We start from the raw sequence: 72,089 nt of genomic DNA, 5'->3' as shown, positions 1-72,089 counted from the left end.
TGCAATGTGCATGTCACATACATGTGTCCCTAACATGTTGTCATGTACCAGAACATTCTCATACATGTCACCATCTACCTGTCATTCTCATTTAGGAAAAAGAAAATTTTTGCCATTTGAAAAGATCTTATCTGTTCAAGATGTTAAGTTTCAAACCAGGGACAAGCTTGAGGTGCCTATTTAACATATCCAAGCCAGACCTGGATGCCAGGTTCTCCCAGCACTTCTCAGTCCCTACCTGTTACAGCGTATTGTGACATACCCTGAACTCTCCAGCCCAGGGGCTGGGCTGTTTTTCCCCCAGAGTTTCTTCCCCATATAATCCAGACATTTTGGTTACCCACCCTTCTTGTACCTTTGTCCTCCAGGCTGCTGCCCCTGGCTCCCTCTCTCTCTCTGCTCCCCCCCCTCCACATGGCTCAGCTCAGTTTGGTCATGTCCATTCTGGTCTCTCCCAGATATCTCTGCCTCTGACTACGATCTCCCTTTTGTCTACAATAAACTTTCTCCTCCACCATACCTAGGAGCAGTCATGTCCTTTCCTTTCCTCCCCTACCCCGCAACATTTTTTGAAATTCATTCATTGTGCCTAAAATTTGGGGGAGGGGGGACACAAAGCCTTTTACCACTTTATTTTCCACTATTAATTTTTGTGTGTATAAAGAGTATGTATGTATGTGTGTGCGTGAGTGTGTGTATAAAGAGTATGTATGTATGTGTGTTCATGAGTGTGTGTATAAAGAGTATGTAGGTATACGTGTGCATGAGTGGGGGACACACATGTGCAGGCCAGAGGTTGACATCAGTGCCACCCTCTATTGGTCTCCATCATTTTATTTTATTTTGAGACAATGTCTCTCACTGAACCTGGAATTCACTGGTTGAGTGACAAGGCTGATAGGCCACTGAGCCTTTAGGAATTTCTTGTTTTTACCTTTCAGTGTTAAGTTACAGGTGTGTGCGATATGCATGCTGGGGATTTGAACTTGGGTCCTAATGCTTACATGGCATTGCCTTTGAAACAGGGCATGCATGAAATTTCACTTTGGCAACCTCATCTGGACTTAATAATCAAAGTAACAAGCATAATGCTTCATTATGTTTCTATTGTCTCAGAATTTTCTGCAAGGAGTGTAACCATCTGTGTAACCATCTTTCTTTCTTTCTTTCTTTCTTTCTTTCTTTCTTTCTTTCTTTCTTTCTTTCTTTCTTTTTGAGACAGGGTTTCTCCGTGCAACAGCCCTGGTTGTCCTGGAACTTGCTCTGTAGACCAGGCTGGTCTCGAACTCAGAGATCTGCTAGCCTCTGTTGGGATTAAAGGCGTGCACCACTACTGCCGGCTCAGAAGGTTCTTTTTCTTGTGCACTCTTCCAGGACAGCCCTCCAACTTTTCCCTTGTCTCAACATTTCTCCAGCAGTCTCTATTGTGATCTCTGCACTTTGTTAGTTTATCTGTCTTTCTTTTATCAAATGCCTTGAGGGCTGGGAGGCAACCCTATTGTATTTGTAAGCACACAAAGCCCAGTTAGCAGTAGACACTCAGCAAGTATTAACAAGTGAATGAACTGGGAGGTCCTCAAGTGTATCTCCCGGATCTTTACATCCTCTAATCCAAGCAGCCATAGCAGGAGGTCTTTTTGGAAGTGTCCCACATAATGTGCTCTGTGTGTGTGTGTGTGTGTGTGTGTGTGTGTGTGTGTGTGTGTGTGTGTCTGTGTGCGCGCACGCGTGTGTTGTCCTCATAGGTAGGTTTGTGCATGTGTGTGTGTTCATACACATGTGTGCCTGGGGGCGGGGTTGCCCGAGGTCCACATCCAGTGTCTTCCACTGTTGCTTTTCAGTTGATTATTTGGTGAGAACTGCTCTCACTAACCCTGTGCTAGGTTGGCTGCCTAGTGAATACAGAGGATCCAGGATGTGTTTGTCTTCACCTACCCCACAACCCAGCTCTAGGATTACAGGCAAGTGCACCCTTACTTTACTTTTATGTGGTTGCTGGGAATCTGAACTCATCTCCTCACACATAGGCAGCACTCACCATTGAGCCACCGCTCAGGGTCTTAATGTGGCCAAACCCTAATGCTTCAGTTCTGACAGTCAGTGCTGTAAGGAACCCAGTGTTCAGCGCCGCTCAGCACCAAACCTACCCCTTCCTCATGCTTTTCATTCTCTTCCTGAAATTTCCAGCGACATAAGCCTTGTTACAGAGTTGTCTCTCATTCATTTAAATTCTCACCAAGATCTGTCAGTTCTTCCTGAGAATCACCTGCCTCCTTCCTCACCTGCCTCACTGTCTGTTGCCATTCTCCCAGGTGGCAGCTCTTCAGCTTTTTGTTTTGGTTTGGTTTGGTTTTTGGAGACAGTGTTCCTCTGTATGAGAGTTCTGGCTCTTCTGGAACTGGCTGTATAGACCAGGCTGGCCTTGAACTCACAGAGATCCCCTGCCTCTGCCTCTCGGGTGCTGGGCTTAAAGGTGTGTGCCACCAACACCTGGCTAGCTCTTCAGTTTTTAAAGAAAAAACTGGAGAGAAGGGACATAAGGGTTTTAAGGAACCATTTTTTGAAGCAGAGAAAAATACAATTTGATTAAACTTTTGTATTACCTGTGAGCAATGCAGGAAATTTTTATGAGTACCTTTTAAATAACTGAGAAAGTGTTGTGTATATCAAATTACACATGCATATGTATGAGTTAGAGAATATTACAACAGGAGACCAGACATCACATAGCAGTCATCAAAACTGTCCCTTTGTCTCTTTGACTCCATGCACTTTCTCTTCTGTTGTTGAATACATGTCCCCAACACACAACTTTCGCATTAACAGAATTCTCAGATCTTTGCCATTTCCCATTTCCTACTAAATAAGGAATAGGTTTTGACTCCATTCTCTGGTGGCACTGGGAATGGAGGCCAAGGCCTCATGTACGCAGTAGGTACTCTACCACTGAGCTAAATCGCTAGCAGTCTGCTACAGAAAAAAAAGTCATTCTTGCTTGTTTTGTGTCTTTCTTTCTTTCTTTCTTTCTTTCCTTCCTTCCTTCCTTCCTTCCTTCCTTCCTTCCTTCCTTCCTTCTTTCTTTCTTTCTTTCCTTTTTTCTTTCCTTTTTTCAAGACAGGGTCTCACTATGTAGCCCTGGCTGTCCTGGCACTCACTCTGGAGACCAGGCTGGCCTCCAACTCACAGAGATCCACCTGCCTCTGCCTCCTGAGTGCTGGGACTAAAGATGAGTGCTACTACACCTGGCTTTTGTGTTTCATGTTTTCAGTTAAGTTAGCACTCACTCTAACCTAAGCTGTCCTGAAATTCAAGGTGATCCTTCTCAGGTCCCAAAGAAACCCAAGACAAGTCTCACTAAGTATCTGTGGCTCCTCCCAGCACTTTTTAGTCCACCCCCTACCCTAAACCTCTCCCTCCTTGGGGCTGGGTTTCTGCTTCCCCACCCCCAACTTGATCCCTATATTACTCAGACATTTTGGCAATGCTGCCCTCTTGGCCCAAGCTTCCCATCTTGGTTGGTAGCCCCTCTTGCTCACCCTTCCCATCTCTCCTTTCATGGTCTGGTTTAGTCTGTGGGCCATGTTCAGCCTGGACTCTTCCCTCTGCCTACTTCCTCCCTTGGATCCACGATCAAAATCTTCTCCATCCTTTAAAGTAGTCATGCCTCCTCCTTTTGTTTCATGTTTCATTCAGTGGTACAGTCTGTTGGTCCAGTTCAGTCTGGACAATTCCAGATGCTTCTGACTGTTCTCTCCCTCATATCTACAACAAAACCCTTCTCAAACATGGCCTAGGAGTAGCCGGGTCCTTCCCGCCCACCCCCCTTTTTTTTTTTTTTTTTTCGAGGCAGGGTTTCTCTGTGACTTTGGAGGCTGTCCTGGAACTCGCACTTGTAGACCAGGATGGTCTCAAACTCACAGAGATCTATCTGCCTGCCTCTGCCTCCTGGATGCTGGGATTAAAGGCGTGCACCACCACTGCCGGGCACTTGTCCTTATTTTCATTCAGTCCTCCCATCTCGATGCCCCCCCCACACACACACACACCAGTGGTAGGATTATAGTTGTGAGCCATCGTGACAGGTTAGGAACAGGCCCTTCATGCTATAGCACCCCTCACCCATGCCCCGTTTCCCAGGAGTTACCACTGTTCCTAATTCTACTAATTAGAAATGCTTTGGGCTGTTAGTAACTGCATATCCTACTCATAGTGGGATAAGCATAGAGTTATGCTTCTTATCTTGCAATCAATTAAGAGGTCTGACGCCCTGGGCTGGGGCTGCTACTTAAAAAGGGCCTGAGCTACTTCTATTTTTCTATGGCTTTATTCTTCTTATCACCTCACAACCTTGAGATTCACTTCTAAGAGTCCAATCCACATTCTCAGAAGCAAAGGAAGACATCAACAGATAAAAAGGGTGGAGGAAAGTGCCTGTGATGGAGCCTGCCTTCCCAGAGCCCTCACCCAGCGATCTACTACTAATGCTTCAGCGTAAGGTGTCACAGGTGGGCAGTGACTGGGTGAGGTGAAGCTGTGGAGAGTGGGGGGTGAGAGAGCCACGTACCTTTACTCTCCTTACTCCACATCTGCTCCTTACTCCACACCTGGCTCTATCTCTGATGGTCAAAGTCCTTTCATTATTTACAGTTCCAAGAAGACCCTGCATGCCCAATGCAATCTTCATCTTCCTCCAAGGCTCTCTGACAGAAACATCTCCTGAGATGCAACCACTGTTTCTGTCACACACAGAACTCTTCAGTCTGCCATGGTGTGTTGTCTCCTCGTGTGTACTCCAGTGTCAGAGAGGACCCAGAAATGTGACCCATTCATCTTTGTGTTTAGCAACTCTGCACAGAGTAGGTATTCAGTGAATGCTGGATGGAGCCAGGCATATTCTGCAATATTCCGTTTGGAACACAAAAAGTCTGCAGAACCCACACTGTCCATAATGGACCCTCTGATCCATGTTAAAGGGAAACATCTGCAGGCTGCTGTGAATATTGGCTGCTGTCTTCTGTCCCCAGCCAAGGCAGGGACATCTGTGGTGGCGGCGTGACTATCTGCCATGCTTTTTATGTCTCTCTGCTCAAATATGCAGCTGTTCCTCGGGCGGGAAAGAAAGAACACTGGAAATCAGACAGAACAACAGCGAGTTCAGCGGGGGATTCAAGGCTTAAGAGCCTCAAAATTGTGTTACAACATAAAACACAATGCTACCAATGCCAATTCATAGCATGAATCAACAGCTCCAAGTGCCAGACAGTGCGTTTTTTATGCATTGCTGCCTGCCAGCTTCTCATGAAAACACACTGCACTCATCTATGATATTAGAAAAAGAAAGAAAAAAAGCAAGTCTCAGAGAGTTAACGCAAGACCTATGAAGGAAGGGTATGAGCTCTTAATTGCAGGTAAGGAAACTGTAACCTGGAGAAGTCAAGTGCTTTGCTCAAAGTAGAGCATTTGGCCATTAAGAAGATGGGCTAGCTCTCAGACTGTGAGTGGCTGTGTCTCAGGGCTACCATTTGTCTATATGCTGGTAGAAGCTGTTTGTTTTCTATGCTTGTTCCTTCATCTGTAAAATAGAGACAACAGTTGCTTTAGAGAGTTCATGAAAACAACACGTTTAAATACAGTGACAGAGTCCTGCCTAGCAACAGGTCCAGAACAAACACTAAATAGCTCTTAGTCAGGGCTGCTACCCGCCCCTCTGATAGGACAGCCATAGCATAGGCCAGCGTACACTTGGTGCTGAATAAACCTTGTGGATAAACAGATGTATTGCAGTCATTCTGGAGACCCGGAAAAAATACTGCTTTCTCATTCCCAAAGAGGAAAAAGAATCCCTAGGCTTCCTATCCCTGCCTGAGAGAGTACGATGCCTCTCCCAGCATTTTGTCCCACTTCCATCTTAACAATGTTGTGATATTTTGTTTGTGTTCTGACAAATAAAGCTTGCCTGGAAATCAGAGGCAGAGCTAGCCATGGAGCTCTGAAGGTCTGTACAGACAGGAGACAGGAAGTGATAAGGCTGAGCAGAGACAGGAAGTGATAAGGCTGGGCAGAGACAGGATCTCAGCCTTTTCAGTCTGAGGTTTCATAGAAACAAGAACTCTAGTGGCTGGCTGCTCTGCTTCTCTGATCTTTCAGCTTTCACCCCCCACTATCTGACTCCAGGTTTTTATTATTATTAAGACTAATTAGGATCACGTTCATAACAGGATTGTAACTTCAGAACCAGTTTTCAAAAGAGCCTTTAGTAATGCTCTGTAGATGGCCACTGATAGTTCAAATTCATTTTGTCTAGGGCACATTCCCCATTGTGGTACCATCTTCAAAGTGGCAACCTAATGCAGGCTCCTTGGTACTTACCCTTGTCCTTCTACACTAAGTCTAAATGGTCTCTGCATAATCCATGAAACACAGAGGAAGTGACATCCTGTGATTGCTGAGGCAAGATGAAGGAGTCCAGTAGCCTCTAACGTGCATCCTTAGAAAGTTGTCTTTGTCGGCCAGGTGAGGTGGTACACACCTTTAATCCCAGACAGATGCAGGTTGATCTCTGAGTTCAAGGGCAGCCTGATCTACAGAGTGAGTTCCAGGACAGCCAGGGCTACACAGAGAAACCCTGACAAAAAAAAAAAAAAAAAAAAAAAAAAAAAATCTCTTTTTCTGTGCCAGCTCCTGTTCTAACATTTTGCTGCTTTGCTGCTACCAGGCTGTGGAGGAACTCCAAGCTACCAAAGAGACACCTGGCCACTTCTGGTAATCCAGCTATCCAAGGCTTCCAAACACATGAAGAGGTATGCTCAATCCAGGTGAGCATTCAGGTGTCTGTCATCCCAGTCACCATCTGATCACAACTACCCAGCTGTGCCCAGTCAATCTGCAGACCCATGAGAAGCGGTTATTTTATTTTATCATTATTTTAATCCAGTCTGTGGAGGATTACTTACTATGAAGCAGTAGACGACAAAACACTGTTGGCTCCTTGAAGCCGTCAGTGCAGTTACAGCACAGCCAAATCCAACTTTTTGAGGATGGGAAGCTGTTCATTCCATTAAATTAGATTTGGTGGTAAGTATGCAAACCAAATTTGGTAGGAGATGACTCACAACCTTTTTGTAATTCTGTCCACTTTTCTTAAATAACAGAAGAAAAACTATGATTCTGCCACCACCTGATATTGTATTGATGTTTGTCTGTTTCCCCACCTGACTTCCCCTTCCTGTGTATATATTAAAAGATGACAATGATTTTGCTTGTTTGTTTTCTCTGTGTAGCCTTGGCTGACCTGGAACTCTCTCTGTAGACCAGGCTGACCTGAAACTCAAGAGATCCACCTGCCTCTGCCGTCCAAGTGCTGTGACTAAAGGAGTGTGCCTTTAGTCTGCCCGGCTTTAAAAAGCTAGTTTTTAAAATATCAGGCTGGATGATACAAACCTGGTACATGAGCTTGCTTGTTGGAGCCTACTCCCTATGGTGGGATGCCATGCTCAGCCTTAATGCATAGGAGAGGGGCTTAGCCCTGCCCCAACCTATTGTGTCAGACTTTGTTGACGCCTCATGAGAGGCCTTACAGTGAGGAGGAATGGACAGGGCCTGAAGGATTCCTGGAGAGCCTGAAGAACCCAGGTTCTGATACAACCATGAATGTAAGCAGTAGTAGTGGTGGTACCAACAACAACAGGGTAGATAAACCAGACAGCAAAATACAAACAGGGTAAATGAACTTGACCAGAAAGATAGGAAAGCATTGGGAAGACAAGCAAGCAAAAAGCCTCTTCTTCTGCCCTCCTTAAAGATGTTACCCGTATTAAAGGTAAGTCTTCCATTTCATATAACCCAGTCAAGAAAATCCTTTACAGATATACCCAGTGGCATATCTCTTAGTAGATTCCAGATCAGTCAAATTGACAGCCAAGATTAACCATCACACCCTCCATGACTCACTGTGGTGAGAGCAAAGGCTGCCAACTTATGTGAAATTGTGCTGGCCATGATAAATGAGACTGGATAGTGGAGACGCTCGTGGGGATAAATGGTAGAACTCCAGTGTCTTAGAGTGTGTTAGTGTTCTGTCACTGAGACAAAACACCTTTTGAAATCAACTTTAAAAATTTATTTTGCTACATAGGTTCAGTGGTTTCAAATCATGGTTGCTTGGGCCTGCTGTTTTGGTGCCTGTGGCAACACAGAACATTATGGAAGGGACTTTGTGGCAGGACAAAGCAGCTCACTTCATTGCACTGTGAAGCAAACAGACAAGAATGGAAAGAGTCATCCCTATAGTCCCCCAAAGAGGACATCCTTAATGGTCTGACTTTCTTCCACCAGGTCTCAGCCCCTAAAAAAATCCCACCACCTTCCAATAGAGCCAACATCTGCAGGCTACACCTTTAACACAGGTCTTTGGGGGACACTCATGGGTTATTCTATTGTCTTATTTGTTGCCTAAACTTTGAACATAGCACAGTAAAGGTACTTCTATTTCTTTTGCAATGTCTAGAGCCTCCCAGACTTGAAGGCCCTGGGTGGATGTGACAGCTATATTGACTTAAATGAGTGGTCTTATCTACTGAGGTAACTTGGCTGCTGACCAGATCTTATGGACACATGACCTCTCAAGGAAGACTTTGTTCTTGGGCTGTCATGGGACTCCTGATATCATGGAGAGGCCACTGGGCTCTAAAAGCAAGTGAGCTAAGATAACCAGTTGGAAGCGAGCACATTCATGACCTAGCCTTGGGTATTATACACCATCATCTCTTTTGTAATCAGGTGTTTTGTCTGAATTTCAGGCAGAACAAATGGTCCCCTACAAAGTCCACATCTTCATCCCCAAACTTGTGACTATGTTACCTCACCTGGGAGAAAGGATTCCATAGATGTGATTGAGTTTAGTCTCAAGACATAAGGAGATTATCCTGGATTATCTAGTTGGACACAATATAATTCCAACAATCCTTACATCAAGTATCCAAAGGGGTCAGGATCAGAAATGGAGATGATGAAACAGGCTAGGGTTATGTTGGCCATAAGCCAAGGAATGCAGGCAGCTTCTCAAAGCTGCAAAAAGCAAGGAAACAGACACTTCTTGGAGATTCTATAAGGAACATAGTTCTGTCAATACCCTGATTTTGTCCTATGAAGACCTATTTTGGAATATTGACCTTCAAACCTCTAAGAGATCTGTATCATTTCAAGACATATTGGTCATTTGATAGAGTAGCTATGGAAAACTGATGTACCCAGTTCCAAGCAGGGCACAGACCCCTGTCTCTGGAGAAGAAAAATGCCAAAGTTGCATTTAAGAGCATGTGGGAAGTCAGGATGTGTGGTTCACACTTGCAATCCCAGCATTTGGAAAGCTGAGGCAGGAAGACTGCAGTGAGTTTGAGTCCAGCCTGGGGCACACAATGAAACTGTCTTGGCTCAACATATGAACTTGGATGATATATTAAAAACATTGTACCAAAGATGGCCAATAAACCAGTAGCAAGGCATATTTTCATGGTCACCACTTGGACACCTACCTAGTTCTCAGACTCATAGCTTCCAAACAGACACAATATAGTTTGTTGTTTAAGCCATCCATTCATGGCAGTTTGTTATGGTAACCTTAGAAAACTAATGCAAATGGCCTGTCTATGTGGAAGCCGTTGTAGAAGAAGAAAAAGGAAGGGGAGAGATGGAAGAAATAATGAAGAGAATGGTATGTGCCTCTTAGAGCCTAAACCAGCAGTTCTCAATGTGGGTCACCACCCTTTTCTGTCCAATGACCCTTTCTCAGGAGTCACCTGAGATTATCAAGAAACACAGATATTTACATTATTATTCATAACAGTAGCAAAATTACAGTTATGAAGTAGCAGTGAAACTAATTTTATGGTTGAGGGTCATTATAACATAGGGAACTGTATTAAAAGGTGTCAGCATTAGGAAGGTTGAGAACCAATGGCCTAAATACTTGGTGCTTGGTCCAGTTTTGAAAAGGTTTACCAACACTTGAAGTTCTGGACTCATTGAGCTCATAGAACCCAGAAAGATATGGAAGTCTCCAAAACTATAGTCATGCCCAATCATCTAGCAAAACTATAACTGGAATGTGCCCCTGACGGTCATGCATGGGAAGTGTGATTCCTAGTGGGGCAGTGTTGGGAGGTGATTAGGTTACAAGGCCTGTGTCCTCTTGAGTGAGTGAATGCCATCATGGAAAGAGTAGTGGTATACTCAAATGATAAGGGTAGTCTCCTTTCTTCTCTCAAGTGTCCTCTACATGAGGCCTTCTTCAATGCTACAGTGTGGTGAAAGGACCTCACCAGGTATGGTTCCTCCGTCTTGGATTTACCAGTCTCCAGAACTGAGAGTCCAATGGACTTGTGGTTTGTCACTAAGCCAGTCTGTGGTATTCTTGTATAGCAACACAAAATAGACACATTGTGGGTGTGGCTTTGTTTCAGCTAAACCCCAAACCTAAGACACCTGATTCAAGTCTGTTTTTCCTAAAAATCAAACATACTGATGACCATCCTTTAAAAACTCATTTCAGGGCTGGAGAGATGGCTCAGCAGTTAAGAGCACTGGCTGCCCAGCAACCACATGGTGGCTCACAACCATCTGTAATAGGACCTGGTACCCTTTTCTGACCTGGGCAGAACACTGTATACATAACAAATAAATAAATAAATAAATAAATAAATACTCATTTCATAAGTCTGTCCACATAGAAATTCCAAAATATGATGGAGAAACACATTGTTCCTGGTTTCGAGGAAAGCTCGTACTATGCTCCATGTTTGTTTTTGTTGTTGTTTGTTTTGCTCCTTACCTTGTCTTCCAGTATCTCATTTTCTGTGATACTCATTCTCCAGACATAATTACAACATAATTAAAGGTCAAGAACAAAGGTCGGCTTGCTTTCTGGAGCTTCCACAAACTGTTATACCAGGTTTGCTATTGTGTATTTATACTAAGGGAACAAAACTGGAGAACCGTCCACATTTCAACATCGAAGTCACAGGGGAGACTTAAAGTAGACAGAGCCTCATTGGTTACTTCAGCATGCCCCAGATTCAGACAACAGCAAAAGGAACTGGATTTGTTTTCTTTGCTTTAGCAACTTGATCTGTAGGCCAGTGGTTCTCAACCTGTGGGTCACAACCCTGCCACCAAACTTCTATCTCCAAAAAAATATTTACGTTGCCATTGATAACAATGGCAAAATTACAGTTAAGAAGTAGCTACAAAAATAATTTTATAGTTGGGGTCACCACAGCATGAGCAACTGTATTGAAGGGTCAAAGAATTAAGAAGGTTGAGGACCACTGCTGTAGACCAAAAGGGATCATTCTTGTTCACTGTGAGTGGGATGGCTAACTAAGTGGAGGGGTCTCAGCTTGAGTATCCAATAGTTTCTGGAGATGGTGGCCCTTCTGGAAGGGTTTGCAGGAATGGGGCACACGGGTTCAGATGTCAGTTTCTGAAGGACCTCATCAGTGTAGTTAGATGTTAGTTACAGAAACTAATTGCTATCAATAAGGAACTATGTGTATAAATTTAATTTAAGGTGCTACTGACCTGAACCACAGAGAAAATGAAAAGAAAGAGAGTGTGTTTAAGAGAGATGCCTGTCAAAGAATTATGAGAAGATTGGATGTCCCAAGGCAGGTGTTCTATTCTAAACTCCCATACTTTGTGCAAAATACCCAGACTCAAATCTACCCAAATCTGAACAAAATTCCTTCCTTTCCAAATATCCTCTCTTCAAAGAAGAGACTTTATCTGAAATAAAAATCTGGTGTCCGTTAGCTGGGTGGTCTTAGACATTTGAATCTCTCTGTGTTTCTTTCCTCAAAAATTAAAAAGGTGTGTGTTGGGAGTGATGGTTGGGGTGGTGGTGGTGGTGGTAACTATAGCATTTAATACAAAGCCGAATGTTATTTCAGGGATTAAGTGAGATAATGAAACACAAAAATGCCTGATAATTGTCAGGGATCCAAAGTATGTCGATTTTTCTTTGTAAGTATATGGTTGGAGAAAAGATGCAAATACTCATATAATTATAATTATTTCCATAATTGTTCACTTAATTACAACTAGCTTGTGGAAACCCATCAGCATTTCTTTTCATGGGTGCCAGTAGCCATATATTTTGTGATCTGTAAATTGGTTACACATACACTCTAGCATTGGATTCCTTTGCTAGCAGTATAGGTGGATTAGTGACTGACCCAGTTAATGGGGGCTTGAGCTGAGTGATCCTGGGGTCCTTTCTTCTGTTATGCTGACTCTTGTTTCCTCATGGGTGAAGGACATTGTACTGCTGAGTATGAAAGCTGTGTCCCATGAATCAAGGCTCTGTGTGCAACTCAGAGACAGAGCCCAAAAGGAAAGAGCCCCTGGGCTGTATTCTGGAGCAGACTGAGTGGTGGTGTTTGTTTTGCTGATCTTGCATTTCCTAGTTCTCAATTCAGTTGTGAAAGGGTTTCATGCACCTTTATACCTACAATAAAAATTATATATATCATTGTGAATGTTGTTAGAGATTCTCCCTAAAATCCATCTACATTATTAATGAGACAACACAGCAGGATGATAATAAAGGTATAGTAATTATTAATAAATTATCACTATTTTGTGGGGTGACAGGATGGCCTCAAAGTCACCCTGGGATTACCAGTATAGTCTGCCATGTACGGCTTTATGCAAGGCTAGGGTAGGGAATCAGTCTCTCAACTGAACACACCCCCAACCAGACTTATAAGAATCTCTAAGGTAAAGAGATTGACATTTAATTAAAATGTAGTAAAGAAAACCAACATCCATTATTACTTCTCCTTAAGACTAATCTTTCAGGACCAGGGTGTGGTAGTGCATCCCTTTTATCCCAGGAGAGGCCGGTGGATCTCTGTGAGTTCAAGGCCAGCCTAGTCTACAGAGTGAGTTCAGGACAGTTGGGCTTTTGTAGAGAGACCAACGAAACAATAACAACAAAAAAATCTAAGTAAAATAAAATAAGAAAGGCTAGTCCTTCAGCCATGCAGTGTGTCACCACCTCCTAACGCTAAAGCTGGAGACTGCAGAGATTGGCTAACTGGTCCCTGTAGAGCTATGAGAGAGGGAGAAGAGAAGGAAGCAAGTAAGGCTCATTGTCCTGCATCGCAGCACTGCTCACTCTTCACTCTCGTTGACACCCTCACGTGCAGGGAAGGAGAGAAGTACAAAGCTCTGGTTTTCAGACTGAAGTCAGAATTCGGAGGCACTGGCTTCATACCTTAGACCTTGCTTCTTTTATGCTGAATGAGGGAGCTTCCTTGTTAGGTAGGTTTCATTAACTAGTTCGTAGGAAGGCTCAGTTCCCCAAGGATCGGCCAGGGGCTGTCTGAAGAGGCCTCTCAACCTCTCTCCTCCTCATTTCTTCTTCATGTTAGTTCCCTCCATCACCTTCCTCCAGACCTTACAAATCCCACTTTCTAGGAAGGCCTCAAGATAGGGGCTGCTTCTGGGCTTAAAGTGAATATGAAGTTCACAGGAGCAGAAGGAGCGGCACTTTTTTCTTGACTGGTCATATGCACTGAAGGGAAACCGAGGCACTGGAATAAACCATACTTACTCCTGGTCAACCTGTCACAAGATGGACTCAGCACTGGAAGGCGAGTAACTCATTCTGGTTCTTGTATCCTGTAGCCCAACCTCCAAGGAGATCGTCCCCTGCAGGGGGCAAAATCGGCCCAGGAGTAGCTCCGTCTAATCCGGAGGAGTCTCACTTTAGGCCTTTCTTTCCACTTTATTTATTTATGACTCTGGGAGACCAGTCTCGGTTTCCAAGTGGCGGCAGACTTCAAGGAGGTGGGAACGCCCAGCATGTAGATAGCCTCTTCTCTGCGGTGGATACAGGTTCAGTGCGGTTGGTTCAGCGGTATCGGCCCCGCAGCTTGCTGTTTCTTCAAGTGTGGGTCAGGTAGCCTCCTGGGGCACAAATCCTGCAAAACGAGTCTGAGAGCGGGGCGAGCTCTTGCAGGTAGGAGGGTGCAGTCGCAGAGCTAAAAATAACAAGGGCAGAGAGGCGGGCGTGCCGCGGTCGCTAGGGCTGCTTGCTGGAGGTGTCAGAGAATTGGTTTGCGCCCCAGCGGGTGGTGCGGAGCCGTGGGGGTGATCCTACACCAATCCACCACACCCTGTTCGGAAATACAGCTTACTGGAGTGTCTTAGTAGAGACCCAGAAGCAGTGTTCAAGGAGTGGGAGCTGCAGACTCCAGAGCGTCTGGAAACAGGCACAGTGCAAGTGTCCCTGATCTCTTGTGGCACCCCTGGCGTCTGGTGTTCAGATGGGTTGGTTTCTTTATGTTAGCGAAGTTCAGCTGTAAAGTCTGACCAGGGGAGGTCATGAAGATAAAGAATAGAAGAAATTGCCGGGTCAATTAGCCTACGGGGAGGGGGTGGGGGCTGGGGTGGCTCTGGACCTGGTATGCCCTGGACATGCTACTTACTAGTCCACCTGCCATCTGAGAAGGAACGAGTATCTGGCAACCTGCTCCGTCTAGAGGGTAAGCGCTGGGGTTCCCCAGAGCAGGGCTCTTTGCCTGTCTCCATTCGTGTCTCTCTCTCTCTCTTTTTTTTTTTTTCTTCCGGCAGCCCAGACTCTAGCATCGTTTTCTTTCGGTTATTTTCAGAACATTATCAAGAGAAAGTTACTCTCGGGTCATATGCACTGAAGGGAAACCGAGGCACTGACTATGGTTTAACTTGTAAAGCTATTATTTATATATTCTCGGGGCCTGAGAAACCCTGAAAGAACTTGTACGCGCGGAGATGGTTAGCGACTTTCTTCAGATCACCTTGCCTCTGGGGGAGGCCACAGAAAGTCTTGCTTTGGAAAAGAATCAAGAGAACGTCTTCTTCATAGCCCCATTTTCTTTGTTACTGTCCTCCCCTCAAATCCGTCCCGCAGTCCAGGGCTTCCAGGATCTGGAAATGGGGCTCGTTTTCACCTCTTAGGCTGTTACCTGCCCTTTTGGCTTTGTACATGCCTGTCTGAGGACATACAAACCCTGCCATTTGCCTCCAGACATGCTGCAATACCCTGTTAGAACCTTTGCGCCAAGAGAAGCCGCTGAGGGAAAGAGCCAAGCAGAAACTGATTCCTGCACCAGATCTTTCCTGGCCTAGCTGGCACCCTGTCCTTCAGAATTTGAGAAAAGAATGAGGTTCGCAGCTTGGCATGGGGCATCCACCAGGAAATGCTAGAGGGCTCGGAAGCCAGGTGTTAGGTGGTGTAACCAACCATTCTTTCTTCCACACAGAGACCTCAGACTAGTCTCCCTGAAGTCTTGGGAATGGGGCTTATATGGGTTTCTCAAATGTTACATCCACCAGGGGATCAAAGATGAGGTTCCTGCTATCTGGGGCAGGTACAACCAATGACTGATTTTGTGATACACACTGTCACTTGCTGGTAGGTTTCAAAGGATGGCCAAAGATAATTTTGCAAAAAAGGTCATTGCAAGGGCTAGAGATGTATTCAGTCACTAGTTTGCCTCACTTGAGCCAAATGCTGGGTTATGTCTCCAGCACTTCATAAACCTGGCGTGGTGACACAGACCTGTTATCCCAGCACTTGGAAGTGAAGACAGCAGGGTCAGGAGTTCGAGGCCAACCTTCCACAGCAGCTTCGGCTACAGAAGACCTTGCCTTAAAAAAAAAAAGCCAACCCAACCCAAACTAAACGAAATAACCAAACAAACAAAAAATTAGAAGAAAATGATAAATTTATATTTTAATTAAGTAAAAAGACAAATGGGAAGAGAATTTTGCAGATGTCAGATATTCAGTTTGACAAACTGTCACAAAACAAACATCAACAAATATTTTTAAGTTACTATTGCTGTGCAGAAGCCTGGAAGGAATTAAAACAATATGCAATTATCTTTGAACAGGACACCATAGAAAGCACCCCTCTCCTCACAGTAAAAGACTTGCGCTATAAGGAAAATATCCAAGTTTTATTTATATGTTAAAAACATTTTTGGATCCCATATCCCTTTGGACCAAGCTTTCCTTGCGAAAGACTAGAAAGCTTTTAGTATCAATTGAAGGGAGAATGTTAGTTGGTTTGACCCAGTGGATGTGTAATTGAGAAACCACTCAATAGTCAGGAAGCAACATAGGATTGGGTGTGTCTGGCTTCTAAAACTTCTTCTCTAGTGATACTACATTCTTGTCCAGGTCACACTGTTCATGCACACCAAGGAGAGAAAGAGAATGAGAAGGATGTGTGGGCTGAGAACAAACCCATTCCAGAGTTTTAAACATTTTCATACACTTGATGACAAGAATTTACTTCTCAGTGGTGTGTCTGCTATAGAATTAGGTGGGTACAGATGACCATGTTTGAGGAGAAACAGCCTCAGAATCGTCCTTCATTGTGTGATAATGACCTGGTTTGGAAAATAAAGGTCTCCCAAATTTGTGCCCTGTCTGGCATCTATGCATTATATGTTAGCATATTATCTTGTCTCATGTCTGAAATCACTGGGGCTCAAATTAGAATTCACTATCCTGTTTTTGTTTCTTTTGTGGGTTTTTTTTTTTTTTTTTTGAGACAGAATTTCTCTGTGTAACTCTGGCTGTCCTGGAATTTGTTCTGTAGACTAGGATGGACCTTGAACTCAAAGATCAACCTGCCTCTGCCTCTCAAGTTCTGGGATTAAAAGTGTGCACCACCATCACCACCCAGCTTAGTTTTAAAGATTTTTTTTTTAAAGAAAGAATCACATTCCAGAATATAAGAAGACAGCAGCACTTTAAAACACAGGACTGAAATATTATTGCATTTTCTTTTCTTTCTCATGGTGGTAGGGAGCAAACCCAGAATTTAGAAGATGCCAGACAAGTCTCCTGAGTTATATGCCCAGCCCTAATTATTTAATTTGACTGAAGTAAATCAAGGGTTGATAATGATCTTAAATGTCTAGAGAAGAAAAACCATGTACAACTGAGTTTAAATTCTTCTTGGGACCAGGGATAGAGTTTAGTGGTGGAGTGCTCACCTAGCATGTGCGAGATCCTGGATTTAATTCCCAGTTCTTAAATGTATGCTTTTCAGACCATGAAATGGGAAAAAAATCTTATTTTAAAAGAGAGGGGAGATTTTTCTTAATAGAGAGGTCTTAAAAATCTGAAAAATCAGAAGTGGCTATTTTGGACATCAGTGAGTAGGTATGACTGACAGTTATGAATTATCTTGGCAGAGATACGCTCATGGAATAAATCTACACAGACATACCATAATGAGTAGTAACTTAGTGAATGCTATTCATGCAAACAACAGCTTTAATTCTATAAATACCCACGATGTCTGCAACACCAGAAAGAACAAAGTATGTATAATATGATCCCTTCCTTCAAGAGCTTCTCTACAGTTTCTTTTCATCACAATTGTTGTCATATTAATTGTATAAACCTGTGGGTTTCATGGTGATATTTGCACACATGCATATACCCTTTAGTAAATTTCAATGCATTTTAGAAACCTTAAATAAATCTCTATACCAAAGTGTCTCTATATGTTCTACTTTGTTCAGTTAATCAGCACAACTGTAAGGAATAATACTAGTAAATATTTATTGAACCATCTTGCACCTATCATTTTATGAATTTACTTAATGCTTATAAGAATGCGATGAAATAAAAATCTTCTCAGACTATGAAGGAAGGAACTGAGGCACTGGAGAACAAGCGATTTGATTATGGTTTAACTACCATGAATTTTGGGGCCTGAGAAACTTGTGCAGAACCTGCTAGTCCCTACATTTTTATGATGAAACTGAGTTCTTTCTCAAGACCATGGGAAGCCTTGTCCTAAGATGTTAAGAAGGATCCAACTTTCTCAGTCTCCATTTTGTTCTGTCATCTAAGAACTTGTGAGCCCGGTAGGGTGGTTTGTGCCTACAATCCCAGCACTAGAGCAGTGGAGACAGGGGGAACCCTGCAGGTCTCATATCACCAGTGGTTATAAGGACAGAGTAGCAACTGATGCTGTGGCCTGGGAAAACCTTGACTTGTCCATTTTTTTGATACTATGTCATGATGTTGTCACCTGCAGTGTTCTTGTTTGAGAATCACACAATCAAAGGAGGAAAAGGGGGAATAGGTAGGTAAGGGGGAAAAATCCCATAATGTTTTAAGCAAGTTTATGATTTTTTTTTTTTTTTTTTTTTTTTTTTGGTTTGGCTACATTCATAGTCACCCTGGATGCACACAGCCCACAGGCTGCAGGTTGGATGCACCTGCTGGGACAAGTCTTGTTTAACTGGAGCTGTGACCATAGGCATTCACATTCCTACAGGTCCTGTTCAAGGCTTATGGAGGAAGAGGCTGATTGACCTGGTCTGGATTTGGGGTCCATCACTTATAAGCTCTGTGATGTGACCTTGGAGGATTTATACAACCTCGTAAGTTTCAGATTCTCATCTATAGAAGACAGATTTGACGTGGGCTTTGTTGAGGGCTAGAGAGCAAATGAGAAAATATGGTAGTATTCATGCAAGAAAACCAATGGTCTAGGGTGTGTGTGTGTGCGTGTGTGTGTGTGTGTGTGTGTGTGTGTGTGTGTGTGTGATGTGAGTGTGCATGCGTGTGTATGTGTTGTGAGGGGGGACATTTGAGATAGGGTTTCTCTGTGTAACAGTCCTGGCTGTTCTGGAACTCACTCTGTAGACCAGGCTGGCCTCAAACTCACAGAGATCTGCCTGCCTCTGCCTCCTGATCTGCCTGAGGATTAAAGGCTTTTGACACCATGACTCTCTCAGTCTAGGTTATTTCAAAGATGTCTTCTAATTTTACTTTGAATTGATCTATTTTATTGCTTCTCACAAAAGTTAGCAATGGTGCTGGGGATTCCTTCAAAGTATTCCCTTATAGTTTCAAAAGACATCAAATGACAAGGTTTGAAGACCCATGCCATTCTTAATTTGGGAGCTAAAATCAAGGTACTGTGTTTATAGAATTAGAAATCTTTTTGAGCTGGGCATGGAGGTATATTCCTTTAATCCCAGCACTTGGGAGACAGAGGCAGGCAGATCTCCATAAATTTTAGACCAGCCTGGTCTACAGATCAAGTTGCAGGAGAGGCAGAGCTACAGAGAGAAACCCTGTCTCAAAAAACAAACAAGCAACAAAAAAGATATAGACCTATTTGGTGTCTGGACAAACTCTAATTGCTTATAAATCTTCAACCAAAAATATCCTTTATTTAAGTCAGTCTTTTATCTATTCTTTAATAGTACTTATCAGCCTTGAAACTATAACTAAAATAACTTTTAAAACAGGAGTATTCATTGGCCAGGCATGTGGAGTATATTTGCAATCCTAGCTGAGGCCAGAGAAGAACATTAATTTAGTATAGCCTGGGCTACCCAGTGAAACCATGCTTCAACAAAAACAAAACACTAAAACCACAAACAAACAAAACCCCCAAACAAAAGTAATTCAGTTCATTGCTTGGCAGTGGGGCCTCAAGGAATCAAGGTGTATTAGGTCATCAAAGATGCTGAGGTTGTTTGTGTCTTTGTTTTGAGACAGGGTTTCTCTGTGTAGCTCTGGCTATTCTGGAACTCACTAGGTGGATCAGGCTGACCATGAACTTCCAGAGATCTGCCTGCCGATGCCTCCTGAGTTCTGGGACTAAAGATGTGTGCCACCATACCTAGCAGTTAATGGGTAGTTTACAACATCTAAAATGGGGGGAAAGAAGTACATCTGTACCAAGAGACTGCAGCCGAGTTTCCCCATCACATGCCTAGAGATCCAATAAGGTTTATTTGGTGGCTTAGTTAGAAACTCCCAGACTGGGTTTCACAGATTCATGGGTGGGCCTATAGCCACTTTGGGTTCCAGCAAAATGAGATAATAGCTGTCATTCAAACAACATTTAGGAAGAAAACACACACACACACACACACAAAATTCATTAGAGCTAAAGCCTTGCCTTTGAGTTCAGTGAATCACTGCTGTTTGTGAGTTTAAATATTAAGGAATACATTGTGTTATATGTCCTTCAACCTGCTGCGGGAGCCCAGAGCCTGATGCCCCAGGAGAGACATTAGTAACTATGTAATGGAGTTTTAATTTTGTGTTGTTATTTTAAATAATTAATTGTAATTTTTAGTTGTGCTAGAAGCTGTAGGTATGTTTTCAGTCATCTTTTCTGGCTGATGTTACTGCCCTATCTTAATTAATCAGAGTTTATGAGAGAAAGTATACTTAGAAATGATTTCAAATGAAAGAAGGTGGATGTTCACTAAAATTACAATAAAATACTGATATTGACTCTTACAGAAAGGGATCTTGGATATTATCTGACTTGATCCTTTTGTTCTTTGGATGAGAAAGTTGGTACCTACTGGAATGAAAGGACATGGCCAGGGGCATACTGTTTGCCCCAGGGCGGGGAGGGCCAGGGTGTGGTGTTCTCCCTTTCCCACCCTTTGTCTCTGGTCCATAGAATACAGGAATTGGTTCCTGTTTTCTAAATTCTGAAGGTGTGTAAGTGCAAAGGTCAAATGAGCTGATCTAGGTCAAGATCTTGTGGTGACAAAGGAATATAACACCCATCTCAGAGAACGGAAACCAAGAACCGGAAATTGCCATCTTCCATCCAGCACTTTAGGAGCTACCTGGAGCTTAGGGCTGCTGTCCTCACCCCTACCCTGCAGCCTTAGCTGAAAACTCCAGAGCAGAGGCTGTGATTTCCTCCAGACCTTGGGGCAAGTGCTCTTAACCTGGCAGTCCTTCCCCATCATTGTTTGTAAAACAGAGATGGAGCTGATAGTTCCCTCAGCTCCATCAGAGCCAGAGTGTGAAATTAGTTCCTGTTTGGGAAGGTCTAAGAGCCGCCACATTCCATCTCCACGCTAATATGACTACCAACATTTGTTATTATTATGAAAGAATCAATTCCTCATCTCCTCTTTTAAGAACAGACCAAAGGACACTTTTTATTGTCTCTACATAGCCTAAAAGGCAACTGCTTCTGTGTGATACCTTCCTGGAAGGCCCTGAACAATCAAATAAACAAAAATAACTGTGTGGCAGTTAAGAGGGCTTTGGCGTTACAAGCACACTTTTAATTGTCAAACATGGCCTAGACCTGTGAGTCTGCCAAAGGCCTGCAAGTCACCTCCGTTCTCTGAAAGGTTAGGCATGGGGCACTGATGATAGTGACCCAGTTTAAGGGGGCTGTGTTTCTGAGTGTCTGCACCAAGGGTTTCCACCAGAAGCACCTTAAGAAATATTTTGGGAGGAAAGTCACTACCTAATAGCTGAAGAGGTATCTCCTTGGGGCACACAGCCCTGTTCACAGCCTGTTTCTCAACGTTTGGGAATCCTTTAACAGTTTACGGAAGGCCACCCTTTAAACCAATCCCACAGCGCTCTTCTCCATAACCTGATTTTAGAGGTGTTTCATTATCTCTAATTACTCGGGGTAAATGGTGATTACTCAGTGTTTTAATCATCAGTTTGAGCAGCAGTTACTCTAAACTCAGGGAAGCCCAGACTCCCATGGGTATTTTTGGAAGGTACAGAGACTAGTTGGTGCATGCTTTCTAGTACCTTGCACATGGTCCCCAGGTGAGCCCTGGCTGCTTCCCGAGCTGGAGGCACTGGTGTCCCAGCCAAAGTGGCAACTGAGGGCTGGGGCGCTGTGTAGGTTTCCTGACCCGGGCCTGCCAGGCGAGGCGAGGCCCCGTGGCTGGATGGGAGGATGTGGGCGGGGCTCCCATCCCCAGAAGGGGAGGCGATTAAGGGAGGAGGGAAGAAGGGAGGGGCCGTTGGGGAAGACTGAGGAGGAAGGGAAGAAAGAGAGGGAGGGAAAGAGAAGGAAGGAGTGGATGTGAGAGGGTGGTGCTGGAGGGTGGGAAGGTAGGAGCGCGAGGCCTGGCCCGGAAGCTAGGTGAGTTCGGCATCCGAGCCGAAGGACCCTAGCTAAAGACAGCGCTGCTATCCTCCCTGAGTATCTGGTCTCCGTCCCTGATGGGATTCGCGTCCGAACCGTCTGGAGTCTTTGGCCCTCGTCCAGGCTTACTGCAGCTGTCTCGAGGTCCCCAGAAGCAGCTGCTGGCGAGACCGCTTCTGCAGGAACCTATGGTAAGTTGGACAATCTGGTGAGGGGTTCGAGGTGCGTCAGTAGGGGGAGAAGCTGGTGGTGAAGTTCAGGCTGTAACCAAGGCAAAAGGTGGCCTGCTTCTCCTCCCTTCTCCAACAGTGGGCATGATGGGGCTGAAAGGCGCCTCCATATATGTTACTGAGGATATCCAACTCATTTTGGGGAGGTGCGAGCCAGGAGAGGCGGGAAGGAGAAAAAGCTTTGGTAGGAGATCAATGAAGGTTTGACGCTGGCCTGGTGGTTTTGATCCCCCCTGCACTAAAAGGATGAGAGAGAAGGGAATCAGCTCTGTTTCACCAGGAATAGGGGAACTGAGGGACTGCGACACCGGGAGAGAAAACCTAGCCAGAGCTAGTTCTGCAAAGAGACTGTAGTCCAGTTTCGCTCTAAAGCGCGACCTGGGATAGAAGGTCTTCGTCAAGTGTCACCTAACCTGGTCCCCAGGAATGGGTGCCCCCGAGAGCTGAGGAACTGCAGCTACAGGACTCGAACCCACACCTCCTCGAGCTATTTTCTTAGACGTGGTCATCATCCATCCTGACCTCTCTCTCTCTCTCTCTCTCTCTCTCTCTCTCTCTCTCTCTCTCTCTCTCTCTTCTTTCTCTGTCTCTGCCCCCCTTCACACACACACACACACACACACACACACACACACACACTGGAGAGGGGGTATGTAAGATTCCAGGTACCATGGCTGGGATGCCAAAAGGCTACCTGTGCGGGTCTTTTTTTTTTTTTTTTTTTTTTACCGTGTTGTGTCTGATGGGGAGGAACTGGCAGGGCTAATGCGGAGCTTCTTGGCTCCCGATGTCCTGAACCAACCCCAAGGAGTCTGGAATTTCGGGGTCCCTACAAATACTCAGCGGAGTTGTACCCCGAGACTAAGAAAGTTTCCCGCCACGGCTTTGATTGATGGTCTATGAGCTGAAGGTTTTGTGAAAGGTTGACTCACCAATAGGGACATATTTAGTAAACTGAGGCTATCAATTAAATTTTGGAGAAGATTCTCGGAAGGAAGTTTAGTCGAATTGCTTAACACGAGCTGCACCATCCCCATCAAGAACAAACCCAGGAAAAATGAAATTTTTCTTTGGTTGATTTTTTTTAATTAAAAAATCAGGGGAGGAAAACGTGGTTAAAGAACTCCTTGTGAACACAAAATTGAAACAATTCCTTCGCTTGTTTTTTTTTTTTTTTTTTTTTTTTTGGTTTTAACGTCGGGTGCGCTCCCGACATCGTCAGAGACTCCCAAGGACAGAGGATTGTCCCGGGATCCCCAGCGTCCGCCCTTTCCACTCGCCCCTTGCTCCGCGTGCTCAGTCACCAGCATATCTCTATCTCCTTTCTCCGTAAAAGCAAATCAACAAATCAACAAAAAGTTCTTTGCTCCTTCCAGCCCTTTCTCAGTTTTTCCAGCAGCAACGCTGGTCAGGGAGAGCGAAATCATCTCAAAACGCTGTGCGGCTGATGGTGAGAGCGGACTGTCGCTCAGGGGCGCCCGCGGCCTCCGCACCCCGGCCAGTGGTGTGGGATGGCGCCAGCCAGCCAGGGCCACCAGGAAGGACATGACTCCATCCTTTGCGTTTCTTTCTCAAAGGTTTCCCGCAAGTGCCTTCCCACCCCGAAAACCGAGTTTGTTGGGGGCGGGGGGGCGTATGGAAACCAACCAGGCACGTCTAGTTCCTAAAGAGAGAAACAGAGAACGGTCTCCGTAAAGAGGCCGGGAGGAGCGGGCTATGGGGCGGGTATCCTGGGACTCGGGTCCTCGGATGGACTCCGTGCAATGACCTGCCTGAGCAGGAGAGTTGCGCTTCTTGAGGTTCGAACAGGCCTATGCGTGTGGCTTCTTAGGATAGTCAGGTCACCCCAGTCATTGCTTGAGCTGTGTGTGTTGTGAACTTCTTGATGGAATCTTTGCTGCGATTCTGTAGCTGGTGCAAAGGAGGAAAGGGGTGGGGGGAAGGAAGTGGCGCGCGCGGAGGGGGGGGGCGCTGGGGGTGGTGGTTTAAAAAGTAAGCCAAGCCAGAGGGAGAGGGACTCGTTCGCAGAGGTCGAGGGCAGGCGGAAAGCTGTTCCCGGTTTTGTAGGCTCTTGGGATAGCGCTGGGGTTTCCTTTCCGCTCCGGGTTGGAGTTGTAAAGCCTTGACGCCTGTTTTGGAATCTGTCTGGAGCTAGGAGCCCAGACGTCCGCCCCTCTGCCTTGAATGGCACCGCCGACCGGTTTCTGAAGGATCTGCTTGGCCGGAGCGGACGCTGCGGTCGGCTGACATCGTGCGGGAACTCTGGCGGTGCTACTAGACAGTACTTCAGCAGCCGCTCCTTCTAACTTTCCCACACCGATCACACCCTGACACCCCCCGCGGCGGGCTGCGTTGGCGACGGGGTCAGCGACTTCTGCCTGGGAGCTAGATCCGCTAGGGGTCGGACGCCTGTCGCTAGAAGCATTATTTGGCCTCTTGGAGACCCCGTGGAGGAAGTGCCGGACTAAGCGAGTGTGTTTGCGTGTGTGTGTGTGTGTGTGTGTGTGTGTGTGTGTGTGTGTGTGTGTGTGTGCGCGCGCGCGCTTGGAAGGTTCCTACGCGCTTTCCTTTTCAAGTAACTTTCTGTCGTGAGGCTTTGGAAAGCTGTCTCTGCGGCCGCATTTAAGCTATGTCGGCGCTGCAAAGCGCAGCGTCTTCAATGCACCCAGATCCTCCAGCTTCAGATAACCAGTGTCCGGGTCTGGTCAGAAGGCACTGAGCATCGCAGGTAGAGATGTGTTCCAGGTTCCCTGCGCGCAGCGCCTACGACCGAGAACCGCGCCAGCGGCGGGTGTCCCGCCGAGGGCTCCGCAGAGCAGGCGGGGACAACTCCCAGACGGCTGGGGCTCCAGCTGCGGGCGCGGAGGTTGGCCTCGCTTGCAGGGGCTGGACCCAGCCGGGGTGGGAGGGTGGAGGAGGGGCGGGCGGGCTCCTCAGTGAGCGGGGCGGGGCCTCTGGGTCCACGTGACTCCTAGGGGCTGGAAGAAAAACAGAGCCTGTCTGCTCCAGAGTCTCATTATATTCAAATATTCATTTTAGGAGCCATTCCGTAGTGCCATTCCGAGCAACGCACTGCCGCAGCTTCTCTGAGCATTTTCAGCAAGTTTGTTCAAGATTGGCTCCCAAGAATCATGGACTGTTATTATATGCCTTGTTTTCTGTCAGTGAGTAGACACCTCTTCTTTCCCCTTCTCGGGATTTCACTCTGTCCTCTCATCCCTGATCGCTGTCTGTCCCTCCCGTCGGATTTCCCTTCCAGTGTCCACGCTCCGCTCTCAGGCAGCGCTGTCGCTCTCTTCCTGGTCTCTGCAGACCAGACACTGGAAGCTTGCGGGTGCTTTTTAAAGCGCTGCCAGTGTCTTCTCAGATCCGCTGCGTTGCAAGAAAGGGGGAGCTCGAGGGGACCAAAGAGATGAAAGGTCCCCAGGTCGGGACTGTCCCTCGAGGGCTAACCACTCCCTTCCCCGTCCGGTCCCACTCGCCTGGGAAGGCCAGTTCCTTGCCTTGTCAAAAAGCCTGTGTTCGCTTCGGAATCACTCCCACCCTTTCCTTGGGAGCAAAACTTTTTTACTGAGCATTTTCAACGTATCGACCACAATGAAATAAATCACAAAGTCACCGGGACAGCCCCTTGACTCCTTTCTCAGTCACTGAACCCTGCCGCCCTGTCCAAGCCCGATTGGCGCTGCTCTGTTCTCCCTCCCTCCTGCTCTTAACCAGCTGGAAGTTGTGGAAATTGGGCTGGAGCGGGGAGGAAGGGCGGGGGGTGGTGGTGGAGGAAGAGGGGGGAGGCTGAAGGTCTGAAGAGAAGAGCGGTGGCATTTTAATTCTCCCTCCCCCGCCCCCCTTTACCCCCTCAATGTTAACTGTTTATCCTTGAAGAAGCCACGCTGAGATCATGGCTCAGATAGCAGTTGGGACAGGATGGAGGCTATCTGATTTGGGGTTATTTGAGTGTAAACAAGTTAGACCAAGTAATTACAGGGCGATTCTTACTTTCGGGCCGTGCATGGCTGCAGCTGGTGTGTGTGAGGGGGAGGGTGTGAGGGAGAAAACACAAACTTGATCTTTCGGACCTGTTTTACATCTTGACCGTCCGTTGCTACCCCTATATTCATATGCAGCGACACATCTTTATTTCTCGCTATTGATCGGTGTTTATTTATTCTTTAACCTTCCACCCCTCCCCCTCCCCAGAGACACCATGATTCCTGGTAACCGAATGCTGATGGTCGTTTTATTATGCCAAGTCCTGCTAGGAGGCGCGAGCCATGCTAGTTTGATACCTGAGACCGGGAAGAAAAAAGTCGCCGAGATTCAGGGCCACGCGGGAGGACGCCGCTCAGGGCAGAGCCATGAGCTCCTGCGGGACTTCGAGGCGACACTTCTCCAGATGTTTGGGCTGCGCCGCCGTCCGCAGCCAAGCAAGAGCGCCGTCATCCCGGATTACATGAGGGATCTTTACCGGCTCCAGTCTGGAGACGAGGAGGAGGAAGAGCAGAGCCAGGGATCTGGGTTGGAGTACCCCGAGCGTCCAGCCAGCCGGGCCAACACCGTGAGGAGTTTCCATCACGAAGGTCAGTTTCTGATCCTGGTCCTGGAGGCCTGGGGGTGGGGGGCAGCTGGCAGGGAAAGCTGAAGGAGCCGTGGAAGCCCCGGGGAAGAATAGTTCAGGTTACATCAAAGCTCCAAGACCAGGAGGCTGAGGAACAGGGCGGCTTACCCCCAAATTTCCAGAGCTGCCTCTGAAAGTACTTTTCTGGAGGCCGTGGCGGGGGTGGGGCGGGGGTGGGGGCGTTGGGGAGAAGCGAATGACACCACTCAGGCGTGGGCTAGCCCCAGCGGCGTGCTTTAGCTATATCAAAGCCGGGTTTTCTGCCCGTTTTGTTCAAAGCACCTACTGAATTTAATATTACAGCTGTGTGTTTGTCAGGTTTATTCAATAGAGGCCTTGTAATACGATCTGAATGTTTCCTAGCGGATGTTTCTTTTCCAAAGTAAATCTGAGTTATTAATCCTCCAGCATCATTACTGTGTTGGAATTTATTTTCCCTTCTGTAACATGATCAACAAGGCATGCTCTGTGTTTCCAGGATCGCTGGGGAAATGCGTGGAACTATACTCGAAAGTGGAGAGGGAAGAGAGGGTGGCCCCTTTTTTTCTTTACAACCACTTGTAAAGAAAACTGTACACAAAGCCAAGAGGGGATTTTAAAAGGGGAGTCCGAGGGTGGTGGAGTAAGAGTTGACACATGGAAATTATTAGGCATATAAAGGAGGTTGGGAGATACTTTCTGTCTTTGGTGCTTGACAAATGCTAGCTAGGTTTTGCTGGTTTGCTAGCTGCCCCACTTCTCTGTTCCTTCACATTACAAGGCACAGTTATTTCCTCTCCTTAGGCTTACACTATAGGAGCAGAATTCACCCAATTCCGCTATTTTTTTTCTTCTTTGCTTTTCTGTCTCAGAAAAGTTCATTGGCTTTTTCTTTTCCCTTTTCAACTGTGCCTAGAACATCTGGAGAACATCCCAGGGACCAGTGAGAACTCTGCTTTTCGTTTCCTCTTCAACCTCAGCAGCATCCCAGAGAATGAGGCCATCTCCTCTGCAGAGCTCCGGCTATTTCGGGAGCAGGTGGACCAGGGCCCTGACTGGGAACGGGGCTTCCACCGTATAAACATTTATGAGGTTATGAAGCCCCCAGCAGAAATAGAGCCTGGACACCTCATCACACGACTACTGGACACCAGACTAGTACACCACAATGTGACACGGTGGGAAACTTTCGATGTGAGCCCTGCGGTCCTTCGCTGGACCCGGGAAAAGCAGCCCAATTATGGGCTAGCCATTGAGGTGACTCACCTCCACCAGACACGGACCCACCAGGGCCAGCATGTCAGGATTAGCCGATCGTTACCTCAAGGGAGTGGAGATTGGGCCCAACTCCGGCCCCTCCTGGTCACTTTTGGGCATGATGGCCGGGGCCATACCTTGACCCGCCGTCGGAGGGCCAAGCGTAGTCCCAAACATCACCCACAGCGGTCCAGAAAGAAGAATAAGAACTGCCGTCGCCATTCACTCTACGTGGACTTCAGTGACGTGGGCTGGAATGACTGGATTGTGGCCCCACCAGGCTATCAGGCCTTCTACTGCCATGGGGACTGTCCTTTTCCACTGGCGGACCACCTCAACTCAACCAACCATGCCATTGTTCAAACCCTGGTCAACTCTGTTAACTCTAGTATTCCCAAGGCCTGTTGTGTCCCCACTGAACTGAGTGCCATCTCCATGTTGTACCTGGATGAGTATGACAAGGTTGTATTGAAAAATTATCAGGAGATGGTGGTGGAGGGATGTGGATGCCGCTGAGATCAGGCCTCCATGAGGACACACACACACACACACACACACACACACACACACACACACACACACACTTTTCCATCCAACCACCCACACATACCACACAGACTGCTTCCTTATAGCTGGACTTTTATCTTTAAAAAAAGAAAAAAGAAAAGAAAAAAACCTAAACATTCACCTTGACCTTATTTATGACTTTACGTGCAAATGTTTTGACCATATTGATCATATATTTTGACAAAATATATTTATAACTACGTATTAAAAGAAAATAAAATGAGTCATTATTTTAAAGATACACTATGGCCTTTTCATCTTATTTCCGGTTCTATCCTTTTCTGTTAGGAAGAGGCAGAGGCTACAGCGGAAGTCAGGTGGTAGCTGGAGGTAGGGGCGGGGCAAAGTGATGGCAGAGAGATGGTAATTGCCAGGATGAGCTGTTTTCCATTTTTATTTAATGTTAACAAGGATGCAGTGCCCTCTCCCATCTGGATGGCACATGCCCTGCAGAAACAATGGGATGAAAGGAGTAGGTCTGATGAAAGAATTCAGCATGGGAATTCTGGCACATCTTGGTTTTGCTCACCTGTTGAACGTGTCAGAGTTTTATCCCAGTGGGAGAAATAGGTCTCAATATGAGGAAACTCACTCCCATCTTTGCCTTTATGACACCCCAGAGTGTCTTCAGTCCTGGAAAGCATCTTTGTATTTTGAACCAGATCTAATCCACACACTCACATTAATGTAGGTGTTATGTGTGTGTCTCCTTTCAAACAGGGTTTTGCTAGAACCCCCCCCCCACCTGCTTCTGCCTCCAGAGTGCTGGAGTTAAAGGTGTCTTTTTTTTTTTTCTGAACTGAATTTTACTCAATAAGACAAACAATGGGCCCTACCTTGAGCACTCAAACAACATGTAGGAGTCTCTGTTATTGAGTGTCTGTTTACCTTTGTCTTACATTCCTCACAGAAAGGCTTTTGTCAAGTTCAGATTCCCAACATCGTGTTATGGAAGGGGACTTGGCAATAGGATGAGATACTGAAGGGTCAGAGTTATGATATTTCTTTTTCTTTCTCTGTGGCTTTGGAGGCTGTCCTGGAACTAGCTCTTATAGACCAAGCTGGTCTCAAACAGAGATTCACCTGCCTCTGCCTCCGGAGTGCCTCTGCCCGGCCAGAGTTATGTATGATATTTCATGGAGTCTGTTGGGTTATGAATCTCTTGCCTTCTCTTTCTCCACGGCCTCCACCATCCTCCCGAAACAGAGGAGTTCTTCAAAGAGAAAAGACTAATTTGGTGGCACAGTGAAGAGAATGGTCTTAGCCAGAGAAGTTGACAGAGGGCTTGCCTAGCATGCAGGAATCTTTGGGCATGATTCCAGGCTTGAGGCAGGGTGTGGTGGTAGAGGTGCTGCACAAGTACCTGTAATCTTAGCTCTCTGAGGGGGGGTAGAGGCTAAAGGATCTGAAGAAGTTCAAGGTCATGCTCAGTTACATAGCAAGGTTCTGACCAGCCTGGGTCAGAAAGACACAGACCTTGTCTTTAAACAAAAAGGGGGTGGGGGAGGAAAGGGGGAAAGAAGACATCAGTGTGCTTAGAGTTGGGGGACTCCCTCAGTTAAGGACAGTAAGAACCTTCTGAAAAGTTGTGCTTGTAGGAGTTTAGGGTAACAAAGGACATGCCTTTGTCTTTTCTCATTACTGACAGTTAAATTAAGTACTGGTATGCTCAGGTTCATTTCTGTGTCCATTTGCTCTGGTAGGATCCAATGGGTTTGGGGTAGAAGGAATGGGGTCTTTGATCCTCTGGGAAGGGCCAGGAGAAGTGCATTTCTCCATCTGTCTCTGAAGGTCTGTTTGGGTGGTGTGTCAAGCACAGAGCACAGGGGCAGCTTAGTCTTTCTCTGCGTGTCCTGGGTGCACATCTCTGCATTCTTTTACACAGTGTTGCACATGCTTCTGGGAGTCCAGTGGATAAAGCAGGACTCATTTTTGTTTTTAATTACTGAAATTCTACAGTCCTGCAAAAGGAGCAGCTTAGTGGGAACCAATATAAATAGAAGTGGGGTGGTTGCCAAAGCCCCAGCTCCCTGGAGAGCGCAGGTGGAGAGAGGAGATCAGAGCCCCCGGCCAAGGCAGCAAGACTCCCCAGCTCCTCCTAACCCCTTCCAAGGAGGGTTTTTCCCCATTGCTCCAGCCTCACTAGCCACTGCCCCCTTGATTAAAAGGACCTGGCCTGAATCACGCATTTGAGTGAAGCCCATTATGGGTTCTCCTTTGGGAAGCCTCATTGTGCTTTGCCTGGTCTTCAGCAACTCTCTGAGAACACTGTCATTGACAGAGAGCCCCAGATCTCCAGCACTAATGGTCTTAGCCTGGTGACTGTCGAGTTGAGGTCATTTTCAAGCAAGCACTCCCCCACCCCCAACCCCTTCTACTGGCTTATTTTCAGGAATGGATAATGTTGTTTCTTTGTTCAGCCAAATATTTGGTCTGGGGAATTTACCGTGAAATTCTGTGAATTGCATATACCTAGTTAACAAAATAGTCCAAGTGCCACAAATGTCAGCATGGAAAACAAGGCACCATAATCGGCTTTAACCCTTTGGACTCCTGCTTGAAGCCCAGTGTGAAGGCCTAGGAGGGGATGGACTTGAATGTGAGGAGAGTCCCTAAATTAGGTTTGCTTTAGACTCGGCCCAGGACCTTATGATAGTTTGGATCTAGCTTGGCATCTCCCCTTTAATAGTGCCTACTCCCCCTCCCACCCGCCCCCCATGATTCCATTACTTAAAGAAGGGGAGGGAGAATCGCCCTCGAGGAGTTCAGCAAAGTCTTAACCACATTAGAAGAGCTGCTGACTCGATCCCTGCCCACCCTAAACTGGAACCGGCTTCCTTGGAACTTAAGGGAAAAAAAAAAAAAAAAAAAGAAAGAAAAAGCGCATTTGTGTGGGGGCTTTTGTTGCGTAATTCGCTTAGAACCTGCCAGGTGACCTGCTGACTTTGTTTTCTGTCTTGACGGCGCTTCATTCCACCGCTCCCCCGCCAGCCGCGGGGCAGCGTCACACTGTGAGGGCCCTGCGCGGCCCCGGAGCTGGCAGACCCCTCTAGTCACCCCAGGCTTTGGACGAACTTCAAGATCCGGCCCCAGCGGCCACCTCCCGCCCGCTCCCGCCGCAGGCAGGCAGCGGCGGCAGCGGGGGCACCAGGGGGCGTCCTTACCGCCCCTCCCTATCCCGCCCCTCCCCGCCAGGCGCGAGCGTGCACCTGGTGGCACCACCCCTGCCCGGGACTGTGGTTTCAGGTCCCCCAATTCCAGCCCACCGAGCGTCTGGCTCATCCACCCGGCGCGACGAAGCCTAGGTGAAGCTTGCGAGGACAGGTCGTTCTGATTAGTGCACGCAGGTCCTTAGGTCGGTTGCTCCGCAGATTTAACGTGAAATGGGGTCACTTGGCCGTGTAGAGGCGCAGAGACTGGGGATCGGAAAAGGGGGAGAAAGCTCTATGTGGAGGAATGAGGAGGGTTCCAGATCTTTAAGGGATCTCAGTGGGTGCAGAGGTCAGGAATTGGGGAGTGAGCTCTTGACATGAGTTCACAGTGGCTCAACACACTACAGTGATTTGATAGGGACCTGCATGGCCTTGGGAACAAATCTACTGACAGGATCCCATGTGGCCAGCCACTGAAGCTAGCCTCAGCCTCTTGGGGGCATACAGAGCTTCAGGTCCTGGCTGAACTTCCTGGAGAGCCTGATTTTCCTTTTCCTCAATGTAGCTGGTGAGAAGGGTAAAGGCTTAGGGTGTGTATAGTACAATGGGTTGATTTCTTTTCCGCCAACTCCGTCATTCGTGATACCAGCACTTCAGTTGACCGCCTCCAGAAACCACAATACCGGCCAGCTTTCCTCTCCAAAGGTGAGCCTGGGAAAGGAGAAGCTCGCCCTGAGGCCCAGGTGTGCAAACAACCAATATTTGTTTTCAATGATGCTTCTGCCTCTACCTAGCACACATCTTACACTCCTCACACATTCTCTTTCGGAATGAAAGAAATGAAGCCAAAGCAACATGAACATTAGAAGACTATTGGGACTTCCCAGAGGAATTCTGGATGACTTGCTGGAGTGTCTAATTAGAACTGATGTACACTTTGAGGGTTACCACATGATATAAAGTAGCTCAATTCAGAAAATTACAACTAGAAATAAATTCTAAGTTAGGAAGTGTCCAGGTCTGAGGGGGAGTGTCCCACTCACCTGAACACTCAGCGTCTACTGACCAGTGTCAGTAAGAGGTCATGACTGTGACTTTTACCAATGGGAAAAATGCCTGGTTTTAGGAAAGATGTTTCAATGGCTCTAAGATGACAACACAGGAACTCAACACATATAGACAGACAACTTGAGAAGTCAGAAGTTTAAGGTGTGTAATGTTTAATCAATTCCTGAAAAAGACATGACCTTCCCGTCAGCTATTTGCCGTCTATAAGACCGAGTGGACACTGTCTGTGTTCCTTCAAGCACCATGGAAGTTTCCGGTTACTTTTGTTTTTTCTTCCTCCAAAATACCCATTGAAAATGCTGACTGCCAATCCAAATGCTGTGTAGTAGGCTGCTCAGATGTAGGCATCAGAAAATATACGGTTATACAATCCAGAAATGTTTATCTTTAAAATGTAAAAAGAAGTGTTTTGTAAGAAAAGGGAGACAAGATGAGACAGTAACTTGCTGAGATGTTGCTATTGATATTCTCTAAGTCTAATTTTCAGAGAGTCTTGACACATTTTCTCTTCACTTTACGTAACTTGATTTCTACCTAAAACATTTAAAACAATGAAACTGTCTGTCCCAAACCCTTGAACTCCTAAGCCAAAATACTTAAGCAACATTTTGGGGGCATAATTTTATTATAACTTTAATGTGCCGCAACCCCCCTCAGTTTTATTAACTGCTGCCTTGGCCAACACATAGTTTTCTAAAGGGTTTAAGCCATCTTTACTCCGGGAATGATTTCTCTCCCCTTAAGGTAGCAGCAAATGACATCCTGCTCATAGCTTCCCAGGTTCAGTTGAGAACATGCAATGTGTTCAACTCAAGCTTCATGCTGATTTAATCTTTTAATCCTTGTCACTTGGTTTTCAAAGCAGTTTGTTTCAGTAGAGAGGCCAGAGGGAGGGGCCTAAACGGGGTGGGGGGAGGGAGATGGAGAGGAGGGGAAGCAAGGAGGGGGAGGAGAAAGGGGGAGGGGAGAGAAGCTTTTCTAAGCTACTTATGTTGGTTGTTATGTGAAAATCATGAAATGCTCTTTTTAAAGACTAACAGCACTTATGGTCAACATTATACCAGGTACCCTTGAATTTAGCTATGATCCAGAAGTAGGAAAATGTATCTCCTTCTGAAAGCTGCCTTATATGTGTCAGTGAAGACAATGAAACCAAAAGTGTTCACTTCCAGAAAGCTCAGACAGAATGAAGCACTAGCAATAGGTCCGAGAGCCACTTCTCAATCCAGTTGGTCAGTTGAAACTATTTCTTTCTGTCCTTTATGTTTCTACTCTTTGCTTAAAACGATTCTTTAAAAAAACTTTATGCGAAAGCAAGTTTACTTAAAGCAATAATTTAGGCTTTTGGGTTTCCTTTTCGTCTGTATATTCTCACGTTTTCCGTGTAGTGTGTATTTTGTATTTTTTTTTTAAATTTCTGATCAAGGTTATTACCTTTACCTATTTTGAACCCCAATTGTGCAATTGACACCCATGTTAATGTGGATAAACTCTGCTTCTTTGTGAGTGTAGAATTTAAATTTCTAACCTTTGGCATTTTTAAAGCATCTCCTTGATCCAGTTAGGGCCCTGCACATCGTGTCTAACTAAACCTTAATAAAATTCCCACTGACTTCTCAAGGTGTAGTTTATGCACTGTGTGTCCAGTAATAAACAGAATGCTCTTTTTTTGTCTTAAGGATTCCGAAAAGTGGACATACTGGCTTCAGATGTTTTTGTTGGCAGATTTTGTTGGAGAATTCCCATTCCCATGAGTTGATCTTCATGGTGTGTTCTTTCTGTGAACAAAGTCCATCGTCAATGGAGAGGAAGACACACACTGAGGAGTCTGTCTCAGGTAGTGGTCACTGACCTCGCCTGCTTCCCTCGTGTTCTTGTCTTCATTTCTTCCCCTTGTTTTCTTGGGCTTTGAGGGTGGTGAGGAAGGGAGCCAGATTTCTATAAATGCAGTAATTACCAAATTGCAACTTATTCAAATGGGTAGGCTCTTAGGTTCAGTGACCTTGACACTGTCAACCTACAGATTCCAGTTCGTTAGGGTCAGACACCAAGGTCCAGTCCCTGAATGATTTGCACAAGCTCCCTTTGTGTGCCGTCATAAGGGCAGACAAAAGATGTTTTCCCAATGGGACTCTCTCTTTATGAGGCCTGACCCTCCAAGAAGCAAGCTAATCTCAGGTGATTGGGAGGTTTTAGAGCACTAAGGGGACTTGCCTAGCCGGGTGAAGTCATTTGTTCAATGGTACCTCAGAAGAGTTCATTTACCTTCAAAAGGTAAGCTCTTTTCATTCAAGTCTTCCCTCTACTTCCCCTAAGACAAGACTTGTTTGCAAAGTGAAGCATTCCATTTAGCTGGAAAGCAGGGGGCGGGGCTGTTCGTTTGCAGTGTTTCAAAAATCAGCAGTGCAGTAAATGGGCTTTATCAAACAGTTTCCTCTCCTAACTTCAGTCCACTGCCCCCCCCCCCTTTCAGGTTTCTTTGCTTACTATCATTAGGCCAACATGCTTCTCAGGATGCAAGAGCTGTAGGATTTAGCATCTAGCTGCCAAAAGGAAAGTTTTGCTAACATTGTTTATCTTGGCAAGTCAGTGTAAACTTTCAGGTGAGAGCTGGGTAGATAAACAACTACTCCACCAGCATCACTCTTCCTTTTTAGAGACCCCCCATTTTTTTTTTTTTTACACTACATAGCTCAATAGATGAGAAGGAGATTTTTACTGGTTGGTGCCACTTTGCATGGGAAGTGATCAGGTTTATCTTGATAATCTGCTTGTCATTTGGCTACCCTGCTTATTCTAGTAGAACTCCTCTACCCACTTCAGTCCTGGTCTCTGGGGGCCTACACTCATGTGTAGACTATTGTTTATTTGCTTGTCACTTACCAAATCTCCATAAATAGCTCATAACTTATTTTCACAAAACATGCCCCACCTTAAATACCCAAAACATGATTGAATGGTGCTTTTCAACATTCTAGAAGACTGAATGCTCCTGGAGTCTATCTAATAAGTGTGGGGGTCTTACTGGTAGACCTTTGAAAGTCTGCTCTCTCTAAACTTCGAGATTAATCACAAGAATCTGAAGGAAGAACCAAACCTTTACTAGGCTCTGTAGACAAGAAGGAGCAACTGCAAAAATAGAAAACTGTTAGTTAACTTTTGGAGTATCTGCAGTAGATTCTGCTTCCAGCAATGTCATCCTAAAATTGCTAGTGTCCAGGCTTAGTGACATGAAGAAAAGGAAATTGAAGAAAATGATGGAGGAAGACAATACCAAGCAGGATAAAATGGCTGCTGGTGCTGCTGGTGGGTGGGTGGGGGGTTTTCCCTGCAGGGTTTGGTCTAGGAGACAGGACTTGATAGGGTGGGTCAGTCAGGGTCTCCAAGAACTGATTCTTTCCTGAGAGGAGTTCACAATGAAAATGTGTTCTGGTTGGCTGTTTGAACCAATTCAAAACTGTAACAGACATGTAATATACTTATAAAAGAAAGTGATTGAGTATCTGTAGTATAAAGTTGGGACCTCCCTCCCTCTCCCTCCCTCCTTCCCTCCCTCCCTCCTCCCTCCCTCCCTCCCTCCCTCCCTCCCTCCTTCCTTCCCTCCCACCCTTTTCTGTAGACTTGGAATTAATAGAAGTGTGGCTATTGGTAGGAAAAGATAAGGCTTTCACAAATGAAAATGCTCTGTAGATTAATTTAGAGACTAATTAAAATCTTAAAGTATTTCACAGAGCATCAAAGATGCTCAGGTAGGCCAGCAAAATGGGGAAGAATAAGCTGGTCTTAGGTGACATAAATTGATAATTAAAGGTATCACTGTTATTGAAGTTGGATAGATGAATGGATCAGTAAAGAAGCAGATAGCTGAGAGGTAGAAGACGTTTTAGAACATCACTAGACAGACTAGAAGAAAAACATAGTACAGGAATTAAAATGTGTTACTTGATAAAAGTGTTCTAAGTTACACTAAACTTAAGTGTTAAACCAATTAAAGAGCAGATCATATTTTTATGTATGAAAATCACATTTGGGGGCATAGGTGAGTTGAATTGCCTGTTATCCATACATTCAGCATTGTTAGAGAGGTAAAGAGCTAGACATCATATGTAAACATTTAAAATGTGTAGTAAAATGTAATGAGAGTAATACACAAATAGAGGCAAAATCCAAAGTATGATAAAGTGGATAGATATTGACTGTGACATGAGTAAATTATGGCTAAAGTTAGGAAGGTTTTATAGTCAAAGGAACTGAAAAGATGCTCTAGGGCAGAGGAAGGAAAAGGGTTCCACAAGGCCAGGTGATGAATCTTTTCGGCTTTGTGGACTGAGGGCCTTAGTTGGAGATAACTGTTCACCTCTGTGGTTAAAGCAGAAAGGCAGTCACAGAACAGTGAATTGAGTGCACATGGCCACATCTCATTAGTTCATTCTGAAACATGATTTGAGCTTCATACACTTTTTCATTTTGTGAAATGGTCCTCTTGATTTTTAAAAACTCTTTCAAAACTTCTTAGTTCATCGGCTGCATAGTGGTAGTCCCCCAGCACCATAAACAAAGGACCAACCAACCAACCAAAGACAAATGACTTGTTCCTTGAAATAAAAGTCTCAAGGACTCTTCTGGGAAAAGAAATGCATGGTATATGCTTGGAAAACTCTGACATCTGCATGACCCACTTGAAAATCTATAGTTAAACATTCAGATTTTCAAGGCTTTGAGAAGTCCTACAGTGAGAACCCAGTATAAACTGTTTAGCCCAGGCACACCTGTCTTAGCGTTTCTATTGCTGTGAAGAGACATCAGGACCACAGTAACTCTTTTAAAAAAAAGACATTTAATTGGGGGTGGCTTACATTTTCAGCAGTTTAGTCCATTATCGTCATGGTGCAACATGGTAGCTGGCAGATGGACAAGGTGTTGTAGAAGTAGCTGAGTGTGCTACATCTTGGTTTGTAGACAACAGGAAGTGGTCTCTGTCTCACTGGGCATGACTTGAGCATATATGAGACCTCAAAGCCTGCCTCCATAGTGACACACTTCAACAAGGCCACACATCCTAATATTGCCACTCTCTTCAGGGGCTATTTTCTTTTAAACCACCCCCAACACCTTAACTCATTTGCCTCAAACCCCTTTTCCTCAAAATTTCAATTCTACAAGGTCAATGAAGTCTGGCTAATAGCTGTCTCTCTGAGAGGACCTGATGTCACTTTTCTCTTGTCCACTTGCACACTAGCTATATAGGCATTTGTTTTTTTCTGTACCTACCATATGTTTCTTTACCATCTTGGATAGTCATGTCTGCTGTGCCCTTTGGCTAAAAGGTTCCTTTAGAAGGTCTTCACAAAGATCTACTCCACCTTGTTAGTCAATTTTCAACTCAACTGTTTATTCCTAAAGAAGGTTTTCTCTGATGCTTTAGTCAAAAACAACTACTCCACTATCAGCACGCTCAACCCATGTTATTAGTAGTCTTGTTCATTGAATGCTAGGGACCAAGAGATGGCCCAGTTGGTAAGATGCTTACTGCATAAACATGAGTGTCAGTGCTTGATTCTGTGCATTCACATGGAAAAGTATATCATTGGAATCCCAGTGCTGTGGAGCCAGAGACAGGAGGATACCTGGGTCTTGCTGGTGAGCCAGTTAGAAAAATTGGTGATGTCCAGGTTTAGTGAAAGACCCTTTCTCAAAAAGTAAGGTGGAGAGCAATACTTGATGTAAACCTCTGTCCTGTGCACACACACTAATACACTCTGCCTACACACATGCACACTCACGAATGTTATAATATTTTCTTTCCATCTCTGCATATGAATATCAACGTATTTCATCTCTTCTTTGCAATGAGGTTGACAATGCTCTTACCTTTGCTACAACAGCTTGTCTTTCAAAGTGCTTGTCACAAAAAATGAATAAATATAATTTAATTCAGAGAGAGAGAGAGAGAGAGAGAGAGAGAGAGAGAAGAGAGGAGAGAAGAGAAGAGAAGAGAAGAGAAGAGAAGAGAAGAGAAGAGAAGAGAAAGAGAAAAAGGAGAAAGAGAGGATGAGAGAATATATTATAGACCACATTTTGGGAAATAACTATGTTATGCCAAAAAATGTACAAATGTTAAATTAATCTAAATCTCCTGGAAAAAACAACCCACATGCTATCACCAGTAGTTTAGTCGTCACCATGTGAATTAGCACTTTAGGTCTACAGTACAACTCAAGCAAAGGTTATGCTAAACACTCATGTAATTACACCCATCGGTTGTTGATGTTTCAGTAAATGGTTCCATTTATTTGTTTTCTGGAACATAGGCAACTTGAAATAAGAACTATAAAATTGCTCATGTGTTTTGACATCTGAAGAGTAAAACAAGTTTTTTCTCAAGAAATTGATATCTTAGCAAACGACTGAAAACGATTTCTCCATGCTATTAAAAATGGCCAGAGTGAAAAAACGGCATCAACACCTGGAATTGTGTTTATCAAGCCATGTTAAGTGAAAAGAGCAGAACACAAAGTACATGCCATCTGATTCTCTCTATAAAAACACACACTCACCCACTAAACAGCTAAACAAGAAATTAGGGCAAATTGAACCTCTTCTGCTGTAACCTTTGCCTGAGCAGTGTACAAAAATTGACTAAAGGAGAGGGAAGCTTGTCAGCACTGAGGGGAGAAAACCGGTTTTGGACATGCTTTAATTTGTCTGAGGTCAAAGAGAGGAGAGTGACTATCCTGAATTAAAGGTAGTAAAGCTAGCTTCATTTAGCCTCAAGATAAGTACGTGCTTGGGGTCCCAAAAACATGCCTACTTCTCAGCAAATTCCACTTTGTTGTATTCAAGATCTTTCTCAAGGCAGAAGTGCCTATACATTGCAAAGTATTTGTGTTAAATAAGATGCTTTAACATAAATTACATGGAAGACTTAGTTCCTAGACCTTGAATTTATTAGCTTTATTCTATTAGTTATAAAAGGTTAACGAACACTTAATTTTAAAAAGATTAACTGAATGGCAAGAGATTGGCTTCTTATTTACAGATGTTCTGTGGGCCTGCTGCAGTCAGGAACAAATGGTAAGATGCCCGTCTTAGTACCTGCAGACTGGGCTGTTTGATCTGCAGGGTGAGCATCCATTGGTGAGTACGTGAGCTTGGTGGAGGAGCCGTGGTAAAGGAGGACTGTTATGTAATTATAGCATCCATAGCGTCCGACGCACCTCCCAGCCCAGCCTAATAGTTTGTACTGTGAAGTGGGCGTCACAAGGATAGTGAGAATTAATTAATGTTTATGAAAACTTGTCCAGATCCATGGGAGGAAAGTACTTTATAGGCAAAGTGGTGCAGTGTTTGGGAAAAGATGTCCTCTTTCTCTTAAACTGAAGGTTTGAGCTGGTTGGATAGAATCTTGTCATTTCAAAGTTAACATTCAGTTAAAAATTTCTCTGAAAAATTTGGGTAGATTATGTACCTCATGAGTCAGAGTTATCTGGAGTGTTTTGCCCTCATAAAACTTAAAGACTTGATGTTGATGATTGACAGGCTTAATGTATGTCAGGCACTGTCATTCTCATCAATGACACATACAGTTGATTGCCCAGCACATACATGCTATCACACCACTTCTTTATAGTGCGTATAGTAAACGAATTATATTACATAAATATAATAGTTTATAGTTGAGGAGTAACTTATATCTGAACACAAAACAATGCAAGTAGGTAAAAATTCACATTTGAATTATTCAAATTTTGTCTTGTCTGACAAGATTAAAACATTTTGGGCCATTGAAATGGCTCAGCAGGTAAAGGCACTGGTGACCTGAGTTTCATCTTTGGGACCCACGTAAATGTGGAAGGAGGTCAACTCTGAAAAGTTGTCCTGTGACCTTCATACTTCTGTTGAGGCATAGGGCATAGGTGCTCCCACACCTCCCACACAAACATATAATAGAAATGAAATGTTTTATATTTTAAGTACTAACACTGTACTGACACATGATTTTGATAGGAAAAAGATCTCTGTGCCCCGTCTTCTATAAGAAGATTTGGACTCTAAAGGCAGAAAACACACAATATTAAAGCTCCCCTATGTGATGTTACAAACAGAAACCTTTTTACTTAAACTTTTCAACATAACATAGCCTGAAAGGTGTCATGATGGTTACTCACCCTGTGTTCTAAGTGGTCCAGAGCACGGGCAGCATGATTCTCTGCCCTTTGTCGCTCTAATCTCTTAACAAACGTTCGTTATTAGGCAGACACAGAAACATCATCCTACTTAATTTAGAATCATTTTTTATTTATTGGAGATGCCCTTTTTTTTGTAATTAAAAGAGATGCTCAGAGTATCCTGAATATAATGTTGTCATTTTCTTGTAAAAGATGCTTACATTGGCAGTTTTTCATTCACAAGTGTTTCATTAGGCTAAACACTTATTAGTGGGCCTGCAAAACAAGGGGTCTTGCTCTAAGGCTGAAGATCAGCAGTATCAAACACATTTGTGCTGATCTTCAATTCCTCTGACATTTTGTTTGAATTTCTTGACAGCTCTCCTCATGTCTTTTTCAACTATGCCAATTATTTCCCTTTTAAAATTGCACTTTCAGTGTAAATACTGTGGCTTGTCTGTTAAGCTAGAGAAATAGAAAATCATTAGAGGGTCTTGTGTCATCTACTTACAACGTAATTGAACAGAGGCAAAGAGCTCTTGAAAATTCGTTTGAGTGTGCTACTCTTTAATTAAGTGCATGTGTGTTGCTGGGGGTTACACCTAGGGATTTATGAATTCTAGGCTAGTTCTTTTCCACCGCACTACTCTCCCAGCCCTATGGTATTACCTTACATTAATTAGAACATCAATCTATAGTATTTATATGTTTTAAAATTAAGGATTACTTCTAAATACTATCATTGGGATGCCTCAAAATGGGACACTAGGCCAAATTAAGAAGGAGGGAGATTCATGAAAACCATGATTCTTCTAGGTGTGAAACTGGAATATTCCTAGGAGAGAGAAGATCAAACCAAGAGAAAATCTAGATGTGCCCTTTAATATGATAGAGTCAAGTCATAACAAATAACTAAGTTGCTTGTTTTAACCTTAGATTTTATATATTTATTATTATTTTTTTACATTTGGTCAGGGTGATGTAGAAACCAGAAAAGATAATAAATTGATAGGAGAGGGCAGAAAAGCAAACTGACATAAGAATTTGTGTATAATCGATGTGGCAGATCCCTATTAGCAGGCACTAATGAGAAGCCTAGGATAGAAGTATTAGTGTTGAAGTGATGATACCCCAAATGTGAAGCACACCTTCTGAGAAATTAAGAGTTGACTGACAAGATATTTAAACTTTAAGTAGGAAAGTTCTCTAAGCTCTTTAAAGGGGTAACGAGCCTAACAGTTTAACTTTAGCATGCAGAAATCTTCAAGTGTATCATACATTGAATGTCTTCAATCTGAGGTTCTGTAGAGCAAGTGAAACTCGAGCTTGTCTTTAAAGGTCTCCCATTAGGTCCTGCGTGGGCTGCATGCTTTTCTGCCCTCTGTTCATACGTTTTGAGTCCTAACCCTTGATGGACATTGTTAATGAGGGTTAGTTGGAATTAGTGTGGGGTTTCCACAATGAGAATGAGGTTAGTAACTTTTTATAAAGAAGAGATTAGAAGCTCCTCCTTCTACCCCCTCCCCTGCCCCTTTCTCTTTCTCTCCCTCCCTTCTTCCCTCCTCTTGGTCTCATAAGGCCCTAATAAAAATGCTTGTCATAAAACCCAGAAGATGGTCTTCTCTAGATTGCAGATCTGTTGGGGTCTTGGTCTTTAATTTTCTAGCTTCCAGCACTATAAACAACGCATTGCTCTCCCACAAGTGTATGGCAGTTTGTCATGGCAGTTCAGGCTCACCAGGACTGGCCTCAGGAGCTTTTGACCTGCTAGATCTGTGTGGATGCAAGAGCATCTCCACCATTGTTTCTTCCAGGTGGGTTTGTTTGCCAGGTTCCTCCTGAGATCCAAATAATACTGAATTATTAGGGCACTAGTCAGAGACTGCCACAGAGAAAGGAACAGATTTTGTAAATTGACACCTTGACCCTTGTCCCTGAGCGGACAATGCTAAAACCAACTTAACTAACTGGTCACAGACCTAAGCAGATGAGCTTGGTTGACTGAGAGGAAGCAATAAATTATGTTTGTATTGACCTTAGTAAACCTTTTAATTCTTTCCTACATGATATAGTTCTCAACAAATTGGGAAAATATGGCATAGCGTCTAGGTAATTGCGCAACGAAAGATCAATGGCTGAGGCCTGCGGCATGTGTTTCATGCCTTGGTGTACTTGAACAATTTCTTCACCTGTAGGTAATGAGGGAGACCTTCAAATCTAGAGAGGATGCTGGCTTTTTCTTCTCTACTGTGGTGAGACACTCACAGCTATTCCCAATGTGACCTGAGGAGACCTGAAGTCCAATGTGATGTTCTTCTAGAAGCTGGTCTCTCTGCATAGAAAAATTGGACATATTCTTCCCCTCTGGGCCATTCATGTGGCTCATCTTTGCTGTCAGCTCAAGGCGACTCTTCTAACTGGTTTTGCCTTTTGTCCCCACCTGTCTAACTGATGAGTGTCTTGGTCAGCCTCTTAGTTGTGAAGGGGAATAGTCTGAAATGTATTGGCTGCCAAGTCAGAACACCTAAACAATTGCAGAAAACTCATTCACGTATTCACTCAACAAATTGTTGAGTGGCTCCCTGCATGTGCTGGCACTGCGCTAGGCAGTGAGCATACCGACTAAAGTTCAACCTTTACTCCAGAGGTGCTTGGGCTGTCTGAGGGCGTTGACATGCATGAGTATAATGGCTATATTAGCTCCAGAGGTCTCTGTCTTTGCTCACAGATAGCCTCCTTATTGTGTTCTCACGCGATTTGTACTCCATGGGTGAGAATCCCCTATGTCTCTGTGTGTTCAAATTTCCTTTTCTTAATACATTATTGCCTACCCTAAAGGCTTTGTCTCTGCCTCCTCCTTGTGCCCCCCTCCTCCTCCTGCCCCTCCTCCTCTTCCTCCTCCTGCTCCTCCTGTTCCTCCCCTGCCCCTCCTCCTCTTGGTCTTCCTCCTGCTCCTCTCCCTGCTTGTCCTGCTCTTCCTCTTCCTGCTGCTTTTAATCATCCTCTTCCTTCCTCCTCCTTCCCTTCCTCCTTTTTGTGTAACTGAGATATTTACCAAGAATCCCATTTAATACCTGATTTCATGAACTGCTGGCTTACTTACATACGTTAACTTTGTGTATAGGATAATTCTTGCATTTAGTATATAGTATGTTTTAAATTTCCCCTCAAAAAATACTTAACATTCCAATAATGGTCAATATTCCAATAAGTTAAGAATATGTCAAAAATTCATCAAAGACAAGTGTTATAGGCTAAATTATAGCTCCCCAAATTCATATGTGTGACTGCTAACTTCTAATATCGCAAATATGATTGTATTTAGATGAAGTATCTTTAAATAAATAAATTAAAAAAGTCTTTTGACTGTGTCTACAAGTCATTGCTAGCCTAGTGTATATGGGGACCTAAGTTCAATCTCCAGAACTCTACCAAATCAATTAATTAAGATAGAATAATATCCTATGGTTGACAAACACAAATGGCTGACATTTTGATAGCACAGGAAATTTGAACACAGATGTATACAGAGGGGAGGCCAGGTAAGGATGGAGGTGAAGGCAACACACAGGCAAGGAGAGACGGCTCAGAAAAAAAGCTGTCCTGTTGACACATTGATCTTAGACTCTGGGCTGTTAGGATTGTGAGAAAGTAAAGTTCTGTTGTTAACCATGTCATTATGGAAGCCTAGCAAGCTATATAGTAAACAAACATACCTCACATCTAGGTGTGATAGCGCACGCCTTTGATCCCAGCACCTGGAAGGCAGAGGCAGATGGATCTCTGTGAATTTAAGGTCAGCCCGATGTGCAGAGACAGACTTAGGCCAGCCAGGGATACATAGTCTCCAACCAAACAAAAACCGAACAACCTCCCAACAAAACCATATACTAATCTCATCGACAATTCCCATTGGAATTCTTGCCCCGATTTAGTAATATTTTAAAGTTACTTAAGTATATTTTATATGAACAACCTTGAAAATTTTTATTAAGCTTCTCAAATTAGCAATATGATGTGTGTGTGCACGCACGTACAAGTGTGTACATGTGCATGTGTTTATTTGTGTTAGTATGTGTGTATATGTATGTAGCAAGTTACACCTGTAAATGATAATCAAGGGTAGAAACCTAAAATTAACCCTAAAGAAATGGCCTAAGGCCACCCATAGAGTGCACTGGATTGAGCAAGACAAGGTCTATAGGCAGCCAAGCTGTGCTGCAGCGTTAATTAGATGGAAGTATTTGGAACAGAAACAGCCTCATCGTGGTCGTTCTCACAAAACTGAAGAACTGCTGCTTCATTCCATGTATTTTTGTAAACGTATATGACTCACAAGAGAAAGAAAATCTCACAATGCAGGGAATTTAAAAACTGAGAAGAAAGAAAACTGCTCGTAAGCTGACAGACCTTTGAAGACTCGGAGTGACTAACAAAGTTCCTGCAGTACTTTTTATTTAACAGTATCAGAAAGTTTTAGACAAAGATTTTTGGTTTTGGATGGAAAAGGCTTACTTGTTGAGAACTGAAGGTTGACTAAAGGTATGGTTAGCTACTTGATAGTTATAAAGTCTGAAATCCTTTGTGGAGGGGAAGTTACTTTTCGTTAACTGGGTTGGATCTTATGTATTTATAGGAAATGTTTCCATTTAAGACCATTGATACATTAATAGTTTCCAGGCACATTTTATGGCAGGGCCTAAGTTTGTTCTCTTTTGAACATCTAGGAAAGGATGTTTTTAAAGTAAGCACTTAGATTTGCCTGGATTTCATTTATAAAGCAAGGGTCTTAACTCTAAATGCTTCTGAAATCAGGCTATGCCCGGGAGTAGTGAATTCCCCAGAGATGACCATCATGTCTTCCACTCATTTTCTTCTTAAATCCCTGTACTTTGCCCGTGTTTGTCTTTTTGAAAAGCAGGAACTGGTCCAGCTCCTGGCTGCCCCTCCACATCCTCAGATTTGTGATTTTCCTCCTGTATTTCCTTGGAGATGTTGTTCGTCGTAATCCTTAGGGCAATCCTGCTGTACAGCTCCATGCTAACTTCAAAGCTGAGGCTGGATCGCCATCGTTAGCGAGTGTGGTGAGACATCCAGAAACTAAATCCCATTAGATGGAGAAAGGAAATCTGTTCGTAGGAGCCGGTGAACATACTGGCTCTGGCTCATAGGTAGAAATCCACTTGAGTCTTTTGTCCTACAGTGTGTCGCTAAAGCCCCCTAGTGGCCAGGTGACCCCAGCCAGGTGTGGAGTGCCCCCTCCTTTGCAAGAGGATCCTACCTAAAGTCCTCTCCCTCTCTTCAGGCCTTTCTGAATTATGGAAGAAAAACTCTTGGGTCTCCAAGCTAATCTGATTCCCTAGTTTCAGGAAGTCTCCAGGAGCTCTGTTTTTCAGCTCCCCATACTTCCAGAGGAGGGAAAGGCCAGCCAGAGCTTTCCTTGGCTGTGGACAAGTTGGGTCTCTGAAGCCACTAATTCTACAGAGTGATGCTGGGAACTGTCCTGCAAGTTGCCAAGCTGTGAACTGAGTCCTGAAGGATCTCCCTAGTTTGGGTGTCTTATCCTGTCTGTGTGGCTTCAGGAGAGGACAGATCTCCTTCTCTAGGTACTGCGAGGAAGCGCCAAACATCCGGGGAACAGCTATACCCACACGTCTAGAGTACCTCTGCTAAGACATAGGCTCCACAGTGCAGACCCGTGAGATAGTCCACTTGTCCCGAGAATCCACAATGTCCCTAGGGCCCCCACGGATCACAGCCATTTAATAATCATGTGACAAAAATGTACTCAATGACGAGCAGGTGTCTGGCACACTGTAAGGGCATGCTTTGAATATGGGGGCTTAATGAATGTAATCAAATCTTGGTGATGTCTGCATGTTTTGAAGGGAGTTATTTAGGAGCTGTGAAACACACACTTTTAAATAAGTGTTTAAATTCATATGCTATTTGCTGTGAGTGAGGTGTGTGTGTGGGTGGCAATGTGGGGAGCATTTCAGGTGGTACAATTAACTCCTAGGGGAGTCCTAGATCCAATTCCCTCCTGCTTTCTAGGACAAAACTGTGGTCAACTGGAGACTACAAGCCCTCTTAACCCTGTTCTCTTTAGCTGTTTCACTTTTCTCTATTCCCCAACCTGTCTTGTCTCTGCATTTGGACTATAACCCTATGGAATCCGTGTGTGTGTGTGTGTGTGTGTGTGTGTGTGTGTGTGTGTGTGTGTGTGTGTGTGTGTGTGATGCCATGCATGTATGGCAGTCAGAGGACAACCTGCACTTCCCTCCTACCACCATGTGTGCTCTGAGGATTGAACTCAGGTCATCAGGTTTAGCGGCAATCACTGTTATCCATTGAGATGAGTCTCTCTTTTTTCAAGATTTTTTTTTATGTGAATGAATGTTTCTCTTGCATGTGTCTTTGCATAGCACATATGTGCCTGGTATCCTGATCTTATGGAGCTGCAGCTACGGTCACTTGTGAGCTGCCAGGTGAGTGCTGGAACCAAAGCTGGCCCTCTGTAGGAACAACAAGTGCTCTAAACCACGGGCTATCTCTCCTGCCCTCCAATGCGATTCTTAATAACATTACTTGTCAAGTTTCTACCTCTCGTCCACTGCCTCTTTATTATCTATGACTTCTTCTATATGTGATAATTTCCAAGTAGAAATGACTATCCTTGAGCTTGCTTTGGAATCCAGATCACTTTCTCCAAATGAACTCAGAGGCTGCTCCTGAACCCAGCCGGTCTTAAAAAGAAGTCATTCCCCACATCCTCTTCTCTTCCATCTTGCTTCTTTTCTTTGTACACGTAGACAAAGGACTGTCCCCTTACCTCCTCCTCCTTCATCCATGCTCCCAGAGGAGCACCAAAGCTCAACTACTGACAAGTTGTCATGTTTTATTATTTATTTCCTATAAAAAATCCATGTTAAATGATTAAATCTGACAGTTACGAACTCACCTCCCCCCTCCCCCAGTAGCCAAGTATTGACTCTTTCCTCCTGACCTTTCTACATCTTCTCTGTCCTTTCACTGTCTTCAGGGTGATTTTAAAACATATCTAAGTACATCATACCTTCACATCTAACCCTTTGATAGGCTCTCAGTACACTTGGAATACATGTTCCAAGTGCCTGGAATACCTGGTTCCTTTTCCTTTGGAGTTTTAATTTTCTCTCTTTTACTTCTTTCTGTGGTCATATCTCATTGGACTTCTTCAGGTTCCTTTGCATTCAAAATCTTTTTCCATGTAATTTTCTTGGCCCAGTATACTTTACCATTTAAAACTTTCCTGTATCTTTCTTTCTCCTTTCTGTCTTTTCTAGTGCTGCACATCCTAGGCAAGTGCTCAACAACTGGCCAACACCTTCAGCCTTTCGCCCACACTTTCTTTGGGTAGCACCTTCTATCTCACCCTGAATATTACCTCCTCTGGGAAGTTTTGCCTGGTGTCCCCTATTAGGCTCAGGGCTCTGATGATGTCGCCTGAAACTGTAATACTCATTGCCACCCTTGCTCATTATATAAATTTTCCTGCAACTATTTTCCCAATAAATAATCCACTGGACTCCCTGTGAGAAAAAAGGTCCATGTTCATTTCATGTCTCCAGTACCTTCAGCTTTTCACATAGTGCCTTAACCTTGGTAAGTTCACCATGAATTATGCACTGAATGCACGAATAAGAGGGGATTTCTTACTGAGGTAGCTCAGTTACAGAGTGTTTGCCATGCAGCAATGAGGACTTCAGTTCAGCCCCTCAGCACCCACATAAAAAGCCAGGCACGTTGGGAAGTGTTGTAATCCCAGTGCTGGGGAGGTAGAGACAAATGGATCTCTCTGGTTTGCTGACCAGCCAGTCTAGCTTAATTGCTAAGAACCAGGTCTCTGTGAAAGACTCTGTTTCAACAAAACCAAACAAATAACAAAAACAAGGAGATCTCTCTTGAGGCATGGCCCCAAGTTCTGCATGCATACCCATGCTGTACTCCCAGTAGCATGACATGAGTATAAAACCAAATACCAGAATATACTTTTGAATCATCATAGCTAGAAGATGAACAATGCCCAGTGGATAGTGGAAAAGAAGAGAATATTAGTGGATTTGTTTTTCCTGGAAAGTTTCACACAGAGACAATTGTAGTTTTGGGATATGAAGGGCTCCCATACCCCCACAAGGCTCATGTACTAGACCCCCACAAGACTACTGATGCCCCCCCCAGGCTCATGTGCTGAAGACCTCCCTACACACAAGGTTTGACTCAGTGCTGTTGATTTGATTGTGAGAGCGCTAGCCTCATCAATGACTGATTCCATCAATGGATTCCCAACTTGAGAGGCATCGTTGGGATATTCTGAAAGCTAGGAAGTGGGCCTAGTTGATGAAAACAGGCCATATGGTCTGTGGCACCCAGACCTTGGAAGGTGGTATCTTATCTGAGCCTCTTTGTTCCAGCACATTCTGCATTGCTCCACTGCACCAGGCACAGACTCAGGGAGCTGAGTGGCTGCAGACTGAGACCTCATGTAGTCCATGAACCAAGGTGAATTTTTCCTCCATTTAACTTTTCTTAAGTACATTTGGTCACAGCAACAAAAAGTAACTAGTCCTTCATAGGTGATTTCCTAGATGGGAAATGATATCATAGGCTGTGGGGAGAACAGGAACAAGAGCTTACGGGTAGGAGAAGATGGGGTCCATTTGAAGACTAACTAGTAAAATTTTATCTCTAGAGAAAGTAGATTGCAGAAAGGAGAAAGCTAGAAAAGAGGTAGACAGGGAGGCATACAATAGAGACCTTTAGGGTTGTGACATGAGTGGTATCATGAGAGAATTCATCTGGATGTGGTATGTAGGGAAAGCTTTGGCATCCCAAAACCAGCTAGAAAGGGTACATAAATTTCACCGGAGATTAAAAAAGACAGAACTCTGGTCATAGCAGTGAGAAAAGGGAGCAGGCTATGTTATGATAAATCTTTCTGCCAAAAGCCACTCGAGCCCTATCGCCATGTGGGTGCTTTCTGCCAGCTGCCCGAGTTCTGCCGGCCGAGTTAGGGTCCCAAATAATACACAGAGACTTATATTAGGTACAATGCTGCTTGACCAATGACTAGGATTTCTCATCTGTTAGCTCAGTCTTAATTATCATCAATCTATATATTTTATAGGACTTATCTTATTTAGGATGCCTTCCACTGGCATCCTCATCCCGGGATCACATGGTGACTCTGGAGGAAGAGAGAAGGGGCCCACTTCCTTCTTGCCCTTGTTTATATATGATTCTCCCTGCCATGTCACTTCCTGCAGATCACCACTTCTTTACTACATTTCCCAGAATCCTCCTTGACTCCTAGTCCCACCTAACTTGCTGCCTCATTGGCCAAACAGTACTTTATTTATTATCCAATAAGACAAACACATACACAGAAGCACTTCCCCCACCAAGGCTAGACCTGAGGCTAAGATGACTGAGGCGTCAATTGCTGGGAGTTTGGTGACTCATTCCATGCAATGGCTACAGAATCAAGCCAGATGACCCTCACATCCAGATACCACATGAAAGGCAGGGGTACAGTGCCATAGCAATCAGTCTCAGAGTGGGTAGAGTTCTAGGGCTGATCAGACTATACTGTATCCTTTCTGCAAAGCCTATAGGAGTTCATTCGCTGGGCAAAATCTATTCCTATAAGTGGGGACCACTAGGATGTTTTCTTGGCTAATTTTTAAATGGAAAAATTTAAATATGGGTTTTCTTTTTTTTTTTTCATTAATTTTTTTCCTTTTCTTCTTTTCCCAGATGGCTGTTACGGTTCAGTCCACTTCACAGGTATGCCCTAGGATTGCAAATGACTATTTCACATTTGCTGTGTAAACTAGTGACTCAGTATGTTGCTTTAGAACTAGATACGTGTGGTTTTGCTTCACTTGAGGAATTCAGTAAAGAACATACTTCATGTCAGCAGAGAGCCTCGTAAATCCATGTGAAGGACACGACCAGACTCCCCTGCTAATCGTGCAGCTGCATGGACCTGGTTTCCTTTCCTAATGGGGGCTTCTCAAGTCTTCCCCATGGTCCTAGAAAGACGAGAAGCAACACTGGTGTCTTTTTCTCAAATCTACTCTTCAAGGTTAAAAAATAACTGAAGGAGAAAGTAAAATTGTACAGAGAGTGTTTTTGTTTTTGCTCTGTATGTAAGAACTATGCATGTGCTCCCCTCCATATGGGTCCTACAGGGATGCCTGCCAGAAAAAACAAACAAGGCGACATGGCCCTAGACAACTTCTCTTACATAATGGAGAGCTTCTGTACTAGCCCTTGTGTCTGTAAACTGTGTGTCTGGGGATAGACAGCTAACCAGAAGCACACAGCACGGAGAGGAGAGGTAGGAAATAGAGATCATTAGTTTTCCATTACAAAAGAGCATTTGAATTGTCAGTGCTTCAAAGAACACTCCTGGTTGTGTTTGGCAATAAGACTGTGGGATGATGTGAACGGAGACAAGCACTGCAAGGATGGCAGGGTTTCTGCAGAGCTGACCATGCTGGGTACCGAGGCCCTGGCTGAGGCTCTATTTGATTATGTGGCCAAGTTGGTGAGCCCTCACGGCCTTGGTGGCATGGGAAAACCACCCTGTGTAGTGTTCTTTTATCCGAGTGGTAGACTGGATGTCTCTCTAGACTTCTTGATATTCTCTTGTCCTTCCATTACCTTTTTCATGAACTTGGAAAATTTCTGGACATGCATGAGTCCAGACACCCATTTAGAGTTTTTAGACTTTTTATACTTCTGAAACAAAGCCCTTCATATCATTTATTATTTCATGGATGTCTGAAGCCCATTTTTGCTACATTTCTGGTTTGAGTGACATCGTTCTTCCTGTATGTGTGTGTATACCCTCTCCCCCCACACACAAGTACACACATGCATGCACACATATGCAAACACACACACATACACACCACTTACACTTGTTTATTTTGTTGATGTCAGGGGATTTTTGAGACTTGAGACTATTCAGCACACCTTGTGATCTGTGCAGGGGCCACATGTGCCAGGGTGGAGCTGAGGTTGTCACCTTTTGTTCACAGCAGGCAGTCTTCCCCTGGATGGGTATATTAACAAACACTACCCCTTTAATTTGTAGTTGACACTGTCTTGGAAGGAAAAGCTGAAATTTCAGCATACATTTGGGTTCAGAATTAGAAGCTGAGGAATTAACAGTGGCCAAAGTTTATCCCATGGCAAATCCATTCTCAGAGTCATAGTGCTGTCTCTTCATCTCCTGCTTTAACTCAAAGCTGGCTGCTCCCCAAGACTCCAGCTGGGGCTCCCCAGTGCAGGCTGCTGTCCAGGTTCCTGTTCTTTCTGCTTTTTCTTACACACTTACCGAAAGTCACCCCATCGTGCTGTCTTCTGCTAACCATTCTGCCTGCTCTTCTCACTTTCCACATTCCTTAGTGGCTTTGGCATGTACCTTCTCCACTGTCTGTTTCTCTTGTTCCTGTCATGATTGAAAAGATGTTCATTCTACCTAAGTTTGAGATTGACTTCTGGGCTCTGGATCCTATGCCCCCAGTCTCCTTTCAGCCCAAAGATTTGTTTCTTTAATTTGTTTTCTTTTCTTTTTCAGGGGTAGGGTGGTGGTGGGTGGCTGTTCAAGACAGGATTTCTCCATGTTGCCCTGAAACTCACTCTGTAGACCAGGGAGGCATTAAATTCATAGATCTGCCTGCCTCTGCCTCCTGAGGGCTGGGATTAAAGGCGTGTTGGTTGGAGTTTGAAAAACTTATATCTGTTTTTACTGCTCTGTCTTAATTCTAGACAATGCTCTCATTCCCGATCTCTCCACCTTTCACTCAGTTCCTTGCACAAAGCATGGCTGTGAGAAGATTATTCAGATTGTAAACCTAGCATTTGTTTAAATTCCTTTCGCTTCCACCCTGGGCTCCTGGTAGTTGTTAGAAGAAGGTTCAAGCTCCCCCACAAAACACTGATTGTTGTTTGCGGTCTGGCCTTCGTTTAGCTTTGGAGGAAGATAAAAGCCAGTGTTTGATGAGGTCACCAGGATGCAGATTCAAGAATCACTAATAGTAATTAATTAGCCAATCAATCAGTCAGTTGATTGTTATCTCTCTCTCTCTCTCTCTCTCTCTCTCTCTCTCTCTCTCTGTGTACTCAAGTGCTATGATGTGGGCGTGAAGGTAGGAGGGCAATTTTTGGGAGTTGGTTCTTTCCTCCCACCATGAGGTCTAGGAATTGAACTCAGGTCATCAGGCTTGCTGGGTGCTTTCATTCACTGAGCCATCTACCTAGCCCTTGAGTATTAAATTTTTAGAAGGCATGTTTTTGCATACAATTAGCTTAACTAGAAGGCACTTTGAAGCTTATAGAAGCTTGTCTTCATAGGCTAAAGCATGTTTCTAAAAATCATGCTTCCTCCCCCTTTTTAGATGCCTTTGGATGCATGTTTGGACAATTTCTTTTTATGTATGCTATGTTGATTCTCATGGGAGACTGATGGGGGAATTTAGAAAGCACAACATTTGTTCAGTCTTTGCTTGTTTCCTACGGAGTAAGATGGTGACAAAACAGATCTATCACCTCTGTGAGTGTTTGTGGGTCATAATTGGCAGAAATAACAGCATTGTTTATTAGGAAATTAATATGCCTTGGAAATGATGACCTCTTTTCCTGAATAAACTATGGTGATTTATGGGTCCCTTGCAACTGTTTTTAATCCCTGATGTTAGCTTTATGTAATTTAAGAAGGAATAATTAGAGACACGTTGGTGACATTCTCTGCTCAATGGATGTAATGTGATACAAGATGCCAAAAGAAAACCATGGCACCGAGACGAACATCAGCAGCTGTTTAGTATTTCCAGGTAACACTTGGCTTTTGTGACCCTTCCCAAACCCCAGCTGATTATAACTGTCTTCAGGGGAAGGCAGGGTGACCTGTTTTGCAAGTGCAAAGACACTGAAGTAGGTCAATCTCATGTTTGAATGAGAAATGTCCCTCCCACAGGCTCCTATATCTGAACACTTGGTTCCCAGATGCTGCTGTTCAGAGAGGTTGTGGAAACTTGAAGAGGCAGGGCCTAGCTAGAGGGAGTGGATCACTGTGGAGTGGGCTCTACATAGCTTTGCATTCTTGATCCCTGTTCTGGCAGATTGTTGTTCTATCTTCTTGTTCTAGCAAGATTGTGAGGAGTCCTAGGCAATGGTACCACAAACTCCTCTGGGCCTTCCTACTGTGATGGACTACATCCTGTCAAACCATGAGCTAAAGTGAGTCCTGCTCCTCTCATATTGCTTCTTGTCAGGTATTTTGATGACAGTGACAGGAACAGCAACCAGCAGTTATTAAACTGCTTGCCCAAGGCTGTAGAGGAGGGTCTGTTATGTGCCTGACCCAGCCTGTTATATGCTGTTTGAGTTTGCTTTCCTCCTCTCAATGGCTGAGATAATGTTATTGTCAAGACAACAGAATATTATATTCATTTTTCTCTGGCTAGGAGGTTGAGTCAAACACGCTCTGTGATTCATGTGGAACTTCATGCTACCATCTACATTCAGTTAATACAACCTATTCTTGCCGGATGGTGGTGCCACACACCTTTAATCTCAGCACTCAGAAGGCAGAGATAGGTGGATTTCTGAGTTCTAGACCAGCCTGGTCTACAAAGCAACTTCCAGAACAGCCAAGGCTACACAGAGAAACCCTGTCTTAAAACAAACAAACAAACAAACAAACAGCAACAACAAAAAAACAAAACCAAACAAAACAGAGAGAGAATAAAAAAGCCTTATTCTTTCTGGAGACTCAGAGGGCTAAAAAAAATCAGTAAAAACATGACACACCAGGGAATCCTGTGCTTTGACACATGGATGAGTGACAACTGATGGCCTGCACAGCTTCCGGTGATGAAATTGAAGCATTTGGTGTTAACTGGTAACTGGGAGGGCACTCCCTACCTAGTGTGGGGTGATGACTTGGGAACTTCTAGAGAGCAGGGAGGAGGTGTAATTCCTTTGTTCCTGCAAATTGAGGATGACAGGTTAGACAGGTTGTTCACCATGCTCTTTGAAAAGGGAATGCCAGTGGTCTCTGTGGCTCACATTCCTTGATTTACATAACAGACATATCCCCCTGAAGTTTATGTGAGTGGTGACATATTTTTAGGGAATCAGAGAATTCCAGCCTTTAAAATATTTCTATTTTGAATTCACTTGAAACTGTACTGAACTCCTGTGATGCAGGGAATTCTGAATCAATCTACTGTGCAGATCTGGAGTTCCAAATGAAGGATGTGTTAGATGCACACATCTGTGTGCATCGAGTTCCTGGGAACTCGACACAGAAATTCAGCAGTGCTTCTGAAACCTAGTGGGAAGTAGTAATCCAAAAGAACACGGTGGGTACAGATAGGCCTCTCAGGTCCAAGATTACTGTATGCTTTTGACAAGTGTCCTTTGGTTTGTTTTATGGAAAAAAATAAAACAAAATAAGTCACTTTTATATATTTTAATTTAACAAAGCAATGGGCAGTTTCAAGGTATGAAATGAAGCAATTTCAATTATAAAGCTAAGGCAAGCCTTCCATTCATTTGTCTTGCGGTGATTTCCAGTGCAAAGATTTATAGTAATCTTTCCTTCATTCTCTTCAGAATGGAAATTCAGATTGTGTTTCTCCAAGTTTTATTTTAAAGGAAAAGTCTTGGAGAACATTATGTATTTATGCTCCCATTGCAGCAGATTTCTGCTAAGGGGTGACTAGGGACCTTCAACTTTGCCGACGCTGAGATTATACCCTCTTCATTATTTTAGGGAATAGCAAGTGTGCATATTCTAGCAACATTGTGCATGCGCATGCGCATGCGCACGTGTGTGTGTGTGTGTGTGTGTGTGTGTGTGTGTGTGTGTGTGTGTGTGTGTGTGTGTGCATGGTGTGCATATGTATGATAAATGTATGTATGTGCATGTGCTTTTTTGTGTATGAGTCCAGTTGGTCCTTGTCTTCCACTTTCCAGAAGCAGAATGCTTTGCTCTTTGCCACTGTGTAAGCTAGGTTAACTGGCCTGAGAGTTCTTAGGGATCCTCATGTCCCTGTCCCCTGTCTTGCCACAGGAGTACAGGGATGGCAGGCAATTGCATCCAGCTTTACATTCATTGTGGGGATCTGAACTCAGGTCCTGACTCTTGTGGAGCAACCTCTTTACCCACTGAGCCACCTCCCCAGCTTACAGCAGGGCTTCTACTGAGCATTTACCAACCTCTCCTGTTGTTCTCACCTGTGTGTGGAAAAGAAGAGCATTCCTGTTGTTTTTGTGTTTATCTAACTGTGGATGAGCCTCAGAGCTCCATGTTCCTCATGTGCGTTAAATCCAACTAACTGGTTTGTTTCTGGATGATTGAGCAGGAATAACAATCCAGTATGCAATTCTAGCAAACTCTGAAGCTGAAAATATACTCTTTGTTGTGACAGTCACAGGGCCCTGCAGGGTGGTAACTGGACCCATCCAGCCTCAACATTCTGGGAAGACACACAGCAACCAGTGCAAGGAGTTCCTAAGTTAGTTCTGAGCTTCAGACTCCTGATGGTAGACAAGCAGGAATCCTAGGAGCTCAAATGAATACGAAAGCTTTTGAGAAAACAGGAAAGAATTCCAAGAACACAAGACCAAGAGTTTAGAGGGGGAAATAATATTATCTAATAGAAATTATTTTATTTTTCTGGACCCAGAATCTCTGAGCTCAGACTCTCAGCTGGAGAATCTAGTTAACATTTTAATTGTTATAGTTGTTGTAGCTAAAGTGTTAGTCTCTTTAATTTATGGTTAGAATAACCCACAGAAGTGTGGCCTGTAGCTGTTTTAAGACAACAACTCTTAGATGTATTACTGTTGCAAAAACAATCAACTCTATGCAAATAGCAACTTTGCAATACACCAATCCTTAGGACTTTAATTGCAATATTCCCTTCTTCTCTCCATCAAAGTTTGTATTTCCCTCCAAAAGACTTGCTTTTTGTAAGTCTTATAATAAGGAGGGGGTGAAGGGAATAGGAAAGGAAGAGGGAGAAGCAGGGAGGGAAAGAAGGAATACTAGAATATAACCCCCCTTTTCATATACAGAGGCTGAAAAATACTTGTTTTGTAATTGAATAAAATTTTCTTAAATTAAATACTTCAGGTTTTCTTTTCTATCAGCCCTTTTTGACTGTAGTGACTTTTTCAAGCATGGGTCATTACTTGGAAAATCACACTCTGCCTCAGTGAGAGTAAACAGAAGCACAAGTAGGGGGTGATTTTATGTCTCTTAGGAGAACCAAACTGTCACTGCCAAGGGCACATGGAAAGTATGTTTCTTTTGACTCCTCTGGTTGGCATCTCTGATACTGTGTGAAGAAAGTTTAGTTCAAGGTCACCTTCATACACACAATAGTAATAGCTGATTTTTTTTTCTAGATGACACAATTCACACTCAAAAGTTCAAAGGAATCTACAATATGTTTCTGAGAAAATTCTGTGCATTTAGCAAGCTTGAAGAAGATCAATATATATAAATTAGTTATATAGTATTTAATAGAAACAAATAATTGGACTGAAAACTCAATATTGTGAAATTTGAGTTGACCTGATCCATAGATACAGCAACATACCAATCATTATCTTGGTAAGATTTTTTTTTGTAAGAATTAGCACTTTTGAGGATCTTACATGCAGATTAGTACTTTATGTAAAAATCCAGAACACCAGAGTGCTGAATGGACAACAACAACATCAACAATAACAACCCAAAACCTGTTATTCTGAGAATGGAAAACACAGTTAGAGAACTCATACTGCTTAATTCAAGGGTGAGTTTAAGCTGGGTGTGGTAGTGCATACTTTAATCCCAGCACTCTGTGAGTTCGAGGCCAGCCTGGTTTACAGAGTGAGTTCCAGGACAGCCAGTGCTGTTACATAGAGAAACTTCATTTTGAAAAACCAAAAAATAAAAAATGAGTTAGTTTAAAACTACCATGGATGTGCGCGGTATTGCTGAGAGGCACACCTGTAAACGAACAGGACAAAGTTGGATTCCAGCAACAGATCCCACCCATACATGGCTTGTAGATTCTTAAAAAAAGACATGTGCAGAAAAATCATAGATTATATACAGCTTTGAGAAGTTCCATAAGATTCCATTTACTCAGTTTCCTTCATTAACAACATCTTGGAAAACTATAGTAGCCTATATCTGAAGTAAGTCCGTATCTGGTGCCCAGTGTCACTGACAATATTGCTTGTGGATATAACTTGTCAGATGTGAAGATTATGAGAGGGAATACTTAGGCGAGCTTTCTGTCATCATTTTTCACATACAGGGAGAGACAAAATCACATAGCAGTCAGGAATGAACATTCTCAGCCATATTACATGCTTTGAATCCTCAGTATGCCATGAGCTGTGACACCCCAATGGAGACACTCCACTACTCTGTGCTTTGATTGTCATACCAATGACACAAGAATTGTAATGGTATCTACTTCATGATTTTGCTGTGAAGATTAAACTGGTTTTATAGAAAGTATGTGGAAACATGCCTGGCTTAGAGTTGGGTGCCCCTCCCTCAAAACTAGATCTTCTGATTATGTGATAAGTTTATATCTGTAGACCAGAAATACAAGGGCAGCTAAGGTGTTTGTTTCAAATGTGAACTATCACTTAGGGGTTGACCTGGTTCCCAGAGGACTCTCTGTACTACAGGGTCATATCCAGTTGTCAAGACAGAGTGGATAGCATGCTCAAGAAGGATTCCAAGGTTTGAGTGGTCACACAGAGCAGTGTCACAGATCACTTTGACCTTGGTGAGAAGCTGGGGGAATCAGGAAACTGGAAAACTTCTAGTTCTCCTTCAGCTTTGCTTCTGCTTGTGAAAGTGAGTGTGCATGTGGACAAGAGCAGGTGAACTTGAGTGTGAGACTGAGAGCGCAGTGACTGTAAGTTAGCGTGTGCCAGCTTGATGGTGTGTGAGCTGTCAGTGGTTGTGAGTTCCCAAGTACTTGAGTCTGTGGGTGTGCACAGGTGTAGGTGAGGTGTGGGAACGGAGGAGGAGGAGCAGGAGATTGAAGCAGTTTTCGGAAAATAGTAACTGTTACCGGGGGTCTCTCTTTGGTTCTGGGTTAGCTCCTTTTCAGAGCTGGAAAAAGAAAAAGTGATGGGGGATGTCCTTCTGTATGTTATGTTTCTCTTATTGGTTGATGAATAAAACACTGATTTGCTAGTGGTCCAGCAGGAAGTATAGGTGGGGCTACGAGATGAGGAGAATGCTGGGGAGAGGAGGCAGAGAGAAGGTACCAGAGCAAATGCCATGTAGCTGCTGAGAGAGCAAGATTCTCTGGTAAGATAAGAGCACACGGAAATACTTAGATTAATAGAAATGGGTTAATAATTAAGAGAGAGCTATAAGAAGCCTGAGCCATCGGCCAAACAGTTTCTAATTAATATAGGCACAGTGTGTTTATTTGGGGTTAAACGGCTGTGGGAACAGGTGGAACAGAAACAGTTTCTACAAAAAAGAACAAATTTTATGTTGGCTTTTGAAATACAAATGTAAGACCCTGAGGGTCCCATTCAATCTTTGTGTTTCATGCTGTTCTATCTGGGTAGGCTGGGATGCAGTATTGTGCCATCATCATTTGTGAAGTGAAGAGAGGCAGCCACAGAGAATGATTAGGGCACTCATGGGTGGAGATAGGTTCTGTTTACAAATTACACTGTGGCCAATTCAGGGCCTTTCTACTTCCAGCCTCCATTTCAACACATGCTTGTGAAAGGCACTGGATTTATTCATAGAGCCATTTTCCCAACCATGGTCCCAACAAAGCCAAGCAGTTGGCAGCAGACTGGAGGAAGGGGATCCAATCAGCAAAACGTGATCCAGAGAGGACTGAGCTGCAGACAGGAGGGAAAAGGGACCCAAGATGCTGGGCAGAAAACAGTCATCAAATACTTAGGCAGAGGTGACTTGAAGGCAGCAAAAGTGTCTGGCTTAGTGGTCACAAAGGGTTCGTGGGCTTGAGACCTTCCAAGCAAACATGTGAACAGTGAAACTTCAAACACTCCATTTCTACAGCCTTAAAACCCAGGAAGCCTACCAAGAGGCATGCAAGGCTTTTTACTAGGAGAACCACAAACCATGTCTAAAAACAAGGGAAGGAGAGCTAGCTAAGGGGAGAGAGTTGCTAGGTAAAAGCCTTGGTGTTGTCAGTTCCGGATAGATCAATGTCAGCAATGTAAGCCCTACATTCCAACAGGACTCTTAGTCTCTCTCTCTCTCTCTCTCTCTCTCTCTCTCTCTCTCTCTCTCTGTCACTTTCTCTCTCTCTCTTTGTTTTTTTGAAACAGGTTTTCTCTGTGGCTTTGGAGCCTGTCCTGGAACAAGCTCTTGTAGAGTAGGCTGGTGTCGAACTCACAGAGATTTGCCTGTTTCTGCCTCCGGAGTGCTGGGATTAAAGGTGTGTGCCACCACTGCCTGGATCTTTTCTTAAATTGACATGGTGAGTATAAAGCTGATAATTAAAAGCACAGGCCCTTGAATAGCCAAACCAGATTGGAAGAAAAAACTATTTTTGTATAATGTAAATATTGGTGACTGAGCCACTGTTTATTTCAATGGTTTAAGTTGACGGAGAAAGAAATTCAGCTATGCTTTTTTGCTTCATTGATTCATTCTCCTACTTGGGTTTGCAAGGCTTCTCGTGTGCTCCCAGGCACTTTGCTGACTGAGCTACATTTGCGGTCCTCATTTCTCTATGTGGCTGTCATTATTGCTGATTCTGGAAGCTACTTCTGGTATAAAATGGTATTTGATTTTGGTTGGGCTCCTTCTAATGTAAAAATTGAGAATGGGGAGAAGTAGCCAAAAGTTGGGTTGTTTCCCTTCATGCTTCTGTTAGTCTGTGTGTACCCAGACAAGAATGTAGTCCCAGCATATACAAGCCTCTGAATTTACTAACAAAAATCTCATTGTAAATCCTGGAAGGTGGTTTATATTTATAAGTGCTTCCTAACTTTCCCCCCTCTTTGGGCTTCTCTTTTATACATGTTAACCATAGGGTTTAAAAACAGGAGGATATTTGGAAAATGTTAGTGAATATTGGAATTAAGCCAGCTTGTGTTCAGCTTCTAAATGTAAATATGTACTCGAAGGTCAGGGTGTGGGAGAGCAGCTAGTGTTTCTATTTACCACGGGCTCCCATAGATCCATGCTAGCTGGCCTGCAAAGTTCATCTGGATACACACTTTGAATGGCGCTCCTTTACTCCATACAGGCTGTGAGTGGATGTGAGTGGTGATGACAGCTCCTAGAATAACAAAATTGAGGACAGGGGGGAAAGAAAGATAGCAGTGCTCTCATCCTGAGCTCAGTTGTAGCTGATTGGGAGACCAGGCCCCATCTCCAGGCAACTTGCTCTGGGCTCAAATGGCAGACAGATGCTTGAAGTCCTTGGGCTCAGGGGCTCAGGTATCTCATAACTGTGGACTGAACCAAGGACAAATTTGATTTGTAGCCCACGTTTTGACCTCTCTCTGGTGGGAAGTGCGGCGACTTGTTCCCACCTTGCCCCTTTCTCTCAGATTGTTTCCATCTTGGTCCTCTGCTCCCAACTGCATGTCAGTTTTAAGAATTCCCTCCATATTTTACAAACAGTCCTCTAGAGATTCAGTTCCAGATGGAGTGGTGGGAAAGAAACTAGACCAGAGACAGGAGGGTGGGATAACTGGAAAGGCCACTGGGAGGTTGACCTATTGATGATTTGGGGCAGAAAATGACAAACCTTCACTTGAGAGATTGATAGTCCTAGGAAGACCACACGTGTCTCTCCAGGGCAAATCTTTACATGGGTGAGGGCAAGTTAAAATGAATAAAGAAAGCAAACTTGAAGGGGTCAAAGGTCACAAGAGCAAGATTCAGCTACTCTTCCTGTCCATGGAGCTGGGTTTTGGTGACAGTTGAGAAGATTTAGACCCAATGGTGTTTTATGAACTCAAAGTTTTTTGTATGTCAGATGTCACAGTTCCATGTTGGATAATTAGCAGCCTTTTGTAAAAGCCATGTCCAGCATGTGAGCTTTTGGGTACTCCTTATGAAAAGGTGGCTCATGCTGACAGGTTGTGGAGGTACTTTCTGGAAAGCTACCTGTCCAAGCTGAGAGCAAACCCCTCCCTCACCACCACAGAACCCTTGTGAAGTCTCTAAGCACTTTAAACCACCGGTAAACTCCACAGACATTGCTCCTCAGAGTTCTTCATCTAGGCCAGAGCATCATGACTCCAGGCACTGGATCCTTCTGTTTAAACTTGAATTTTAAACTTAGTTTATTTTCTTAAAGAATTATTTGTAAAATCCTAAGAAATGACACGTTGAAATTCATATAAAATTTCAACTTTGGAGACATTGTATTAAATAAGTTATATTAAACCCAACTCCATGTTTTCTTTTTACCTTTAAAAGCTAAAAAAACATAGCTACAGTATATATGGCTTATATTTCTAGTGACAATGCTGACTTCTCTGATGTTTTTTATGCTTGGCATATAACTTAGGGGCTTGTGCATGCTAGGTAAGCCCACTACTATATCTACATCACCAGATGTGGTGGTTTGAATGTAATTAGTCTCCATAATCTCATATTCAGTGGCACTATTTGGAGGTGTGGCTTTGTTGGAGTGGGTGTGGCCTTGTTAGAGGAAGTGTGTCACTGTGGGGGTGGTTTTTGAGGTTTCCTATGCTCAGGATACCATCCAGTGTCAGAGCTGACTTCCTGTTTCCTGTAAGATGTAGAATTGTCAACTACTCCTCCAATACCACGTCTGCCTGCACACCGCCATGCTCCTGCCATGATGATAATGAACTGAACCTCTGAAACTGTAAGTGAGCCCCCTGTTAAAATTTTCCCTATGTGAGTTGCCATGGCTATGGTGTCTCTTCACAGTAATAGAAACCCTAACTAAGACACCAGCTTACATTTTTAATATAATAGATAGTTAAAAGGGAGTCATAGGGATAGAGAGGAGGCTCAGCAGGCCAAGTCCTTGCTGTGTAATGAGGACCCAAGTTACAATCCTTAAGCTCTACATAAAAGCTGGTATTCAGATACATAATTCTGGGTGGGCAGAGATGGGTGGATCCTGGGGTTTTGCTGGCTGGCAGACTAGCTGAAATGGCAAGCTCCAGGTTTAGTGAGAGGCACTATCTCAAAAAGTAAGGTGGATAGTGGGATATGAAGACATTTGCTGCCAGGCAGTGGTGGCGCACGCCTTTAATCCCAGCACTCCAGAGGCAGAGACAGGCAGATCTCTGTGAGTTCCAGGCCAGCCTGGTCTACAAAGTGAGTTCCAAAATAGCCTCCAAAGCTATAGAGAAACCCTGTCTCGAAAAACCAATAAATAAATAAATGAATGAATGAATGAATAAATAAAAAATTGACATTGATCCTTGACCTCTACATGTGCATACATAGGCATGTACACATTCCCATGTGTGTACACATGTGTACACTACACGTGCAGACACACGCAAAGAAATACTATTGGCTGAAAGATTTATTTAAAGATATATACTGGTTCAAGATAATCTCTATCATCTAAATAATGGTATGTTATGGACTATAACTGTGAAGGAATTAATAATCCCAGTGAAGAGAGGGACATGCTACCAAATGCATTAATACCTGCTTTTACATAATTTATTCTTTCACAACTTCATGCACACACACATGTATAATGTGCCCTAATTATAACCTGTCCTCCATGTCCTCTCTTTCCCCCTCCTCACATAAACCCCTTCTTCCCAAGCATCCATCCCATTTCCACATCTTGTTCTACTTGTTTGTAAATCTCAGGCTAGAAATGAAGAATCAACCTCACATCCACATGATGAGTGGTTGACCCAGATCAGTAACATAAAAGTTAGGAAAGGGACAAGCCAAGGGTCTATGAAATTTGGAGCAAGAAAGCACCTTGATGTTTGTAGATTTCAAAAGGGCAAGGCACACCTTGATATGTGGTTAAGAGTAAGCGTCTTGCCTAATGTTACACTGAATAGGCTGATTTTAGGACTTTATCCACATCACACATTGCATCAAGTCAATGTTATTTCACCTTCCAACAGAAGTGGCATGGGGGACCAGCCAGGCTCAGCTTTCTCCATGAATCTGGCAGAATTCACTCCCTGCTTTGGAGATGCTCATTCCTACCATCAGGCTCCAGAGTCTTGCTAGTCAAGTATTCTCAGTTACATTTCTGTAATGATTTTATCTCTTGTTCATCAAGTTTCCTAATAGTTGCATTTTCCAGTGGTCACATTGAGCAGTGCCTCTTTCCATGAGCATTTTCCCTGCCTTTTCAAAGCCTTGCGTGACTCTAGACCTAACTGAGGCATCAGAGGGATGAAGAAAGGACACATACCCAGAAGAGCTAGGATTGGGTGATCCTGGATGTCAGATGAAAAAGCCACAGGCCCGGGAAGATCAGTGTGTTTATTATATCCAGTCGAGTGGGAAGTAGGGTTATTGCACACAGCTGAAGAAGGAGGTGAGTTATTACAGATATTACTTTATACAGCTGGGTAAGAGGCAGGTTTAGCGCGCTGTGAGCAGTCTCCATAGGGGAGTGGTCTTCAGGCTGTAAACACCGGCTAGTAGTTGAGGAAGAAAGCTATGGTAAACACTATGTGCACACATTATCAATATGCACATTGAGGAAGGCTTCGCCCATGTCGACGACACACATTTGCTCACCACTTCACAGGCTCTCCATGTCGCTTGACCACTAGGAGAGAGAGATTCCTTCACAAGGTCTCACAGCACATGTGTATAAGTTTAAATATCATCTTAAGCAATTTTCCTGCTCTGAATATCATTGGCTTAGTTCCCCTCCCCCTGTTGCTATGACAAAAAAATCCCTGACAAAAGCAACTCAAGGAAAGAAGAGGTTTATTTTGGCTCTCAGCTCTGGTTGGGACAGTAAGAGCCATGAGGACCAGAAGCAGCCAACCACAGGAAGAAGAGAGCAATGAAGGTTTGTGCTTGGCACACTACCTCTTTTTTATACACTCTTGATCCTATCCCCAGGGAACTGTGCCACCCACAATGGGCCACTCTTCTATCTTCATTAACCCTGTCAAGGTACTGCCCTCCCGACTTTCCCAGAGGCTTGTCCTCCAAGCACTTCTAGGCATCATCAGATTGACAACTGGAACAATTGTGATTTCTAAAATGTTGAGAGAGAAAGGGAAAGAAAGACTCAATGTCGAGTTTAATATCCAGGTAGATTTCCTCTTCTCTTTTTCTTACAACTTTTCAAGACCTGGCACTTAGATGACTAAGTAATATGCTTCTGTGTATTTTGACTGTGTTATGAATTATTAATATAAGAACTGACCAGAGTGCTGCCAAGGTATTGGAACCAGTGGTTAGGGTCTAGGCTGGGTGTCAATAGGTTCTTGGCCTCTTCTCCAATGAACTGAAAACAAGAGATTTGCCAAAGAGAGAAGATAGATGTATTTAGAGTGAAGTGATAGTGTGAATTAAAGAGGGATACACCCTGTAGATGGACAGACAGCCACATTCGTCAAAGTGCCCACTGTCCCTGACTATGCAGGGCTTCCTCTGAAGAGGATTCAAGAAGAGGACATTTGCTATCAACCAGATGGGTAAAGATGGATGGTCTTTATTTTGATTGATAGATTAGACTATGTAATTGTTTTGTTTACTGCATATGTCCCTTTCCATACTTATTTTAATCAAATACATGCCAAATTAGGGAGTTCTCCCTCAAAGGTTACCAGAGGACAGAGTTTTGTTGTACTATACATGTGCCCAGTACCAGTTCAGGCCAAGTCAGCCCTTTGATTCTTTATCACCAGACACACTGGGAATACAGGTGAATAGAAACTGCTTGAATATGATTGCTACCAGGGTCAGGAAACTTATGTCATTGTTCAAAGATGGGGGTATGTGTTGTTGCCTGATGCAGGAGGAGGCTGAGGAGGTTCTGGGGTTGCTAGGTGCGTGGCTTGGAGAGATGTGGGTGTACCGAGTACATGCAGGTGAAGGACCTATGCTGCCAAGTCCATTATTAAAAGACAGGTGTGTATTCATAGCCCTAAACCAAATGGGTCCCAAGCTAAACTGTTTCCCATGCTTCCCTGCCTCACTAATAACACTGGGTGTTCTCTTGTTCCCCTTCCTGCTTTTGTAAGGCATGGTCTCCTGAAGCTGGCCTCAATCTTGCAGTCTTTCTGCCTTGGCCTCACAAGCACTTAGGTTACAAGACATCGATACTATGCCTGTCCCTGTTGTGATCTTCCATGGAATTTTGATAAATGCATATTAATGTTGTCTTATTGTTTCCTGTATAAATCACTGAATTCCAAGTTTCTTGAAATGATTGGTCTCTCTTATTTATGGTTTTGGTAAAATACTTCTCAAGGTGTTGCTTTTCATGCAGAAATATGGCAGCTGATTTATTTTTCTACTCGCATTGGCTTTTAATTATGTAACTCTCTTCATATACCATTCTCATTTTTATGACATCAGCCAGATGCATGTGCAGTACAAAAGTTACCAGTGCCTGGCTATTGCTGATTGAGAGTATCTGGGCCATCAAGAAATGCCTGTCAGGGCCATCAGGTCTATAAGCACTCAGTCATAAATCAAAATGGAATTCATTCATCTGGTTCCGAGTTTGCTTTTGTTGTAGTATCTTCCTTCACTCCTCTTCATGTTGGAATGGACAATTCAGCCTATATTGTGGCTTTCTGTGCAACACCTTCCGATTTAACTAACCTGTGCATATATAGCACAATATGCTTTTAGAATTATAGTCAGAATCGCTATATGTACTGGGCCTTTAATCCCAGTGCTTGGAGGGCAGAAGCAGGCAGATCTCAATTTGAGGTCAGCCTGGTTTATAGGATCAGGGATACACAGAGAAACCCTGTCTCAACAACACCACCCTGGCCTCCTAGCCCCTGCCAAGAAAAATGAGAACTGTTACATGTATGTAGCAAGAGTTACATATATACATCTGACACTGCCTAAAGGGCTAGGGCTGCCTGCACCACAGCATGGAGAAACAGAATCTCCTACTACTGATTTGAATCCAAATAGAACCAAAGGGTAAGAGGTAGTTCAGAATTCATTTTACTGGCATCAGCCTTGAGCCCAGTAGAGCCTAATGGAAGCACTGTGTCTAATGTCCATGATGGCAGTTAGATTACCCTTGTATTTCCATGGTGTGACCTTGGAAATTAATTGCTGGATCTTTGTTGTTGTCTTTTTATGAGTCTGATTCTTCAGTTTTCCTATGGGTTCTGGGAAATCTATCCAATGACCACCCCCCATCCCTGTTGGTGAGTCACAATTGGCTTAGTTTTCTGATAAGATTTGCTCCCAAGTACACAGAGCTTTTTTTTTTTTTATCACATTTTTACCAATCTTCTCATCTGACAGTGAGGAAGTCAAGTGGCAGGTGTTTTGTGGGGAAGCAGTTTTGGGGTATGTAGAGGTTGTAGTTACAATCTATGGTACTGGAAGTTCTGATTGGTTCTTGTTGGAATTTGGTGTTTTTTTTTTTTTCCTTGAACAGTGTTGCAGTTTGTTCCTGTTCACATTGTGAACATACAGATCAAATAATTGACTGTTCTTTTCTTTAGTTATAAGATAGAGAATGGGTTGGTTTTCACCCTCTGAATTGTAAACCTGGTTTGAAGTTGGTGTTTTTAAAAATTAACTTTAGTACCTAGAAGAAAATATAAGTACACCTTCATGAATCCTTCAATAACATCACACCTATCAACATTTTTGCCAACCTTGTTTTATCTATAATTACCCCCTACCTTAAATGTTTTGTGAAAGTCCAAACATCTTGTCCATTTACTCATAAATATTCTTTGTTGATTGAAAATAAGATTTGACCATGTCTCTATTTTAGGGCTTCACTCAGTTCTCACTATTACAAGGAAACTGCCTTCCAAAGTGACTAAAATTAAAATGGACCTTGAAAAACAAACATTTTTAGATTTATTTATTTTATTTTATATGTATGTATATGTATGTGTACCATGTGTGTGCCCTTGTAGGTCAGAAGAAGAGGTTGTATTCCCTGGAACTGGAGTGAATGGATGGTTGTGAGCCACCATGTCAGTTCTGAGAACCAAAGCCAGTTCTTAAGATAGACAATTTAAGCAATTATTTATATGATTACTTGAGTAACTATTTCTAATTTATTAGGCATTTTATTATACTCCTTATAATCAATCAATCAATCAATCAATCAACCCTTCTCTGTTTATTTGAACAAGTGTTATTAAAAATTTTCAAAATTGCTTTTAGAAGTTGTTGCAAAGTGATGGTTTATAGAGTAATTGCTTAGTGTTTTTATTTTTTTTCTTCAAAAAAAAAATGCTAAGGTTTAAGGCTATTGATCTCAAAACCAAACTAAACTTTGTTTGTTTTGTTTTTTGAGACAGGGTTCTCTGTGTAGCCCTGGCTGTCCTGGAACTCACTCTGTAGACCAGGTTGGCCTGAAACTCAGAGATCTGCCTGCTTCTGCCTCTTGAGTGCTAGGATTAAAAGTGTGTGCCACCACTGCCCGGCAGAACAAACTATTTTTTTTATTTGAGTTCCAGTGGGCTTTTATTGAGATAAATTAACAAAAAGAAAAGTAATCAAGATTTTACCAACCATCTTTTCTGAACCATGTATATAAGGGGTGGTTGTGAGCCACCATGTGGTTGCTGGGAATTGAACTCAGGACCTCTGGAGGAGCAGTCAGTGCTCTTAACCTCTGAGCCATTTCTCCAGCCCCCAGAACAAACTATTTTTAAAGTACCAATTAATAACAATTTCCATTTTCTTAAAAGCAAAGGTTGTTTAGGCTCACTGCTTGCCTATGTGGAATATGCAAATTAAAAAAATACATTGCTTTTTGGCAGAAAAACCATAACTTACCACAAAGATAATGAAATTTAAGTGTTAGGAACCCTCATTAACTCGATCCCCTTTCAAAGATTCAGGAAGGAACCAAGAAGCATCTCACACAGTCATATGTTTTTATAAAATTTACAAAGTAAGCTATTTTAACTTCAGTCAAATAGGCCAGGCATTGTTTCCATCCAAATTTCTATTCTATCCTATTTCCCCTGTATATTGGCATTGTTGGAGAGAAAGAAGGCATTTTGGTATAGAACTATAGGAGACTGAGCTATAAACACATTTAATTATGATTGTAGAAATAGGAAGACATACTCATACAGGTTTCAGGGCCTTTGGTACCCCTCCACTGTCCTTGGTGTGTGAATGCCTTCAAGAGATTCCCACTGACCTTATACTGACTTGTTTGACAGGTAGATGCTGGGCTAGATGTCACCTTCTGATTCAATCTGCCTCAGGGTCCTGAATCACAGAATGTAAGTGGGAGAAACAAGGGATGGAATGAATGGAGTCAGAGGCACTTTGGGAAAATACATTTTTCAACTACATAGCTTCAACATTAGAAGACGTTTGGTAGAAATTTTCCTTCATTTGGCAGCAGTCTTGATCATACACGAGACATCACCAACAATGAGTCATGACACTGAAAAGAACCATGCTAGACTATGTCAAAGTTAGGGCTAAGACTCACCCATGCCACACTCTGCATTTCTACAGAATACACCTCTACAACATAACTGCATCAAAGTAAAAGCTAAGACTCAGCCATGCTAGACATTGCATTTTTATAGAAAACATCATTACACATTATTTGTCAAAGAGACAGGGCAACTGCATTTCAAAATGTAGGAAAACATAGACAGCTGCATGACTCAGCATCTTATGCTACATGCAGATTTGATGAGGCTAATAGTAATGGTCAGATTTTTGGAACTCCATCGTTTCTTTGCTCATTTTTAGATTAGTATATTTTATTGCACCTATGTTTGTATTCTTAATTTGTCTCCTTTAAAGCTTTATTTGTATATAGATGTTTACGTGTTCCTTCTGGGTGAACCAATCTGAACAAAGGTTTCTAATTTGAGCAGACCAATCAGAAAAATGCTTCTACTGTGTTATATACAACAACTAACACATCTGTGTTATGAGGACAACTGTCAAATTTTCTTTTATAAATGAAATATTTTATTGTAAGTAATTACAATAGAAAGTTAAACTCATGTGTAGGGCTCAGGGTTTCCTTTGGTGCAATTAAAACTTTTTACTTTTAATTTTAAAAAGGATTTGAAACACTTAGCTGGCTTAGGTGGCACACACCTTTAATCTCAGCACTTGAGAGGCACAGGTAGGTGGATCTCTGAGAGTTCGAGGCCAGTTTGGTCCACAGAATGAGTTCCAGGACAGCCAGGGCTGTTACCTCTACCACTGGAGTGCTGGAGTGCTCAGATCAAAGGGGTGCGCCCCCACTCCTGCACATAATCCTTATCTTAATATGAAGGATTCTAACTTTGGTCTTAAACTTAACATGATGTTTTCTTCTAACTTTAAAGAAATATATATATATATATATATATATATATATATATATATTCACATATATATGTATATACATATATATGAAGAAATATATATTCACATATATATGTATATACACATATATTCACATATATATGTATATACATATATATGAAGAAATATATATATATATAATATATATATATATATATATATAATGCATACACACACACACACACACACACACATAAAGCATTTTTAGAGGCTGGAGAGATGGCTCACTAGGTTAGAGCAATGGCTGCTATTCCAAAGGATCTAGGTTCAATTCCCAGTACCCATCGCTGCTGGCAACCATCTATAACTTCAGTCCCTGGAGGATTTGATGTCCTCTTCTGGCTTCTGAAGGTACTGCACATATTCAGGCAAAACACTCAGACACATAAAATAAAAATAGAGGGATACTCCCTCAGCCTAGACACATGGGGGAGAGCCTAGGCCCTATCCCAAAGGATATGACAGACTCTGAAGATCCCCATGGAAGGCCTCACCCTCCCTGAGGAGCAGACAGGGTATGTGATAGGTAAGGTGTTAATGGGGGGCAGGGGAGGAGGGGAGGGAGAGGGAGCTGGTATTAACATGTAAAACAATCTTGTTTCTAATTTAAATAAAAAATGGAGAAAAAAATAAAGGCAAAACAATTTAAAACCTGTGTTTTTATTACTGTCTGTTCTCTTTTGAGATTAGTTGTCCTGGTTATAATTAAGCAGTTTTTCTTCTCCTCAAAGATGCATGTGGTTATTGCTGAGAATCTGCATTCAGTAATCTCTACATCATTTCCCCCCTCAAGGAGTTTCACTAATCATTTGGGAATGGAGGTTTTGTTTTGTTTTGTTTTTTTCTTTGCATCTAGACTTATAATTCCAGGTCTTATGTGTCATTTCTATAACTAGGGTCTTGAAAACCCCTTTCCTCATTTTCTCAATGCACTTTAGTTTAGAAAATGGCCACTGAGTCTGTTTTTGGAAAGCTCACATCTTTTTACTTGAAGACAGTGACTTACCTTGACCCTGGAGCAGAGTGTGCTTCTCAGCCTTACTGGGTGATGGATACTTGTCATTATGAAGTTGCATCACCCATAGCAACCTGTCAGCTGGGGACTGCAAACCACTAGAAAGCCAGCTCATTAAAAAAAAAAAAAGGATTCTGTTGTGATGAATATTCAGCAAATGGTCCTCAACTAGTGTTAATATTTCAAGATACTTTAAGTGCTACAAAGTAATATTATTAAAGATAGGCTTGAGATTAATAATTATCATTTTCTACCATGGCATATGAGCTACGAATACAACATTCTTGAACACAGATTTCCTAAAGTCCTTTCAGGACTCCGTCTTGTTTACTTGGTATGCCTCCTATATAGTAAGCTTCACTTTGCCACAATTTAGATTATCTAGAATATCCCATTTCCAACCCCAAACACTGAAACAACAACAGAAAAACTCAGGCTAGGGTTATTAGTACATTTTCTTCCATTTAACGTTTAATCGTCTAGTTAATGTTTTCTTTTGTAAAAAGCTGTGCTTTGGAATTGCAGG

General features: G+C 43.5%; 1 protein-coding gene and 1 long non-coding RNA gene across 3 annotated transcripts; one reads left to right on the top strand and one right to left on the bottom strand.

Moving 5' to 3' along the window:
* Nucleotides 1-26,389: 26,389 nt before the first annotated feature.
* On the top strand, nt 26,390-28,552 carry Bmp4 (bone morphogenetic protein 4). Its single transcript, XM_035453330.1, has 2 exons — nt 26,390-26,762; nt 27,696-28,552. The coding sequence occupies exons 1-2, from the start codon at nt 26,390-26,392 to the stop codon at nt 28,550-28,552; spliced, it is 1,230 nt and encodes a 409-aa protein (XP_035309221.1).
* Nucleotides 28,553-32,954: 4,402 nt separating this feature from the next.
* On the bottom strand, nt 32,955-50,045 carry LOC103159926. 2 transcript variants are annotated; one of them, XR_003479388.2, is made up of 4 exons: nt 44,708-50,045; nt 34,676-34,761; nt 34,524-34,601; nt 32,955-33,208 (listed from the first exon to the last, which is right to left on the bottom strand). It is a non-coding gene; the product is annotated as an uncharacterized LOC103159926 (long non-coding RNA). The 2 variants fall into 2 exon arrangements; XR_003479387.2 differs by lacking the exon at nt 44,708-50,045 and having other exon boundaries at nt 34,676-36,344.
* Nucleotides 50,046-72,089: the final 22,044 nt, after the last annotated feature.

This window comes from Cricetulus griseus, assembly GCF_003668045.3.
Source record: "Cricetulus griseus strain 17A/GY chromosome 1 unlocalized genomic scaffold, alternate assembly CriGri-PICRH-1.0 chr1_1, whole genome shotgun sequence".
NCBI classification, from domain to species: domain Eukaryota; kingdom Metazoa; phylum Chordata; class Mammalia; order Rodentia; family Cricetidae; genus Cricetulus; species Cricetulus griseus.
Note: the sequence above shows the minus strand (reverse complement) of the source record. Positions and strands in the feature narration are given on the sequence as shown.

What these genes read in the sequence shown, in the direction of transcription:
- Bmp4 (XM_035453330.1), top strand. Translation starts at nt 26,390, where the DNA reads ATGATTCCTGGTAACCGAATGCTGATGGTCGTTTTATTATGCCAAGTC. An exon ending in GAGGAGTTTCCATCACGAAG is followed by an intron (nt 26,763 to 27,695) that starts GTCAGTTTCTGA and finishes AACTGTGCCTAG; the next exon opens with AACATCTGGAGAACATCCCA.